Raw genomic sequence first — 72,089 nt, 5'->3', positions numbered from 1 at the left:
GAATCGGTCATGCTTGGAAAACTCTTGGTTCATGTAGTGGAGACTAGCAGTTGGGATTTGGGTGTCCTATTGTCTGTTGATTTATAAACACAATATATACAAAAAAAACCTTTAAGATTGTCGTAAATCAGATCTAATAGACACACAAGGAAACCGACAAATAATATTGAGAATTATATGTCGATTAATTGCGATAAATAAATCCAATTATTATTATAATTACCAAGTTTCATCCAGAAATCAGATTAATCCTTCTCGATTAGATCTGATTATAAGAGAAGAGTATAAGCCAACTTGTTGACGGTTGATCTTGATCGTAAAGTAACTACACATATCAGACTCCTATCCTTAAAGGTTTTTACTTCGCTTCTATCGGCTGTAAACAACAGAGTAAAACCCCAGGAGTTAATGAAGATTTATCGATTTTCCAACAGTAATGGAAAACAATAAACGCAAAGTGAATACTGAGAAACTGGGAACAAATCATAGAGAGAATGAGAGAGCTTTCAGTTTTTCGTGAGCATCAAATATGGATCCTATGGAGGTGTATTTATAGGTGTCGAAACCCTAGAAGGTAGAAAAGGGCCCACATAGGCTGGCCCGTGGAAACCCTAGCGCGAGGAATTGCTCTCCAAGCAAGCCGTTTTCTGGGCCTTCCAGAATATTCTGAATTGACCTCCACGAAATCAACAACAGTCAACCATTTGACCGGATTTGAAGTGCCAAGTGCGCCTAAGTCGCGCCAATTTGCACACTCGCGACGTCGGCTAGTGCTAGGTTAGGCTAGGTGTGCATGTGTGGGCTTGGCCCATTCCTTTGATCCACTAAAACATTTGAAGGCCTATCAAGGGAAAAGACTTATAAACTTACACAAGGTTTCTTCCCCCACCAATGTGGGATAGAGGAAACTTGCTAACTTGCAAGATTACCTCTATAATTTCCAACACCAATTATTTCGAATATTACGTGATCCCGCTGGCACAACATTTATCACTTTCCATCTTCTATTTCACCGGCAAAGCTTTAAGTTGGTACAAATATTTGGCTAACAACCAACTACTTGAAAATTGGACAGAAATCTTGCGAGCATTGGAGTTACATTTCGGCCCATCCATATATGTCAATCATCAAGCCACACTCTTCAAGCTTACGCAAATTTTCACCGTGTGACGTCCCCTATTTTTTAGAACCAAAAAAAACTTTTCTTCACGTTTTAAAATCATAGTATTTTTGTTTGCGTAAAATCCCAATATAATAAAACATTTGCGGAACTGTTTAGTTTTATCAAAATATATTTGATTAAAGATGTTGTTTCAAAATACAAAAACTCTAGGATGTCATAATCAATACATAAAATTGTTATAACATAAATACCTAATGGTCCTAACACTAATGTCGGCTCTCTTAAATCACTTGGCATTCTTATCAAGTTCCAGAAGCTTTATCCCTGTAACCTGTAATGCATATAAATTGAGTGGGTCAGGTTGGGAAACTTGGTAAGACACATAGGATTTTCAATCCTACAATATTATTATGATAATAACTTATAATTATGAAACCTGCAACACCAACTATTACCAAACAATATAGATATATCCTTAACTTAGATATCGATAAAACATTTCACCCATACATACCCATCTCAATCGATTCTCATGAATCCTAGTCCATGATTATCAGGAAGAATCACCTTGCCTGATGAATCGTTTAGAGCAATGGTTTGACTACACATCTAGGGGCTCCCTTGGTTGGTATATGTCATAAAGGCACTTAAGCCATCAGAGTATTTGATGAATATGGTATTTCATTTCATCTACGTCTGTGGGTAATGAGCTCACACTAGCAACGTAATTTACAATACTACCTAGAATGTCAGGTGTTGTCATCTTACTCTGGAACATGCTCCAGACATACCCTTCAGCTGTCTGGTCTGGACCTGCCAATTTTGACTATCCAACAGAATATTATTTATACTCCAGTACGTAAACCGTACATCGACACATGATAGTGTCATAGAACAGAGTTCTACTCTCTGTTCCTAATATCGCACACACCCTTAATATGATGCTACCAAAAATCGAAGATTAATTTAGCTAAGCATCTCCTTTAAGTCCTAGTGTAAAATTAGACAAGATTACAAAGCATGAAATCAACACAATTTCATGTTTATGTAATATTTTTACAACACAAGGTGTAACTAAACACTCTTTTAATTCAACTCGAACTAAGAATTCTTATAATTCTTATTTTATTATCAGGTAAGATTATAATGCTTATAATGGATTTCCAAACCTTTTATCCAACATACGACTATTCTTTTATCCAACTTATCTGGATCTAAATATTTCTTATATGTCTTAGTTTAGAACTTAGATGAAATTACAATCCTTCTAATCGTCTTTTAGTATTAACTCTAGTTTAAACGACACTTGTCGTAGCAGAGTGTTAAATATTGTAACATGCAGTAATCTTTTTAAGTAAAAATACTTATTTTTAAGATTATCACCTAATAATATCATATAAACATTTTAACAATTAATTAACCATACTTGGTTTACATAATGCATATTATCAAGTACACATTTAACAAATATTCTAAATAATAAACATCAAGTTTCACATATGAACTTTCAACAATTATTTGATACATTTTAATAAATTCTGGTATTAAATTATATTCATGAAAGTAACTATGCACTCACTTGATGTATGTGGAAGACTCATGGGAAAGTCATATCAATGACTGACGCATTAGATTTCCCTTTAAAAAGACCTAAATACGAATATTATTAAGCCTTAGTATTTGTTTGTATTTATAAGGTTTTATCGTTATAATTTTTTATCAGATTAATCAATAATCCCAAACGAACACTGACTTGTAGCTGATAAGAAACAACCAGGTAAGATCGTATCTGAGGTAGGATCCGTTTGGCATATAAAGATATACTGTTTGGAAAATTCACTTCAAACACCTTACTAATCTTACTTTGTCATCACTCTCGTAATTAGATCGGTCACTATAACAGTATAACGACTGGTATTACTAAAAGATCTTATTTATAAGTTTATAATAACGTTTATAAACATAAATATAAGTTATACTTAAAGCATAGGAAGCATAACTCAACTTACAGGTTGATTAACGAAAAATCGGACATTATGCAGACAGAACTTCAAAATCGAAAGCTCCATTTCTCGGTCTCTTAGGCGCTCCAGAGCTTTGCTACTAACACCTAAGAAGTACTAGAACCGGGCCTCGGGACTTCGGGAGAGTTTGAGAGAGTTTGGATAAGAAATTATGAAGAAAATGAGTGAAAATTGCCCTTTATTTATAAACTCGCAAGGGAGGCTACGCTGAGCGTAGGGATAATGCTACGCTAAGCGTAGGACGTGCCACATGTCAGCATCTGGTTGCAATCCATGGGGATGAAGGGTGCTCCAGATCTCGCCATGTGTCGGGCATTGGGTAGTGCCACGTGTCGCTCGTCGGTGGTCCAAATTTAAATTATTTTCTAAAATTCATAAATTTCGCATACGGACTCCGTTTTTTATGGTTTTTATATCTACACATAGTTATCGACGAATACTACAACCTTCATTTGGACTCTGTCGGCTAATATTCAATTTATTTTTCGTTTTACGGTCCGAGAATGCTTGGACTGTAAATAACACTGTGAAAACCATAACTTCTTCATACTAGCTCCGTTTTTAACGTTCTTTATATCGTTGACTTCATATTGAAGAGTAATACAACTTTTATTTAGATTGTTTTGGCCAACAATCAACCTATTTTGATTTCTATTTCTGTGTCACACACAGATGTATTGTGTCGCACTCGGAAATTTGAAAAACCATAACTTCCTCATTCGAAATCAGATTTTGACGTTTTTTATATCGATGAGTTCCTATTTACAAGCATTACGACTTTTGTTTATATCACTTGGGATAAAAAGTAACCTATCTCCGGTTCACTTTATGACTCATCTTGTCGTATCGGTTTGAACGCGAAACATAGATAATTCATAACTTCCCATACGAAGTCAGATTTAGTGTTCTTTATATCCACGAAATCACCATCACGACTATTACAACTTTCGTTAAGATTATTATCATAAATAATCTTTTATTTATAAATGTTATTTTGTCGCTTAACGATAATATTTATATTAAGGTTTTCTACAGATATTATATAATCCTAATATATGTCCACTTAATGTGTATACGATAATTATTTATTATCTCGAAACACATATGAAGAAAAATTATTTTAATTAATAGTTTGAATTGTTTGATCAATGTATAATTACTATGATTATACTCTAAACGCCTAGCCCAAAACTATGGGTGTTACACACCATTTCTGCCTACCAAGCCAATTTTGTGAAGACTAGCAATTGCGTTGTAGACTTCACCCCAGAATCGTTGCTTATTTGTTTCTTATCTGGTCTTCGATATGACATTCAAAATGAAATCGCACTCCACAAACCCACAACTCTTCCTCAAGTCTACGGCCTTGCGAAGCTCATCAAAGACAAACTCCATACTCAACTCTCGTCATTTGATGGTTCTCACAAACCGCCACCAACAAAACCGCCCTTATTACCTACCCCTATAGCATCTTCTTCACCACTTCTGATCAAGTGGTTAAGCCCCACCGAAATGCAAAAACAACAGGTTGAAGGTCTTTGTTACAATTGCCCCGCAAAATACCAACCGGGTCACCAATGTAACCCACCCAAATTACTAATCTTTCAATCGGAAATCGACCCACCATAGACCGTAAATGCACAACACAAGCTCGGCCTTGAGGACAAGTGTAACATCCCAAATTTCGGGTTCAAAAATTTCATTTTTAACTAATTGATTTATAGAACTTTCATAAGAAATCATAGTGAAGACATATCATTTCATAAAACTAATATCTCATGTTTGAAAACCCAACCGTAAATGTAACAATGTCAGAGTACAATCCCAAGAATCTCATAATGCGGAAATCCAACGTGTGTGTGTATGATGTGCAGCTACCGTGGCAGCTCCTTCCCCTTCGCTGAAGAGGTACCTGAAACAAAACTAAAAACTGTAAGCACGAAGCTTAGTGAGTTCCCCCATCGTACCGCATACCATACAATCACATAACATACATATTCTGTCAGGCATATCTGGGTGCCCGACCTACCCCTTCGGTCCTCTCGACCGGATACTGCCTAGCATATCTGGGTGCTGGGCTCCCCTTCGATCCTCTCGACCGGATACTGCCTAGCATAGCTGGGTGCTGGGCTCCCCTTCGGTCCTCTCAACCAGATACTGGGGACTATTTCACCCATACCACTACCACATAAAACCCTAGCATATAAACATAAATCACATACTGCCTAGCATATCTGGGTGCTGGCCTACCCCTTCGGTCCTGTCGACCGGTAACCGGGCACTATTCCACCCCCTACTACTACCACATAATATCATGTCACATATATCATAATCTGGCTAGCATGACTGGGTACTAAACTACCCCTTCGGTCATATCAACCGGTAATCGGGGACTATTTCACCCCCTACTTTCACTATCACATATAACATATCATGCCAACATATAACATATCAAGTAGTAGCAAACCTAGATGAATATCACAAAGACAATCATCTAACATACAACTCCTACTGGTGGGCCGACATTGTGGCCGTAGACCCACTGTTACTGGAAGGTAACTCACCTCGCAAGGCTGACTGCTGAAAAGCTGATCAGCAGATGTCTGACTGCTGCTCCGGTGATCCTCCGGCTATAAATCCACAAAACACTTAATCAGACACTGATAACTACTCTTAGGGTAAAATGACTATTTACCCCTGACCAAGTCATAGTCAAAGCCAACTTCCAGCAGACCTGACTCGCCGAGTTGGGCCGCCAACTCGTCGAGTCCCTATCCTTTCATCTGACCTTCTTCACGCTGTTACTCGTCGAGTTTAGCAACGACTCGACGAGTTCTCCTTCTAAAACAACCTCGAATGAACCTTCATCCGACTCGCCGAGTTGTATGTACAACTCGTCGAGTTCATCCCCATCCTATGAACAAGTATGCCCTTGACTCGCCGAGTTGTATGAACAACTCGTCGAGTTCATCTTCGAACGTTGGGAGATTGCCTTGGACTCGCCGAGTCTGTTCATACACTCGCCGAGTCCTATGATTCCCAGGTCTATGTCTAAGTCCAATGCGTTGGGTCATTCCCCCAGACCCCTCTAAGACCATTCTCACACTCACTGGGTTCCTTCGAACCATAACAGAAAAGGGAAGTCAAGCCATGGACTCGTCGAGTCCCAAGAACGACTCGCCGAGTCGAGAACGACCAAGTCTTATTTCTTGATTTCTGATTTACAACACTTGACCAAAAGATAGATCTAGGCTTCTAAGATCGATCTAGCACGTAAAGTTACAAACTTTACGTGCATGCATGGGACTATAAGCTCAAATGGCCCTAAATGAGTCTCTTAAGATGCATGGGGCTCTCTAAGTCTCCAAAATCAGTCCCTTTCTGTCTTGTAACCTCTCAAAGACCTTGGATCTGAAGTCTTATCCCCCAACCATGCTTGCACTCATGATTGGTTACCAAGAATGGCTCCTAAAGCCCTAAATCACCCCAAAAAAGGGATCTAAAACATGAAAGAGCAAGGTATCAGCTTTATACCTCTAAAGAACTGCAGAGGGTGCACAAACTCGAACTTCTCTGGCCTCCTCTTGATTCCTCAAGCCTTTCACTTCCTTCTTATGATCCAAAATCACCAAAAACCACCTCAAAGGCCTTAGATCTTTACACAAACGATTAGGGTTTGATATGGAGAGTTCTGAGAGCAATAGGGACGAAGGGAGGCTGAATGAGATGCTTAAATAGGGTGCAATCCCTTAGATTAGGGTTTTGTCCAGTCAGGGCCTACTCGTCGAGTCTGGCTGCCGACTCGTCGAGTAGGTCATTAACCTCCCGGTCCAAGTCGCTCCTACTCGCCGAGTTGGCCATCAACTCGCCGAGTTCGAGGCCAAAAAGTGAATAATACTTAAATGAAATTCATACCGGGAACCGGGTGCTACAAATCTCCCCCTCTTATCTTAGACTTCGTCCTCGAAGTCTGCTGCTCGATCCTGAAAAAGCTCGGGGTAATGCTCCCTCATCTCGTCCTCCAGCTCCCAGGTCCACTCCGAGCTCTTGCGGTGCTGCCACTGCACCTTTACCAACTCCACTCTCTTGTTCCTCAGATCCTTTGACTTCCTGCCAAGGATCGCCACTGGCCGCTCAATATAGTTCAGGTTGTCATCAACCTAGATATCCTCCAAAGGCACCACTGCCGAATCGTCCACCAGACATTTCCACAGATGGGAGACGTGAAAAGTGCTATGAATCTAACTGAGTTCGGCCGGCAGATCCAACCTATACGCCACCTTGCCCACCCAGGCTATAACCCTGAAGGGTCCAATATACCTGGGGCCCAGCTTTCCCCACTTCCTGAATCGAATGACGCCCTTCCAAGGCGACACTTTCAGGAGCACCATATCTCCGACCTGGAATTCCAGGTCCGATCGACGCTTGTCGGCATAACTCTTCTGCCGACTCTGAGCAGTCTGAAGCATGCTCCGAACCTGCTGGATCCTCTCCATAATCTTGAGTACCACTTTAGTACTCCCCATGACCCTCTGACCAACCTCTCCCCAGCATATCGGGGTCCTGCACTTCCTCCCATACAACATCTCGAAAGGAGGACGATCGATGCTCGCATGATAACTGTTATTATAAGAGAACTCGGCCAATGGAAGGTAGGTATCCCAGCTACATCCGAAATCTAAAACACATGCCTGTAGTATATCCTCTAGCGTCTGGATGGTCCGCTCGCTCTGACCATCCGTCTGCGGGTGAAAAGCGGTGCTAAAATGCAGACGAGTACCCAGCTCGTCATGAAACTTCTTCCAAAACCTGGAAGTGAACCGCACGTCTCAGTCTGAAATCACCGAAACTGGTACTCCGTTCCGAGATATTACCTCTCGGATATAGATGTCGGCCAACTTCTCAGCCGAAATGCTCTCTTGGATCGGTATGAAATGGGCACTGTTGGTCAACCGATCCACGATCACCCAAATCGAATCCACTCCCCGTGCAGTCCTGGGAAGCTTGGTGATGAAGTCCATAGTGATATCTTCCCATTTCCACATGGGAATGTCTAACGGCTGCATATTGTCGTGTAGCCTCTGGTGCTCGGCCTTGACCTTCCTGCAGGTCAAGCACCGCTCTACGTACCAAGCTACGTCCCGCTTCATGCAGAGACACCAATAGTCAAGGCGAAGATCTCTATACATCTTTGTCGCTCCGGGATGGATAGAAAACCTGGATTTGTGCGCCTCCTCCATCAATGTCTGATGCACGCCTCCATGATAGGGGACCCACACCCTACGGTGTAGAGTCAATAACCCTCGTCTATCATAGTCGAAGGAGGAAACCTGGCCCACTATACGCTCGCTCTTCCGATGTTCCTCTTTCATAGCCTCCTGCTGAGCCTCCCAGATCTGCTCCAACAGTGGAGTCACTACTGTCATCCGCATGCAAATGTCTCTGATTGGCGCTGCCTTACAGCTAAGCGCCTCGGCCACCACATTGGCCTTCCCAGGGTGGTAAAGGATCTCACAATCATAACCCTTCACGACATCTAACCACCGACGCTGCCTCATGTTCAGATTCGGCTGATCCATGAGGTATCCCAGACTCTTATGGTCCGTGTAAATGGTACATCGAACCCCATAGAGATAGTGTCGCCAAATCTTGAGGGCGAAGACAACAGCCCCCAGCTCCAAATCATGCGTCAGATAATTCGCCTCGTGGGGCTTCAGCTACCTCGAAGCGTAAGCAATAACATGTCCTCTCTGCATCAAAACTGCGCCCAAACCTGAGATGGACGCGTCGCAGTAAACGACAAAATCCTCCATGCCCTCTGGCAGAGCTAAGATTGGCGCCTCACACAATCTCTGTCTCAATGTCTCAAATGCAGCCTGCTACTCAGGCCCGCAACGAAAGACTACGGCCTTCTTCGTTAGCCGAGTCAAGGGTATGGCTATCTTGGAGAAATCCTGGATGAATCTCCGATAATAGCCGGCTAACCCCAGGAAACTCCGAATCTCAGATGGAGACTTCGGAACCTCCCATGTCATCACGACCTCCACCTTGGCCGGATCGACCAGAATACCGTTCTGGTTGACAAGGTGCTAAGAAACTACACCTCGCGCAACCAAAACTTGCACTTGGAGAACTTGGCGTATAAGCTCTCCCTCCTCAGAGTATCCAAAACCTCTCGCAGATGCTCCTCATGCTGCTCCTGTGTCTTGGAGTAGACCAAGATATCGTCAATAAAAACTATCACAGACCGATCCAGCATCGGTCAGCACACGCGGTTCATGAGATCCATGAACGCGACAGGAGCATTGGTAAGCCTGAAAGGCATCACCACGAACTCATAGTGGCCATAACGCGTCCGAAACACAGTCTTCTGTATATCCTCCTCTCTGACCCTCATCTGGTGATACCCTGAACGCAAATCAATCTTGGAGAACCAAGATGCTCCCTGTAGCTGGTCAAAGAGGTCATCAATCCTCGGGAGTGGGTAACGATTCTTCACTGTTACCTTATTCAGCTCCCTATAATCTATACACATCTGATGCGACCGGTCCTTCTTCTTCACGAACAGGATCGGGGCTCCCCAAGGTAAACTGCTCGGTCTAATGAATCCCTTGTCTAACAGCTCCTGCAGCTGTGTAGACAACTCCTGCATCTCAGGAGGAGCCAACCGATACGGTGCCTTGGCTATCGGAGCCGCACCAGGGACTAGGTCGATCCTGAACTCCACCTGCCTCTCCGGAGGTATCCCGGGCAGCTCCTCGGGGAATACATCCGCAAACTCCCGCACTACTGGCACACCACCCACCGTCACCCTTCCCCGTCTCCCGGGTGTCCATAACATAGGCGATGTATCCTGCGCAACCCTGCTGAAGGTAGCGCCTAGCCCTCGCTGCCGAACATAAAGTCGATCCTCGCTATGGCTGTCACACCCCCAAACCGAGGATGGCGGAAACGTCCGGGGGTGGAGGACTTCTTGTATAATATCATAACAACAATTGCAATAGTAATTCAAGTAAACACAACCAACATATATATATAATTGAAAAGTTACATCATTATGATTTACATGTTTATAAATCAATTACAATACATGGACAAAATAGGAAATGTTTGACGTCTTAGCATCCCATTCTCAACAACACTTGGTTACTTGTTTAATGATTTCCTAAGAATACAAGTGGTTTGAAAAAGTGTCAACACAAGGGTTGGTGAGTTCATAAGTTTTTGTTTTGTATTATTAAATGCTTTTCCCTTACAAACATAGTATTTGTTTTCTTTTGAAATTGGCAAACAATTGTATTTGAGATAATGGTTTATAGAATTGAAAGTTGATTAACAAAGGATAACAACAACAAATAGTCCTCACCCTATACATATACATATGTATATATATAGGATGGAGCATCTAATCATCATACACACTCAACCACGTGCGATCAATCACCTTAGCGTCCCAAGGTGGGGTGGTAAACCCAATAGCGCTATTATTGTCCATAACGTACCTCAAGAATACGGGCATAGTTATGGAGATTAGACTAAAAATGATAATGCACTACAAATACATGTAGCGTAAACAAAACAAAATGACAATGCACTACATATACATGTAGCGTAAACCAAACAATAATAATAGTGCACTACAAATACAAGCAGCGCAAACAAAACAATATTTATACAAATACTGAGTTAAGTATAAATTATAGAAAACTCGTATGGTGATGTGCAAGTAGCCATTTGAAAATCAAGAACTTGAACTACTTGCACTTTGTGTTGTTTTGAAAACTAAAATGTTTAAGTTTACCAAAACCGGTCGTGATTGAAGTTCAACTTTTCTGATGTAATCTATTGAAAACGTTTAATTATGATATTGATGATTTAACTTGTATTCCCCCCCTTAAAACTTAATAAAAATATAAAATATAGGGGTATGAACTCACCCTTGAAGCGTGAGTTCGATTGGTACGGCATTTGCATTCCTTTGAGAAACGATAAACATGCCGAGTGAACTGCAAATTCATAATCCTTGAACCTTGAAGTATTACCGGGACCGTTTTGTAACAGGTTTACAGTATATGGATTGTTTGTAAATTATTTTAACCAAAGTGGGACTGATTGGGTAAAAATAATTTCAAAGGAGGGGTTATTATCAACAATTGGAATCAAAGATTGGGGTTTGGACTGAAATTGCAAAGTATTTGTCAAAGGAGGTTAAGTTTTGATAATTTAAAAGGAGGTTTGATTTATGTTTGACCTTTGACTGGGTCAAACCCGGAACCCGTTTTCTTTTCTGGTTGAAGCTCCATACCCGACTACTGGATCCATCTAAAGTATATTAGGGTCTTTAAACCCGTTCCATTTATTTGATCGGGTAAGAAGATGAAGGGGATACCATCGTTCACTTCAAAAAAAAATCTCGAGGAACACAGATGAACGTGAGGAAGACGAAGGCGATCGAACACCGAAACCGAAAACGTCGGTATCACCACCATCGCCGCCCGGCTCCGACGTCCCAGCGAAGGATCTACCTCCATCGTCGGAAATCTCGGCCCGAGGAAACGAGGCAGCAGCCGCAGACGAGGTTCAAGGAGACGGGGAAAGATCGATTGGAGCTTGAAGACGAAGGCAGACATGGCCGATGGTAATCATGAGAGGGGGAGACGACTTCTCAGGTGAGTTCTTCTTGATCCCTTTTTTTTTTCTTCGCCGGGATCAATCCGATTGGAGAGCAATAACAATATCAGCCGATGTTTAGGGTGTGTGGGGTGGTTCCGATCGGGGAAACAGGTGGGGTCGTGAAGGGGATAAGGGAAGGACGAACAAATCGTCGGTGCTGATGGGGAAAGATCGAGCAAATCTCGTGTAGGGGCGCTGACCGATGACGATCGTCGGCGTCTTCTTTCTTTTGTGCGTGTGGTTGGAACGGAGGAATAGAATCCAACTGTACGACTTGTTTGGTAGCGCAAGTGGTTGCTGTTGGCGACGACGTTGTTGCTATTGCTGGCGATTGGGACGACTAATGCTCTGTCGGTTGGAGGAATTATTCCCGGTATGCAAAATTGTTGGCGACGATGAGGTGTTGGTCGCCATTCCGGTGTGAACCAGAAGAGGAGAAGATAAGGATTGTTCTTCTATCCAATATTTAATCAGGCTTCACTGAATGTCGGAAGCAGAGAGCGGCATCGAAGGATATTTGCAACCGATTCAAATTTGGATGATAATTTGTTGATCGTGTAAATGACGAGATGCTTTCAGGGGATGGCATAATCTGAATCGAGGTTAGTAAGAAGGTCCGCCGAAGCTTTGATTTTGTTGCAATAGGTGGTGACGGAAAGGTCACTGATCACGATGTTCTGAAGCATAAGGGTGTTTGGGTGGTGCTATATGACAGGAAAAGGAAAGGAAATACAAACGGGTTATTGTTCTTCTTGTTTGCAGGTGTACTCGAGAATCAAGAACAGGAGTGTTCTTGCTTTGATACAGGTTTTCTTTTTTTTTTTTTTCTTTTGGTTGTTCTTGATAGAAACCGATGGGAAGGGGTATTTGAGATGTTTGTTCTTGGTTATTTGTATTGAAAATTGATGAATGGGATGATTGTTTTGATAGGAATCGATGTAGGGAAAATTGTTTGGGTTTCTTTGATAGATTGATGAATGGGGACAAATAGATTGAAATGAGTGGGTTTTGTTTGATGGTTTGCAGGAAACCAGGAGAAAGGAATTGAGTAAGCAGGAATCACGGAAGAAGATTTACAATTGCCTCAATTTGACAGCTCACATAATTGCTATATATTTGAATACGTGTAAATTTGTTAAATATTTGTTAGTGTATAGTGATAATGGTTATATATTTGAATAATTGTAATTGGTTATATATTTGAATAATTGTAACTTGTTATATATTTGTTAGTGTATAATGATAATTTGTTATAACTTTGTATTTAACTTTAACTTATAATTTATTTATTTGAATTTGGTTGATTAAATCGATGTATTGGTGTATGTATTTATAACATGAATTTGGTCCTTTGGAAACATACACAATACATAATCTTAAGTGTATAATTTATTTCGAATATATATACATTATATGTCATACTTGTATTTAGATATTTTGCAAAAGTAATTAACACACACACATATATATATATATATATATATATATATATATATATATATATATATATATATATAATGAGGACGTAACATTTATTAATTCGTTAAATTTCGGTTGGTTAAATTAGAAATACAGACACATATACTTTAGTAGACCCCAATTTACGTGTCATTGGTCTTTATTGCATAACGGCTCACGGGGGTTTGATCGTCGAACTCTGACCGAATTTTACCGGTTTTTACATTATCCCCCTGTTGAAGGGAATTTCGTCCCGAAATTTAAGAAAGGAGTACCTTAAGAGAAAAGTTGTGGGTTTTCGGTACCAGTTTTAATTTATTACGATATTAGATACATATGTTTGGACTAGTTTTGTGAAAATTTGCCCCATTGGGTTTGCTAATTATTTTCAAACTATATGACGAGTAATATAAAATTTACAAATATGTATAGGTTCAAAAGGATTTTATCAGATTTGAGGAATTATTTCAACCAAATGAGTTGTGTAAATTAAACTTAGCTTTGCTAATTTTATTGGTGAAATTAAAATTCTTAGTTTACTATACGAAAGATTTTGATTGATCATCATCCGTCATAACCACTTAGGATGTTAATGATGTATACCTTCGTGGTGAACATACGATGCTTTGATTAGGGATAATCGACTACAAGATAAGTTTTGTATGGATGAAAAATATATATGGACTTGTTTATGGTTTACAATATTGTTAGGTTTTCACATTTAGCGGAATGAAGTTGTTTGATAGCGATGAGAATGATTGATTTATTCTACTTTGCTGATATGGGGATTAAGGGTTCAATCATTTCTTCGTAAATTTAAAATGCTCAAGCATGACAATGTTAGAATTATAACAAAGAAGGGAACTGAATACAAAACATGTTTCTCTCCCAGATGTTATATATGTATGATAAAACTAGATTGTCTTCCTTAATGAATCTGCAACTCACTAAACCTAATTCTTACTCAAACATAAATTTAAAATTCTGAAACACAAAAGAAATTTACATAAATATTGGTAGTAATGTCAAAGTATGATGTTTACAAAGAAGTTATATGAGACGTAACTACTAATGATGTCAAGTTTATTTTATTACAATGACTTGTTGTTATCATGAGAGATGAAGTATGTTGCCCAAATGAGATGCAACTGTCATATTCTCAGGGGAAACAAAGTTTGTTGCTAAAACGTGATACAAGATTTGTTGCTAAAATGAGATACACGATTTGTTGCTAAAATGAGATACCAGATTTGTTGCTAAAATGAGTATACAAGATTTGTTGATAAAACGTGATGTAAGACTCGTAGATGTACCAAGTCCCCATTCATGAGTTCATAACCCCAGCCTAATGACCGAATTGTGCCCTAGTGACTACTATGTGTATCAAGAACATAGTGTATAAAATGGTAAAATGCACTCAAGCGAATCGTGCAAGTGAGGAGTTGTCTACTTCGGGCTAGCGTTATCCATGATGACCATATACTCAAACGAGTTAATGATTAGTGTGAACTGATTCCAGGGACTTAAATGTGATAAGACCTCATGAATTGACACTAGCATACACATACAAAGCAGCTTATAGCAACCAAGTTTATACGAGTCAAATAATTATAACGAACGTAAGTAGTTTAGCTACAACAAGTCGTGTTTTCTTTTGCATGATTGAAGACTGGTAGTATGCAGTGAAAAGAATTTAATCTGAGGTATATGGGAACTGATACGTCGCTTCAAAGTCAAGGATTTGCAGGGTAGACATGTGAAGCATTAAATGCATGCGGCACACAAGTCAAGATTTTAGCAGTATATACTTATACGTGTGTGAATGGAAGAAGAAAGTTACGGCTCAACGAGTATTTATATTCACTTCCTCTTTATTTGTTATTAATTACTTCTCCTACTTCACTTATATAAATCATCACATTCTTACCGCAACTTTTAACTTTTCCCTCACAAATGGATCCACCTACAGATCATCAAAACCCCATATATGACCTCGATTGGTTTCCGTACTTTGATCATCAAGATCTTTTCAGGTATATATAAACGTCACTCATTACCCTATCTTTCGCACAGAAAAGTGATTTTGTCTATATTGATCAAAACATGATTTGGATTTGTAGTGATCAAAAGAGTATTTCATCGGGTTGGATTTGATTATCTTGAGTTTTGCTTTTTTTTTTTTTTTTTTTTTTTTTCCTGACAGTGGTGACATGCTCGACCATCATAATTACGAGTTGTCAGAAAAATTGCCAGAAGGGCTTGATCAGCACGTTTCCACAGTACTTAACCAAGATCAAAACATCATTTCTAGAAATGAGTTTCACGATTTGGATCCCCTTGAAGACATAAGCTTATGGGATTGTTGGGAGGATGGTAATTTACCATCGGTTAGTTTCAGGGAAGACTGCAAACCCGGTGGTGATGCTACTGGTAGTTCTAGTGCTGCCACCACTGCTCACGGTGGCCGTAAGGTGGCAAATAGGTTGAGACCATTGGAGTTTGAAGAGATAGCGAAGTACTTTGAGATGCCGATAATCATGGCAGCAAAGGAACTAGGGATAGGGGCAACATTATTGAAGAAAAGATGCAGGGAGCTAAACATAAACAGATGGCCTCATAGGAAACTTAAGAGCCTTGAATCCCTCATTCAAAATGCCAAGGTAAACTACTCTAATAACCTTCTATTCATTACTCATGCATGTATGCATGCACTTGGTAACCAAAGTAGTTTTGGTATTTTCTAAAATTTTAATTATTAGTTTCTTTATAACATAAACATAGGCCTTAGGCATATGCCACATCGAATCAATTGTTTTACTACGATTTTTGATTTATATTTACATAAACTTAACTCATTGTAAATTTCATGAACTCACACGAAAATTGTATTGCATCTACCTAAAATAAACTAGGAGTTGGGATTAAAGGAGGAGGTAGAGACGTTAGCAGGGCACAAGAAGATGATGGAGAAATTGCCCGGTATGGAATTGACAGAAAGAACAAAGAGGCTTAGGCAAGCTTGCTTCAAAGCTATTTATAAGAAGAGAGGACTTAAAAATCCTTAGTCCTTACCTTTTCTTTTAGCCATTTTGTTATAATTAGTGGATTTTAAATCTACATTGTATGTGTTTTTCTCTTGATAGATTGATACCCTTTTTAGTTTCATTGTGTTTGTCTATTGATTTTTTTTTTTTTTTTTTTTTTTTTTTTTTGTTGAAACTTCACAAACGTACTTAGGCACACGCTAGTCAAACCCCAGATAATGTAGTTGATCAGGCTACATCTTCCCCGACTTGACTATATGTCTCTAAGCCCACCTGTGTTGTCCAACAATCGTAATATTTTTGTTCTGTACTTGTGACCCTGTTCTTTGTATGAATGTTGGTAGGTATACTTTAATTAAGAAAAACATTTATTTTCTAAAGGTATATTTATTTGGAAAATGCACAAATCAGAGACTATTAGTCCCAATTGTGTTTATAGTTTGTATATCTTATGTGGTTTGATACACTTAATTCACTATAAACTGTGCTCTGATACCAATCTGTCACACCCCCAAACCGAGGATGGCGGAAACGTCCGGGGGTGGAGGACTTCTTGTATAATATCATAACAACAATTGCAATAGTAATTCAAGTAAACACAACCAACATATATATATAATTGAAAAGTTACATCATTATGATTTACATGTTTATAAATCAATTACAATACATGGACAAAATAGGAAATGTTTGACGTCTTAGCATCCCATTCTCAACAACACTTGGTTACTTGTTTAATGATTTCCTGAGAATACAAGTGGTTTGAAAAAGTGTCAACACAAGGGTTGGTGAGTTCATAAGTTTTTGTTTTGTATTATTAAATGCTTTTCCCTTACAAACATAGTATTTGTTTTCTTTTGAAATTGGCAAACAATTGTATTTGAGATAATGGTTTATAGAATTGAAAGTTGATTAACAAAGGATAACAACAACAAATAGTCCTCACCCTATACATATACATATGTATATATATAGGATGGAGCATCTAATCATCATACACACTCAACCACGTGCGATCAATCACCTTAGCGTCCCAAGGTGGGGTGGTAAACCCAATAGCGCTATTATTGTCCATAACGTACCTCAAGAATACGGGCATAGTTATGGAGATTAGACTAAAAATGATAATGCACTACAAATACATGTAGCGTAAACAAAACAAAATGACAATGCACTACATATACATGTAGCGTAAACCAAACAATAATAATAGTGCACTACAAATACAAGCAGCGCAAACAAAACAATATTTATACAAATACTGAGTTAAGTATAAATTATAGAAAACTCGTATGGTGATGTGCAAGTAGCCATTTGAAAATCAAGAACTTGAACTACTTGCACTTTGTGTTGTTTTGAAAACTAAAATGTTTAAGTTTACCAAAACCGGTCGTGATTGAAGTTCAACTTTTCTGATGTAATCTATTGAAAACGTTTAATTATGATATTGATGATTTAACTTGTATTCCCCCCCTTAAAACTTAATAAAAATATAAAATATAGGGGTATGAACTCACCCTTGAAGCGTGAGTTCGATTGGTACGGCATTTGCATTCCTTTGAGAAACGATAAACATGCCGAGTGAACTGCAAATTCATAATCCTTGAACCTTGAAGTATTACCGGGACCGTTTTGTAACAGGTTTACAGTATATGGATTGTTTGTAAATTATTTTAACCAAAGTGGGACTGATTGGGTAAAAATAATTTCAAAGGAGGGGTTATTATCAACAATTGGAATCAAAGATTGGGGTTTGGACTGAAATTGCAAAGTATTTGTCAAAGGAGGTTAAGTTTTGATAATTTAAAAGGAGGTTTGATTTATGTTTGACCTTTGACTGGGTCAAACCCGGAACCCGTTTTCTTTTCTGGTTGAAGCTCCATACCCGACTACTGGATCCATCTAAAGTATATTAGGGTCTTTAAACCCGTTCCATTTATTTGATCGGGTAAGAAGATGAAGGGGATACCATCGTTCACTTCAAAAAAAAATCTCGAGGAACACAGATGAACGTGAGGAAGACGAAGGCGATCGAACACCGAAACCGAAAACGTCGGTATCACCACCATCGCCGCCCGGCTCCGACGTCCCAGCGAAGGATCTACCTCCATCGTCGGAAATCTCGGCCCGAGGAAACGAGGCAGCAGCCGCAGACGAGGTTCAAGGAGACGGGGAAAGATCGATTGGAGCTTGAAGACGAAGGCAGACATGGCCGATGGTAATCATGAGAGGGGGAGACGACTTCTCAGGTGAGTTCTTCTTGATCCCTTTTTTTTTTCTTCGCCGGGATCAATCCGATTGGAGAGCAATAACAATATCAGCCGATGTTTAGGGTGTGTGGGGTGGTTCCGATCGGGGAAACAGGTGGGGTCGTGAAGGGGATAAGGGAAGGACGAACAAATCGTCGGTGCTGATGGGGAAAGATCGAGCAAATCTCGTGTAGGGGCGCTGACCGATGACGATCGTCGGCGTCTTCTTTCTTTTGTGCGTGTGGTTGGAACGGAGGAATAGAATCCAACTGTACGACTTGTTTGGTAGCGCAAGTGGTTGCTGTTGGCGACGACGTTGTTGCTATTGCTGGCGATTGGGACGACTAATGCTCTGTCGGTTGGAGGAATTATTCCCGGTATGCAAAATTGTTGGCGACGATGAGGTGTTGGTCGCCATTCCGGTGTGAACCAGAAGAGGAGAAGATAAGGATTGTTCTTCTATCCAATATTTAATCAGGCTTCACTGAATGTCGGAAGCAGAGAGCGGCATCGAAGGATATTTGCAACCGATTCAAATTTGGATGATAATTTGTTGATCGTGTAAATGACGAGATGCTTTCAGGGGATGGCATAATCTGAATCGAGGTTAGTAAGAAGGTCCGCCGAAGCTTTGATTTTGTTGCAATAGGTGGTGACGGAAAGGTCACTGATCACGATGTTCTGAAGCATAAGGGTGTTTGGGTGGTGCTATATGACAGGAAAAGGAAAGGAAATACCAACGGGTTATTGTTCTTCTTGTTTGCAGGTGTACTCGAGAATCAAGAACAGGAGTGTTCTTGCTTTGATACAGGTTTTCTTTTTTTTTTTTTTTCTTTTGGTTGTTCTTGATAGAAACCGATGGGAAGGGGTATTTGAGATGTTTGTTCTTGGTTATTTGTATTGAAAATTGATGAATGGGATGATTGTTTTGATAGGAATCGATGTAGGGAAAATTGTTTGGGTTTCTTTGATAGATTGATGAATGGGGACAAATAGATTGAAATGAGTGGGTTTTGTTTGATGGTTTGCAGGAAACCAGGAGAAAGGAATTGAGTAAGCAGGAATCACGGAAGAAGATTTACAATTGCCTCAATTTGACAGCTCACATAATTGCTATATATTTGAATACGTGTAAATTTGTTAAATATTTGTTAGTGTATAGTGATAATGGTTATATATTTGAATAATTGTAATTGGTTATATATTTGAATAATTGTAACTTGTTATATATTTGTTAGTGTATAATGATAATTTGTTATAACTTTGTATTTAACTTTAACTTATAATTTATTTATTTGAATTTGGTTGATTAAATCGATGTATTGGTGTATGTATTTATAACATGAATTTGGTCCTTTGGAAACATACACAATACATAATCTTAAGTGTATAATTTATTTCGAATATATATACATTATATGTCATACTTGTATTTAGATATTTTGCAAAAGTAATTAACACACACACATATATATATATATATATATATATATATATATATATATAATGAGGACGTAACATTTATTAATTCGTTAAATTTCGGTTGGTTAAATTAGAAATACAGACACATATACTTTAGTAGACCCCAATTTACGTGTCATTGGTCTTTATTGCATAACGGCTCACGGGGGTTTGATCGTCGAACTCTGACCGAATTTTACCGGTTTTTACAATGGCCTCTCGCCCTGAATCACCAGCTCTCCCCCACTTGGGGTCCTAATCCGAACTAACTGTTGCGCGCAATCAATCACTGCCCCATTGGGGCTTAGCCAGTCCATACCAATAATAACCTTGTTCCCCCTCAATGGTATAGGAACCAAATCCACTAGATAACGCTCTTCGAACAACCTCAAAACACAATCCCGGAAGACCTCTGATGCTCGCACAGACCGGTCGTCCGCAATCTCGACCTCTAGAGGTCAATCCAACATGCCCGAGGACTCAGGAAACTTCTTGCTAAGCGCAAGAGAAACAAACGATCGTGTAGTGCCCGAATCTAACAACACCTGAACTGGGATACCGTTCACATGGAACGATCCTAAACATATATATATATATATATATATATATATATATATATATATATATATATATATATATATATATATATATATATATATATACAGAGCATATCAACATCATAAGCATCATATGAATAAATCAGGGAGAATGAATCATACCCGTCACCAGATCAGGTGCGGCGCGTGCCTCCTCGGTAGTCAACTGGAAGGCCCGGCTCCTCACCACTGGAGCCTCCGTCTTGCCCTTCCGTCCATCCATAATCCGTAGGGTCGCTGGAGCTGGAGCCTTCACTGGCGCTGCTGCTGTCAACTGGGGGCAATTGGCCTTCTTATGGCCCCTCTGGTTGCAGTGGAAACACAGCAACTCGGATGTCTGAATAGTGGGTGCAGGGGCGGTACAATCCCTGCTGAAGTGCCCCAACTTGCCGCACTTATAGCAGCCCGACGATCCCAACATGTACGCTCCCTCATGCGACTTGCCGCATTTCCTGCAGCGGCCTCGGTCCTGCTGGCCTTTTGGCCCAACGTCTGATCCCTTGGGCTTCTTCCCCGAAGCCCCAGTAACCTGTCCCTCCACTGCCTTCCTCTTGCGGATATGCTCCAAATCAATCTCTCTCTCCCTAGCCCTGGCAATCATGGAATCCAGGGTAGGACAAGCTGAAAAACCGACATGCTCCCGAATATCGGCTTGCAGCATATCGTGATAGTGGGTCCTCCTCATATCCTCATCTCCCGCATACTGGGGCACCAATAAAGCCCTCTCTCGGAACTTGGCAGTGATCTTCGCCACTGTCTCAGTCGTCTGCCTCATATCTAGGAACTCCCGGGACAATTGCTGGAGCTCCACAGCGGGTGCAAACTCAGCCCTGAATCGAGTCATGAAATCTGGCCATGTCATAGCCTCAATAGCTGAGGCTCCCAGAGAGTCACCAACCGACTCCCACCAATCCCTGGCCCTGTCCCTCAAGCATCCCGCCGCATATCAAACCTTCGACCCCTCGGGTCAGAAGCTAGTCAACTGTGCAGACTCAATGTCTGCAATCCATCGTCTGGCAACAATGGGGTCCTTCACCCCATGGAAATCTGGCGCACCACTGCCCCTGAACTCCTTAAAGGACAGTGTGCGTGACCCTGACTGGCTGGGTGCCATGTCACTCCTGAACGCCCTGAGGTGATCCTCCATCAACTCAATGATCCCTTCCTTGATCGACCCGAAAATCATCGGGGTCGACTCAAGGATACCTCTCGTGATCTCAGAAGCAATGAACTCATGTAGTCCCCCATCAACTGGCTCGGTACCTGCCCCCGTGCCTGATCCTGAACCGGATCCTGATCCTGAACCTCCTCCTCCATGACGTGTGGTCATCACCATTCTGAAACATAACACATAACTGTCAGAATCATACATAAACTTCGAGAGGTTCCGTGCACTTAACAAGTTTTCTGGTTCCATATCGGCCCTCCTCGATTCGAGTACGGATCCTCTGCTTTCAGTAGTACGGGCCCAAACTACCTTCCACATCTATCCGTACTTTCCTCGAGGCTTTCTTCGACTTCACCAAGTCCCTTTCACTGCTACTATCACTGCTCCAGCGCTACTCTCATCCCAGGCTTGCCCTAGGGTAACCTCCAACTCACTATTTGCCATCAGCTGCTTAAGAGGCCCCCGTTACCCCCCTTAACTAACTCGCTAATACCATTACATATTTCTTAGACTAGATAATTCTTCGAATGAGAGGTCCTACCCTACAACGGTTAGACTCAGACAAGAGTTGCGAAATAGGGCTAGACCTAATCTTCTGAAATTATTTAGTCCTTGCAATCTGTAACTTAACATATTCGCTTACTAGTGGTTAAGCCCCACCGAAATACAAAAACAACAGGTTGAAGGTCTTTGTTACAATTGCCCCGCAAAATACCAACCGGGTCACATATTCTTCTCTTGCTCGGCCTTGAGGACAAGTGTAACATCCCAAATTTCGGGTTCAAAAATTTCATTTTTAACTAATTGATTTATAGAACTTTCATAAGAAATCATAGTGAAGACATATCATTTCATAAAACTAATATCTCATGTTTGAAAACCCAACCGTAAATGTAGGGGTCTCAATTTATGACACGGCACGACAAAAATACACGAAACGAAACGAAATCGGTACGAAATCAAAATTCGAATTCGTGTTCGTGTCGTGTTCGTGTCAAGATTAAAAAACACGATGTCATGTCGTTTCGTGTTCGTGTTCATAAATCGACACGAAATTAACACGATTAAGCATGTGCTTGTCGTGTTTTTCGTGTTTGTCGTTTTTGTCGTGCTATATATCTTTAAGTATGAACGAAATACACTAATAGTTATGTAATATTATCTTTGTCGTGTCGTGTCGTGTTGTCGTGTTTTAATTGGTTCGTTTTTGTGTTAATGAAAAAAAACACGACATCGTGTCGTGTCGTGTTCGTGTTATAGAAAACCTTGTCGTGTCGTGTCGTGTCAGACAAAAACACGACACGACTGCCCGATTTGACAATCCTACGTAAATGTAACAATGTCAGAGTACAATCCCAAGAATCTCATAATGCGGAAATCCAACGTGTGTGTGTATGATGTGCAGCTACCGTGCCAGCTCCTTCCCCTTCGCTGAAGAGGTACCTGAAACAAAACTGAAAACTGTAAGCACGAAGCTTAGTGAGTTCCCCCATCGTACCGCATACCATACAATCACATAACATATATATTCTGTCAGGCATATCTGGGTGCCCGACCTACCCCTTCGGTCCTCTCGACCGGATACTGCCTAGCATATATGGGTGTTGGGCTCCCCTTCGGTCCTCTCGACCGGATACTGCCTAGCATATCTGGGTGTCGGGCTCCCCTTCGATCCTCTCGATCGGATACTACTTAGCATATCTAGGTGCTGGGCTCCCCTTCGTTCCTCTCGACAGGATACTGGGGACTATTTCACCCCTACCACTACCACATAAAACCCTAGCATATAAACATAAATCACATACTGCCTAGCATATCTGGGTGCTGGCCTACCCCTTCGGTCCTGTCGACCGGTAACCGGGGACTATTCCACCCCTACTACTACCACATAATATCATGTCACATATATCATAATCTGGCTAGCATGACTGGGTACTAAACTACCCCTTCGGTCCTATCGACCGGTAACCGGGGACTATTTCACCCCTACTTTCACTATCACATATAACATATCATGCCAGCATATAACATATCAAGTAGTAGCAAACCTAGATGAATATCACAAAGACAATCATCTAACATACAACTCCTACTGGTGGGCCGGCATTGTGGCCGTAGACCCACTGCTACTGGATAGTAACTCACCTCGCAAGGCTGACTGCTGAAAAGCTGATCAGCAGATGTCTGACTGCTGCTCCGGTGATCCTCCGGCTATAAATCCACAAAACACTTAATCAGACACTGATAACTACTCTTAGGGTAAAATGACTATTTACCCCTGACCAAGTCATAGTCAAAGTCAACTTCCAGCTGACCTGACTCGCCGAGTTGGGCCGCCAACTCGTCGAGTCCCTATCCTTTCATCTGACCTTCTTCACGCTGTTACTCGTCGAGTTTAGCAACGACTGACGAGTTCTCCTTCTAAAACAACCTCGAATGAACCTTCATCCGACTCGACGAGTTGTATGAACAACTCATCGAGTTCATCCCCATCCTATGAACAAGTCTGCCCTTGACTCGCCGAGTTGTATGAACAACTCGTCGAGTTCATCTTCGAACGTTGGGAGATTGCCTTGGACTCGCCGAGTCTGTTCATACACTCGTCGAGTCCTATGATTCCCAGGTCTATGGCTAAGTCCAATGCGTTGGGTCATTCCCCCGGACCCCTCTAAGACCATTCTCACACTCACTGGGTTCCTTCGAACCATAACAGAAAAGGGAAGTCAAGCCATGGACTCGCCGAGTCCCAAGAACGACTCGCCGAGTCGAGAACGACCAAGTCTTATTTCTCGATTTCTGACGTACAACACTTGACCAAAAGATAGATCTAGGCTTCTAAGATCGATCTAGCACGTAAAGTTACAAACTTTACGTGCATGCATGGGACTATAAGCTCAAATGGCCCTAAATGAGTCTCTTAAGATGCATGGGGCTCTCTAAGTCTCCAAAATCAGTCCCTTTCTGTCTTGTAACCTCTCAAAGACCTTGGATCTGAAGTCTTAGCCCCCAACCATGCTTGCACTCATGATTGGTTACCAAGAATGGCTCCTAAAGCCCTAAATCACACCAAAAAAGGGATCTAAAACATGAAAGAGCAAGGTATCAGCTTTATACCTCTAAAGAACTGTAGAGGGTGCACAAACTCGAACTTCTCTGGCCTCCTCTTGATTCCTCAAGCCTTTCTCTTCCTTCTTATGATCCAAAATCACCAAAAACCACCTCAAAGGCCTTAGATCTTTACACAAACGATTAGGGTTTGATATGGAGAGTTCTGAGAGCAATAGGGACGAAGGGAGGCTGAATGAGATGCTTAAATAGGGTGCAATCCCTTAGATTAGGGTTTTGTCCAGTCAGGGCCTACTCGTCGAGTCTGGCTGCCGACTCGTCGAGTAGGTCATTAACCTCCCGGTCCAAGTCGCTCCTACTCGCCGAGTTGGCCATCAACTCGCCGAGTTCGAGGCCAAAAAGTGAATAATACTTAAATGAAATTCATACCGGGAACCGGGTGCTACAACAAGGTCATTTTTTGAGGGACGAAGTATTGATACGAACCCATAAGTATTAATATAAAATCTTTTGTATTCGATTAAAGTTCACCACATGCTTATCACGTGGCCAACAGAAATATTATGGAAGACTTGGTCTCATGAGTAGTTAATCCCCATGATAGTTAATTGCATCTAAATAGGACCCTTTTTCATTGTTACATGCATGTTTCTTTATTTCTAGTTAGTAGCTTCCTGCATATTTAATTCCTTATATGTATTCATTTGAAGATTAATAAATAATCTAGAAAATTGTTCCAAAGAGTATGCTTCTTCATATCACGTTCTTAGGAGATTGGTCATCTCTAATTGACATCTATCAAGAATCCCCTATCGATTGATTATTATAATCAAAGGGTTTTTTGTGGACATTAAACAAACTAACAAGTCACTTGGATAGTTAGATATGTTTTGTCAATATTTATCAGTTTTAGTATTAGAAAAGTTAGATGTCATGGTTGAATTGCACGTAATTAGTAAGCTCAAAAATCATTGGGTCTGGGGTTGTTTGATTCTTTAGGAATTGAACCGTTTTCCAAGTGTGGAAGCCAAAATTAAGGGAAATTTTGGATTATGTGGTGATGCAGTTTTTTTATTCAATTCTTAATAGAAATTGGAGATTCAATCTTTCTTGGGTGTGTTTGACATGGAGCATTTGAAAGTTTCTAACTTCTAGCATTTGATCTGTTTGAACAAAAAACTTTTGGCACTATAAGATTTTAGTGTTTAGTTTAAACAAAACATTCCAAATCTAAATATTGTCTCATGTAAACGCTATCCGCTACCAGCTAGTTTTTCTAAACACACCCTTAGAGTGAGCGGCTTAAAAATCCTCCAAGCTATTAAACGCTTGTAGTCCTTCGGGCCAAGGGTGAAACACGAGAAGTTGCAATGTGGGACGCGGGAACGAAACCGAAATTTTAAAACAACCCATATAGACAAGTTGTATGAAATATTCAAACATCGTTTATTAAAGTGGATCCGATCGACTTTAAAGTATTGCACAATTGTCTTCAAAATAATCTTTTCAGCAAGATCTCTCTTGAAATACAAAATTAACGAATCGTTCAAAACTTGCATGTTTTCTATAAAGAAATATGACAATTGTTGATTTTTTTCATTTTGATTCACACTATATAACATAATTAGCTAATAGTAAACAAATACAATAACAATTATAAAGTGGAACCCGTCGAATTTAAAGTATTGCATAATTATCTTTAAAGTAATCTTTCTGCAGGCTCTCTTTTGAAATACAAAATTAATGAGTCGTTCAAAAACTTGCATGTTTTCTATCAAGAAATCCGACAATTGTTGATTGTTTTTTTCATTTTGATTCACACTATATAACATAATTAGCAAAAAGTAAACAAATACAATAAAAATTATAATTTCAGATTGAAACTAATTACTTCAATAAAATTTGTTTTATAAAATTTCGGTTTTTACAATTAACAAATAATAATATTAACTAAACTCAATAAATATATATAAAAAAACAACAATTAACCCATGTAAAATATTATTGTTTTTACTTATATATTAGATTTATATGTAGACATAAAACATGTTCAAATAAATAATATTATATAAGTTAAAGTTGTAGCCTTTAATTTGACAAGTATATATTTGTATTTTTCTTTCAAGTTTCATACCAAAATCAAGTAGACTGACAAGTCCTATATTTTTCTTTTAAGTTTCATACCAAAATCAAGTAGATAGAGAAAGACAAATAGAGAAAGAAGAAAGAAAAAAAAGCTTATAGATCCAATGGATAGGAGAGGTTGGAGAGTCTGACAAATTTACTCACAAATTTACTGGTTTGAAGTGCATTCTACAAACAACAAACTGAAAAATAACATATGTCGCTCCTTGGCTGGTCAGAGACTCAACTATGGTTTCTGTTGTGAAGTCCGACAGAAGTGAGCACTTCGGCAGTCTTTATGTTTACCGTTAGCAATTTTTTTAAAGCAAGAGAAGGCGGAGACGTAAGGTGAAGATAATAATATGTAGATTAGTTGTTTGGGTTTATTTTTATAGACTTAGAATTGTTATTGATTTTTTAGTAAATTTATGGTTTCTGTTAGATAGTGATTTACATATATAAACTGTTATATACTAATCGTGAGGACCAAGATCAATAATAAATACATAAATCTATTTATATATAATATAATATAGTTATTAGAATGTTGAAAACCAGGGGCATGACCCCTGGCCCTCTCATAGCCCCGCTTTTGCTTCGCGCTGGTCCATTGAATTTGAATGTCACACGAGATGGTAAAAAATGTACCTATGATTGTACCGTATGATAGACCAAACACATATAAATGGATTATAAAACAAAAGTGCAATAAATCTTATTATCAAACAAAATCCATATTATACAAAAACCAAAATAATAATCTAAAACTACGTCTTAATGCATATTTGAAGCAAAAACCTCTATTATTTTGTGATAGTGGAATTGGTTTTTGATACTCAAAATTGCTAGCCCATTCAATCTATCTTGGAGATACTATTTCAACATCTTTAATTTTAAAATACTTCTTTCACCAGATGTGACAGTATCGAGACATTATCATTCTCGATCATTTACCAATTTATCATGTTTATGCTTGATGAAGTTTGTGTTGTAACAAGAGTTTCTAGTTTGTAAGCATCATTTTGAGTCTTTGACCAAATAGGTGTGTCATGACATTCCATATTCAGAATTGTAGCATATTACATGTTTGACAAAATGCCCTAAAGAATCATCACTTTCACACTGGAGTACACAAACAAAGGTATTCTTGTGAAAGTATAATGCTTCACGTTGAGATAAAATTCACAGACACATAATTCCTCATATAAAGTATTACATACTAGTGGGTGACACATAATTCCCCATATAAAGTATTACATACTAGTGTGTGACTGTGTTAACTAGAAGGGTTGAATCCCTGGACATATTTATATTGTTCTAAAACTATGTTTAAAGGTACAAAAGTCTTTCCATTTTGTAATTTTATAGGATGTGTTAAATATTAGACTTATAATCAAATCGATTACAAGTCATTGTTAGATTTTGGAACAAAGTTTTAATTGTGCCCAAAAATGTTTGTTTGGCCAACATAATATAAAAGCATGTTTTAGATATTAGGTGGTATTGGCGGTGGCGATAGATCCATTTCCAAAACAGACGATAGTGGTAGTAGTGAGGCAACTAGAGGTTGTGGTGGTGGTGAGGGCACGATAGAGAGGTGGAAGTGCAGATCGGAATGTTAATGAAGCCAACCTTTTCAACTTCAATGGTCTCATTTTTCATTGAGACACTAAAAGTTTGAAACTCTTTAAAACAAAGGTAAATAAATTAGGGGAAAACTAACAGTCTTCTTAAAGTTAAAGAAAATAATTTCCTTATTGTCATTGATGTCTCTCAGTATAACATGTTCTTAATTTTTTTTGCGGCCATTTCCGTTATCTTGATCAGTAAGAAGCCAAAAAGGGCTTCTAAAAGCACACAATACATAACCAAATGGCTTCTAGCCCAGCGGTATCCGGTGTTGCCCTCCCTCCTTGAGGTTGAAGGTTCAAGTCCTATTATGAACATAGGTAGAATAATTTAGGAGTAGTTTAATATATATTTGTATTTGCCGTTAAAAAAAAGCACACAATACACATCAAATTCAATAAACCTATACCCATCTTGCCTTATATCTTAAATCAACATATAGTTATGTAACTTTCAAACCATAATAACACCTGGTTAATAAACCCAAACATATAACACACTAATATTAATAAACATTAACATCCCCCACATATTGAACGGGAGGATAGGTCTCGACATTCAATTTGGAGAGAAAATCCAAAAATAAGGAGGAAGGTAATCCCTTGGTGAAGATGTTAGGTTTTCTATGCATCTATACACACATCCAAGGTAGCGGAACAAAACAGAATACATATGTGTACACACACACCCTATGATCTAGGTTTTACTAGTTATAACAAACTACTTTTAAAATCAAATTAAAGAAATGAGAAATCGCTAACCTCGCTTTAATTGAGACCTTGTAACTGCCAGATCTTGCAATGGATGAATGACCTAAACTAGAATCCCTATCATAAGGACATCAAAACCGTCTATGGCTTCTTTCTATGAGCTTTTCGAATATTCCAATTAACCTCAAAGAATTAATTAATATCCAAGATCTTTTATTAATAACTTAATTTCCCTATAGCAAATTATGTTATGAGGACAACCTAAAAGGACTCCATTATTATTAGAAATATTACCAAATATTTAATGACCTTGGACATTATTTCCAACAGCAGATTCAACATATTGAGATTCCAAAGGATCATGTAGTACCCGTATTTAGACCATCGTAAATAACATAAATGTCGATCTCAATGTGTTTAGTGCGATGTTATTGAGCTGAATTTAAGGCAAGAGACATTGTCACAACAAACATACATTGTATTGGTAATGGGTTGATGAAGCTCGCTAAGTAGGTTGTGAATCACACAAGTCTTAGCAACGACATTGGCAATGTGTTATCATGTAGTACCCGTATTTAGACCATCGTAAATAACATAAATGTCGATCTCAATGTGTTTAGTGCGATGTTATTGAGCTGAATTTAAGGCAAGAGACATTATCACAACAAACATACATTGTATTGGTAAAGGGTTGATGAAGCTCACTAAGTAGGTTGTGAATCACACAAGTCTTAGCAATGACATTGGCAATGTGTTGATACTCAACTTCAACACTACATTTGGACATGACTCTGGAATTGGAGGAACAAGAAGGAAGGTTATGGCAAAAAAAAAGACACAATGGCCCGATGTAGATCCCTTCGAGTATGACATCTAACATGTCGACATCCTAGTGACCAATAAAACCAAGAAAGGGAGAAGTATAAACCAACATAAGTATGTTTTGTGTAGTGAAGCGAGGCTCATGAAAATTATCCATATATAAAAATATTTGTTGAACAACGTAAGTATTATCAAGCCGAGTCACCAGTGAGGTACTAAAGAGTGTCGAACAAACACTAGTATAAAGTGGGGTCGGAAACCAGAGGACTGATGTTGTCAGGATTTGAATATGTGAGTGGTCATGTGGAGTATCTTAACCCAATATGTAGGGAGACACGAGTATGAAAATGAGTGTATATATTGTGCTATTAATAGAGCGAATCATTCGTTCATATATATTGTTTTGTTTGGGCGTATATTAGCAAGAGAAGAATATGTGGATTTCGTTTGAATCACATAATTAATGAAACTGAACATTATCATACTCACGACCAGTATCACGTTAAAAAATTTGAATTTCAATTTGGAATTGGGTTTTGAAATAGATGCGAAATGAAGAAATTTTGAAAACACCTCATACTTCATTGTGGATAATCCTAAAGGAAGTATGAATAGTAAACAACAAATAAGACATAATTGTTGATACCATTAACACTTGGTAGTAGTAAGGTCAACCATCAAAGTGTACAATTTGAAAGGGAATAAATACAACAAAATTTGATAATTTAACGATAGTCTAATATGTTTGTCATGTTGACAAACATTACATAAATTTGAGATTTTTTTTTCGTATAAAAAATCAAATTATACGAAAGTAAATACTAAAAAACTTGATGACGGAAATGACAAGATATTGATGTTAGGATAAATGAGTGGGCTGGTGAAACCTATCCAATTTTATAAAACTATAAATAATAAATAAAATAAAATATTAATTTAACTATTTTATGTCTACGAGAAGGATTACCAATGTTAAACTGGAAAAATATACACTAAAAAACTACATTGCCACATTGACAAATATATAATCGTGTCTAAAATTGTTGCAGTAGGTATAAAATTAAATAAAAAAGTAATAATTGTACCATTTGAGTGGTCGGTATAAACTCACTAGCAAGAAGTAAATCACAAAAAGAAAGTGATTTGTACACAATAATTTTTTTACATACACAATAATTTATGCATTAATGTAATGTATTGTACAACTCCATAAGACTGGAATGAGTGGGAGGGAAGCTGTCCTCACTTTTGGCGGGCCATACCCCTCTTTCCTTCACTCTTCTTTCCCTCACCTAAAAGCCAAAGAATGGGTGGGAAGCCCTTTCCTCACTCTTTTTTTTTTATTAAATAAAATTAATTTTTTTGTTATGAATTATAATTTTTAAATTAATACTAAACATAAAATTTATTTAAAAATAAAAAGCATTTCATTAATTAAAATAAAACTTACATTAAACCTAAAATATAAAAAAGTAGAAAATTAAAAAAAAAACACACACACAAACTAAAAATCAAACAAACCAACAACGACCTACGGAAAATATTTTTTCAGAATTTTTTCCCTCTTCTTCATCACAAGCTCGAGAGCCGGTCCTGAGAGATGATCGACGTTTTCCATCAAAAACTTCATGTCTTCCATTTCTTGTCTCTCCGCCCGCTCCTTTTTCCTTGTTTCTTCTTTTTCTTTGTCGAAAGCCAAACGTTCGGAGAAATTTAGATTATATCGATCAAACGACGATGTTATCTTCCGCATTTCGTCAATGTCCACGCTGAAATCAGATGCACTCGAAGAAGTCCCTTTTCCCTTTCTCTTCGCTTTGTCCCTACCCATTGGGCGTTCAATTTCTTCTAGCTCGAGTTCGTTGTCCTGATTTAAATCTAGACCGACCCGAGCATCGGAGGAGGTTATGTAACCACTAGAGCCCGTTTTCGTTCGCTTTGATTGTTGGACTCCAAAAATAAAACCCCGCTCGTATTTTTTCCACCTAGGACTTCGGACCAATAATTTCCAACAATCGTGCCACTTGAATGGTTTTCCGACTTCCTCAAGGTAAAACTGCAACGCTTCTTGAAGTATTTCTTCGTCGCCTTGGCCGCTTTTTCGTTGGGTTTTTAGGTTGTTGTACAACCCGTTAATTTTTGAAACCCCCTTTGCTATTTCTCGAAACTTCGAATTAAGTTGATGTTTCGTACGGTAGTCGTCACATTTTCCTAGCTCCTCTCGAAATCGTTCTAAAATGCGAAACCAAAAATGTTCTCCCGATTGTGCGTTTCCCTGAATCGAATCTTCAGAAATATCAACCCAAGCTTTGACCAAAACTAGCTCTTCGTGTGGAACCCATGCTGTCGGCTTTTGTCTTCCCGGTTGTGCGACACCCTCGCGCACTTGTTTTTTCCCTTTACGTCTTTGTGGTGGTGGTGTTGGTTGAGTTTCGGGAACCATGTCTTCTTCTTCCGCGTCATCCGATTCATCGACAAGTTGGTGGTGGTGTGGGGTTTGGGTTTGAGTTTCAGTTTGAGTTTGGGGTTGAGGTTGATTTGGCGATTGTTGATCCGGAAACACAACAAAGTTTGAAAACATTTGCGACGGAACATTTGGAACTTGCATCGGGTAATATTGGCCAACATTTTGGTATTGGAATTGTAGTGGGGATTGAATGGGAGCATCGAGTTGGGGACGGTAAACTCCTTGCGGGGATGAATCGATAGCAAAATGTTGCGAGGAGGGATGTTTATACTCGAACCATGGCTTTTTTTCCTTCGATCGGAAGTTGGGATTTGCTTGTCGGGATTCATTTTTTTTTGTTGATATAAAGTAGAGAGAATAGAGGATAGTGTGATGTTTTTAAGTTATATGTATGTATTTATAGTAGTGGTAAAAGGATAAAAAAGACACAAACAAACAAATAAAAACAAAACTAGCCGTTACAGCAAAAAAAAAAATTACATTTTTTACCATTATTCAACGGTTGTTTTTCAACAAAAAAAAATAATAAAAAAAAGGGTCGGCCAATCGCAGCAAGAGAGAGAGAGAGAGAGAGAGAGAGAGCGGGAGAGGCTCCCCTCTCCGTTTCGTGCACATCTCTTTCCCGCGCCGACGGTGCGGTGTTCCGCCGGGCGGGAAGCTCCCCGCTTCCGTTCCCCGCGCCCGCTCCGTCCGGCCTAATACATAAATTTTTATATATGGAGAAAAATTGTTGTGTACGAATCATTTTCCATCACAAAACTAACAGTGTTTTAGACTTTAAAATATTGACCAAATATGTGAAATTCTATAATTCAAAACCACTAGCTCCCATAAAAAAATAAAGCAAATATCATAACAAATAAATTTTATAAAAAAAAAATGACACGGTATGGTGAGCCCAAATTTAGCCCACCAGACCCAAATGGAAAATGTTGCATCCAAACAAAACCCCAAAAATGGATATTTGTCGTCCAATGTGAGCCCAAATTTAGCCCACTAGACCCAAAATTACAGGCATATAATTTATAAAGTCTCGTGCTCAATCCCGAAACCCTAATCTTTCTTCCTTGCGTCAATCTGAGCAAACTCTCCTCTGCCTACCGGCCGCCGTCGCATTCTCGTCTCCGCCTTCCTCTCTCCGCCGTGAAAAATGGGTCGTGTTCGTACCAAAACCGTCAAGAAATCATCCCGCTTAGTAATCGAGCGTTACTACTCCAAAATGACACTCGATTTCCACACCAACAAGAAAATCCTGGAAGAAGTTGCCATCATCCCATCTAAGCGCCTCCGCAACAAGATCGCCGGATTCTCCACTCACCTGATGAAGCGCATCCAGAAGGGGCCTGTCAGAGGCATCTCGCTCAAGCTACAAGAGGAAGAGAGAGAACGCCGTATGGACTTTGTCCCCGATGAATCCGCCATTAAAACAGATCGCATCGAGGTCGACAAAGAGACCATTGACTTGCTTGCATCTCTTGGAATGAGCGAGCTTCCTGGAATTGTCCTCAAGGAGGACACTCCGTTGGTTTCCGCATCGATACCAGGTGCGTATGGTGGTGGTCGTGGTGGATATGGAGGTGGAGCTGGGAGAAGGTACTGAATTTTAAATTTGTAGGTTAATTTTGAGTACTAGATATGAATTACGTTTTGTGATGGTTTTAAGACAAAATCTATGCACTTTTGTTATTCAGATATTGCCTTTGAATGCTTTTCTTTAATCAAATACTATCTTAGTTTTGAATTGTGCTCTAAGTTAATGCATTTTGCTTGTTGTTGGGTTGTCAAGATTTGGTTTTGCTTGATCTTGAACATGGGCTTTCTTGTTATATGTGGATTGTGGATTGCATTCGAGCAATTGACAAATGACAATGTTGCCATGTTTTTGTTAATTCTAGGTTAGGAGACAGTATCTTGTTATCAATAGCATCATTCATCAGCCAACATGATGCATTTCATAAACATTCAATACAACATCTGTTACAAAGTTTGATAACAGACCACATAGAATGAATGTATTACAACATTAACAATCAATAAAGTTCGATTGTAATACTAGTAGATATAATCGGGAGAGTGGTGGTCAAACGTATTTTTATTGGAATTGATAAGCGATTTGGGTTTTTGGCTAAAGCAATTTACTAAATATAAACTAAACTAGGTTGTTAAAAGTGTGGTTAATTATAACTTACACTAAAGTAATAACATACGTTTTTGGTTTCCTTAAAAATAATTTAGTTTAGTTTTTATATTATTAGGCTTCATGTCAAAAGAAAAATGTTGACGTATTGCCTATTCATGCACAAGTAGGTAATGTTAATGTAGTGCAAATATGGTGTTACAATAATGACATAACATGGCAATTATCTATGCAATTAGTTATATAAAAAAATCGTCCTTCGAATTTTTTTTTGTTTAAGTTTATCAATAAAGCTTTACAGTTGGGTTTTGTCAAGTAAGTCATATGACCTAAAGATATGAAGCAGTTGAAATTTTTCAATAAATTCATTCGAACTTAAAGGAGTTCTTTGGTACATTTGATTGATTCAAAAACATAGTTTTTGAAAAAATGAATTCTTTCTTTCAAAACCTTTCCTCATAAGCATAGGATGAATAAACATATGGTAATTTAATTAGAGTAATGAGCACTTTAGTATAAAGAAAAATTCTTTTGTATAACACTAGACAATGATATTAATAATACCAACACAGTTAAACAAATGACGCTGCTTTGAATCCAATATGTATGGAAAATATTATAATTTATGTTATATTTTCAACTTGGTTGTTCAAAATGTTATTTTCAATCAAAGTGTAGAATATTAAATGACTTGATATCTAGAAACAAACTTATCGAACAACAAAAAGAGAAAAGTTTTTTATAAAAGAAAAGGAAAAAGAAGTTTAAAAATCAATACATATAATATATGTCACTATGTGAAATTCTCTTTACCTAATGGTTGGACGTTTGTGTGAGCAACAAGAATTAACGGAATATGATGGAAAATACATTCACTATAGACGTTGCTCAATTGGACTCGTCCTCAAGAGTTACATACGACTTTACAAGTACTATATCAAGCTCCCTTTATTTTATCACAAATTTATTTTCCAACATTTATCGTTGTTTTGTATTGCTCAAATAATAAAAATAATAATCAAATTTTAAAGGTATGGAAGAGCATTATGAGACTATTGTATGTCAACGATGGTAATACTTATAAGAGTAAATTACACGAATCTTTCCTTGTGTAGGTGTTAAAATGCACGTTCGTCTTTATTTTCAAAAATTAACCCGGATCGTCCCTAAGTTGCCATTTCCTTACACGGTTAGTCCCTAACGTCGTTAGCCGTTAGTGGTTGCCGTTACATTGTCACACGTGTCTTGCACGCTTGTTAGGATCGTCCCCCGTTTGTTTAAAATTTGCACGTTTCATCCTTAATTTGTTTAAATTTGCATATTGTATCCTTAATGGACATAAAATAACTATATTACCCTCACTATTTTGTTTTCAATCTAATTATAATTTATATTGTATTTACCACAAATTAGATTCCACCCCCATCCCACCTACCCTAAAATTCTAACTCAATATATCTTTGTCCCTTTTTTTTTTTTTTTTTTTTTTTTTTTTTTTTTTTTTTTTTTCTTCTAAGATCAACTCCTAAAAAGCTCTAACATTATAACTACCGTCGGATCATTAAGTGTCGGAGACGGTAACCTCACCAAAACAAAGAAACACAAAACACACATACATTGTATGTGTGTGCTTGTGCGATGCCAAGACAGAGGGAAAGAGAGTCGAAGATCTATATTCCGATAATAAATTTATTCGGATATGTGATTTAGGGTACGCCACCAACAACTCTTTTTGCCGCTATCATCTCTTATCTTCTCTGTTTAAATATGTGATTTAGGGTACACCATTAACAACCCATTTATATTTAGATTTCACATCTACACTCCATTCACGGATCTATATTCAGACAAATCTTCTCTCTTCTTCGGTGGTGACAAGTGGTGGTTGCATGAGTTGAGAAAGAAGATAGGACACAAATGTAGGGTTTCGATTCTACATATCACTCCCTCTAGATTTTGCATCGATGTTGGGATTTCATGATTGATTTTTGGGGTTGGGGACTTCATCTTGAAAATCAGTGACGTTTAAAGATTTTAGATTAGGATTTAGTATTGATTATATGTTTCATATTATGGTTCTAGTATCGAATTTAGGTTTGAGTTTAGATTTTGGTTCTAATATCAAATTGGTGGTGCATGATGGTGGTTAGAGGAGGTGCCGGCGATGAAAGGAGATGGTTGTTGGCGATGATAGGAGGTGGTTGCCCGAATTGACTAAGATGATATATATATATATATATATATATATATATATAGAGAGAGAGAGAGAGAGAGAGAGAAATGAAAATGATATAAGTTTTTAAAATTTATAATTAATCTAGTTTAATTGATGAATTATAAATAAATGAAAAATAAATAGAAAATGGCAATATAGTCTTTTATAAAGAAAAGATGGACTGAAATGATAAATTTAAAAGAAACGGGGGACTAAACGTGTATTTGGGGCACTTAAACGGAAACCACTAACGATGACAGGGATTTACTGTGCAAGGAAATTGAAACCTAGGACGGTCCGAGTTAATTTTTGAAAATAGGGACTGAACGTGCATTTTAGTACTTATAAAATGTTTGAAAATTTTCCACCGAATTTTATGACTGCTATAGTATTGGTCATTGATATAAATACAAATATAACAATTTTTTTGAAACATTACGATATAATATATGATAAAAGAAATACTAAGTCGAGAAGTAAGTCATGAATCACGAATTTCTATCATGATGTCACTAACTCATCAAAACTAACAAAGTATTGACATCATAGTTGGTCCGTTAATTTTAAAAGTCTTGTGCAAAAGACAAAAATGGGCTCTAAAAATATATTTTTTTAATAAAGAAAACATCTTTAATACAACGATAAGTCGATAATTGTTATAAAATTAAAAAAAAAAATTGTCATTGATCTGTCTCTCACTAATCTGTCGTTAATTTTAATTTATGTAAAAAAAAAAAGTTCAGGCCTCCAATACGACACGGGTTCTGTGCGGTCGCACACCCCACACATGACTAGGGCCAGCCATAATTGGCATGACATGGTTTAATGACACTCAGCCAAAACGTTTGAGAGTTCAAACATATTTATACGAACTTTTATTTTATATAGGAACCAACTTGGAGAATTTACAGACTTATATATTTTAAAATGGTAGTAAGAAAGAGAACATGAGTGGCATGATGCTCAATTCTATCTCGTAGAGCTAAATATATGTTTAGATGAGACATACCCATGTATATTGATTGCTTTGATACGAGGCCATTTTTTTTTGTCTTTGCCTACTAAATGGAACCTAGATATGGGAGGCTGAACATTATATTCACGGGAAATGATAGATGTGATACACCAAGAGAAAAAACTATTAGAAGAAGAATGAATCTTCATGCTCATGTGTATATTCTATAATAAGGTTTAGATTTGAAGATGTGACTAGCAATTCAATCTTCATTTCACCATAATTTGACGGACTCCAAGACGACACAAACCAGACTGAATTATTATTAAAAATAACCAAAAGAAAGAAAAATAAGAGATAGTGCCTACAATACCCTCTACTGAGTTTCTTTATTCGATTTGTGACCGCCTTATGAATAGTATTATCTAACTTGCCAACTAAGAAACTTGATCAATGGGATGTTACAAAAAAATAGATATTGGTCGATAGAAATAAGCTAATTGATAATGATAATAATAAAATCTAGCCCCCTAACAATGTATTCATGTGCAAATTACCAATAATAACAAAGAGAAAACAACATTAAAACAGAACACAACATCATCAATAAGATCCAAGAATATCAAATGCAATACCCACTAAAAATCTTTTTCACTTGTATTTACTCTATTTTTTAAATTTCAAAGTCTTTTTTTCTTTGGCTCTATTAGTTGATTTTCCAAAAATACCTTTTATTGATTCCACCCTTACCCATATTTTATTTAAACAACACTTGATAAAATGCTAAAAAGGGGTCGACCTTCATCCCCTATATTTCCGCTATTCACAAATTAACTTCTAATTTTTTTCAATCATGCCTTCACATAGTTAGGAAAAACAACATAAAATACCAACTAATCAAGGTAAGAGCAATATATACTAAATTATTTAAAAACACTACAACTCTACAAGAATAACCGATTGTTCTTTAACATTCCAAGCTGTCAAATTTAAGAAGAAAAAAAAAACTAAAACAGATACTTTAATAATTGAATTATATTTTACAAATAAACTAATAAACTTTTTTCATTGTATTTAGTCTATTTTTAAAAATCTCAAAGGTCTTTTGTCTTTGGCTATATTAGTTGATTTTTCAGCTATACGCCGATATCTATTATTGGTTCCCCTTCACTCTTACCCACAACCATGTCGACAACTTATCTAGTTATGCTTGAATGTTAAACTGACTCATGGTCTATATAATGTAATTATGAACTTCGTATGTCCAGAGATCATTAACAAATAAACCTTTTTCTCATGACTCCATACATGAATCACTTCAAGTTCTTGCAAACCATCTCCATTCTATACGTGTTGGTGACAGTAACATGCACTGGATCATCACTAAGCCATGATGAAGAATGCTCAGCCTTGTTCCAGTTTAAGCAAACCATAATTCATCAAGATGATGTTGCTTGTGTTGCTTATGGCTCTCAAGTGCTCCATTCATGGAACACTAGTTTTGATTGTTGTTCATGGGAGGGGGTGGCATGCAACAATGTCCATGATCAGTATGGTCATGTGATCGGCCTTGATTTAAGCGATAGCTCTCTTTGTGGGCGTATCAACTCCAGCAGCACCCTCTTCAGCCTTGTTCATCTTCAGAGACTCAACCTTTCCATGAACGACTTTGGTGAATCTCAAATCCCATCTGAGATTGGTCGTCTAAAGCAATTAAAAAGCCTTGATCTCTCTGATTCTGGGTTTAGTGGCCAAATCCCGAATGGAATCTCGCAGCTGATTCAGTTGACTTCTTTAGACCTGTCAAGGAATTCACTAAAGCTTCACAATCCTAGCCTCAAGAACCTAGTGCAAAACTTAACAGGGCTTGAAGAGCTCCATCTCTCGGGGGTTGACATTAGTTCTTCTGTACCTCATTTCTTAGCCAACTTTTCTTCTTTGAGGTCAATCAAGCTAAGAGAGTGTTCCCTTCAGAATAAATTCCCTGCATCCATATTTGAGCTACCAAAGTTGCAAGTTCTTAATTTGGCAAACAATACCCACCTCACAGGATCCTTTCATGAATTCCCTAACAACAGCTCACTTGAAAAGGTGATACTACCTTTCACAGGTTTCTTTGGGATTATACCAGAATCCCTAAGCCACCTGAAGCATTTAACAGTCTTGTCCCTTAGTGAATGCTCTTTCTCGGGGCGTATTCCAGGTTCACTCTCTAACTTGACGCAACTCACTTACTTGACTCTTGGTGACAATAAGTTCACAGGCTCAGTTCCTTCGTTGGTAAGTCTTTTGAAACTTGATGTTTTGGAACATACTGGTAACAAATTTGAGAAAGGACGCTTTCCCAATTGGCTTGGAAGGCTGACTACACTTCGTGAACTCTATCTAAATGATATGAACGTAAAAGGTGAAATCCCTCTCTTTCTTGCCAACCTAACTAAACTAAGTGTAATAGGAATGAAAAATAATTCTCTTATTGGTCGTATACCATCCTGGTTGTTCAACCTTACCCAACTAAAAAGTTTGAATCTTGATACGAATCAATTGGAAGGACCAATTCCAAACACATTTTCAATCTTCAAAAATCTTGAGTATCTTAACCTAGGTACAAACAATTTCAGTGGTAGGGTAGAACTCGACATGTTCCTAGGACTCAACAAACTCCAAACACTCTGGTTAGGTCATAATAAAATATCATTAGTAGCCACCAACAACTACACCCATACCACTTTACCAGAACTGGATACGTTAGGACTTTCAGCATGCAATCTGAAGGAATTTCCTTCCTTCTTGCGCTTCCAAAATAAACTGCATGGCTTACTTCTTAACGACAACAAAATTGATGGTCGGGTACCCGTGTGGATCTGGAACAACAGCCGGGAAACATTACAGTTTTTTGACCTTTCACACAACTCCATCACTGGACAACTACCAATTCCACCACAAACCACAGTTCTTTATGATATATCACATAATAACCTGACAGGAGAAATACCATCATCATTATGTGGCTTGAAATCTCTTCGAATGTTAGATTTGTCTTCTAACTACATGAGCGGAACACTTCCTTCGTGTTTGGGTAGCTTAAGCAATTCGTTAATGTTTTTGAATCTTAGACGAAATAACTTCCATAGAAATATGATGAATGCTTGTACGCCTGGAAGCCTGTTGACAGATCTTGATTTGAGCGAAAATAGATTTACAGGTCAGCTGCCAAGATCATTGACAAATTGTACCAATTTAGAGGTTCTCTCTCTTGGAGATAACTCTTTTCATGACGTCTTTCCTTCTTGGCTGGGAACTCTTGCCAAGATTCAAGTTCTCGTTTTGCGATCAAACAAACTTTATGGTCCAATTCAAGGTTCCATACACTTCCCTAAGTTGAGGATCATAGACCTCTCTAACAACAATTTCAGTGGTCAGTTGCACGAAAACTACTTCCAAACTTGGAGTGCCATGAGCTCCAACAATCTTGGTGTATCATCTGTTATGAAATCAGAGATATCCACTAAAACGACTTATTCAAATTTTCCATACACCGCGACATTGATACACAAAGGTGTCAGAACAGAGTACGAACATATTTTAACAATAGATATGTCCATTAATCTCTCGTGTAACAATTTTGAAGGAGAAATCCCAGCATCACTCCAAGCTCTTCAAGGGCTTCAAGCACTAAATCTTTCCAACAATCATTTTACTGGACGCATCTTGCCATCTCTGGGGAACCTAAAGAATCTTGAAGCTTTGGATCTCTCTCAAAACAAGCTATCTGAGGAAATTCCTCAACGGTTGGTGCAACTTGGCTTCCTTGAAATTTTCAACGTGTCATTCAACCGACTTGAGGGGCGCATATCCAAAGGAAAACAATTTGGTACATTTGATAACAACTCCTACATAGGGAATCCCCGATTATGTGGACAACCATTATCCAAGGAATGTAAAGATTATTTAAAGGTGTCAAGACTTCCACCAACAAGCAATGTGTCTGAGTCTCTCCTCCCAAGTGAAGCAATTGATTGGATCATCGTATTCTGTGGAGTTGGAAGTGGGTTGATTGTTGGGATTGTTGTCGGGAACTTTCTACATGCAAGATATAGTGATCGGTTCACAAAGAAGAATGACAAATGGGTAAGTCCACTTCGTAACGCGAGGAGAAACTAAGGTACAATGATTCCATATTTTTTAAACTGATATTTGTAAATCAAAGCAATCGTAACAAGATCTTTGTGGGATTAACTGTCATACATCTCAACTTTGTATATATTATCAACTATTACTTGTTGTTTTTTTGTCATTTATCAAAAACTTTAATTAAATTATATGTCAAGTCAAATATGCATTTTAGCAAAGAAAGTCTTATTAACATATTTAACTTAAAAAAATTAAAGAATTAATCATTAACTTAACTTAACACGTATCTCAGGAGGTGGCATGGCTTAAAGTTCAAAGGGTATGGAGAAGCTGTAGAAGACCTTCAGGGGATTTCAGTTTGTTTTACCATGTAGTATGCTTACAATAAGATTTCTTTGAGTAGATTGTAAGATTTTTAATGTATCATTTAGTAACAGTTCCATTGTTTAAGCTTACAGTTTATAGTCACAACCTTAGAGTTGGGGTTGTGATAGTATGAAAGTCATGTATATTATATATTTTCAAATAAAATAAATGTCATTGTTAATATAAAATGTAATAATTCTTTTAACAATAAATCAATGTTATTACTCGAACTATTTCAATTGATTTTAGTCGAATTAACACACTTTTTAAACTTCTTGATAGAAATTCAGCTAAAATGTTTCATCCATTTTCTTTCATGATTTCAAACACCTAAGCGTTATGTTCTCGAGTTCTAAAATTAAGGAAAAAAAGTTACGTACTCATGTTGTAAGAAAAGAAAAGGAAAAATGATTTATCTATTTTTTTATAGACTGTATATTTTTACTCATCATTGGTGTTAACGACATATAAAAGAAATCGTATGTTTTTGACGTTTTGGTTGTTGAGGAATAAGAAATGATTCGCCTTTACAACTTATAAAAACTATTAAATATTAAATGCCATAACATCTAATAGATTGTGATTATATTTGATTTATCAAGTAACAAAACAAGAATTTGCCAAACTGTGTATCACATAATTGACGAAAGCCCATTTCAACTTTGGGCCATAGTCTTTCACTTTTATGAATTTTGCCGTTTGACTGATTTCGCTATTTTATGTTTTACCAACTACCAAGAACTCTCGAAGATCGAGAAGAGAATGGGATCTTCTAAAGTCAAGTGCGTTCATAATTAACAAACCGTTGTAGTTTTTGGGTTCAATGAATTTTAGGAGATGTGAGGAAACTAATCAGCACAAACCCTTCATACAACAAGATTAGATTGTACAATAAACAAATCAATGTAGAAAGCGGTAATACCAAGAAATGAAAGTAGAAGGCTATAATAATTAACATATCAATGAGATTAGGTTGCTATTTATTAAGTTTCAAAGCTAAACCTCTACTGCCAACAACGTAACAGAGAAACAAATATACATATTAGTTCTTTTGTACTTAACATACTTGATGTGGACATGACTTATCAAGTAAGCTATATATGTGTTTCATGTAACTTAATGCAGAAAGAACAACTTAATAGAGAAACAAGTCCTAACCCGTCTGGTTAGATGTATCCATTTTACCTTGTATTATATGCACACTTATCTGCAAGAATTTGCAGCCATTGTAGAACCTGATTATTTGAGAGGAAAACAATTCATTTTAATAATAATTTGATAAACTACATTTTTTGGTCTTCAAGCATGACGTCACTTAAGTAAATTAACATGCAAAAGAAAGGGTTAATGTTATAAAAACTCTCAAGTTTGTAAGGTTTTGTCGGTTTTGTCCAAAGTTGAATTTTATATCCGTTTTTACCCTAATATTTTCCAAAAAATGTTCGTTTTTACCCTTTTACCGGTGATAACAGGTTACGATTATATTAACTTCACAAAAAACTCTTAAGTTTACAGTTTCTTTACGTTTTTACCCTTAAGTTTATAATTTTTTTTACACTTTTACCCTATGTATTTTTTTTCATATTATACGTATTCATGCAGAAAAATCATATTTATATACGAAAAAGTTTTAATTAAATATTGTATTTACATTTTTTTAATGTTATTTCTTTATATATATATATATATATATATATATATATATATATATGTGTGTGTGTGTGTGTGTGTGTGTGTGTGTGTGTGTGTTTTCTTGGATAAACAATTTAAGATGTAAAAAAACACAAATTAATATGTTTTTAGAACTACAAATACGTATTTTTATGTATTTAAAAATATACATATCAATAAAAAACTTGTTCAATCATAAATATGTTTATATAAGTATATACATATATTTTTAGAAGTGTAAATATGTATTTTGATATATGTTTTTTTTAAAAGTATAAATATATTTTTAGAAGTATAGATACATATTAATATATAAAAATGTAAAAATATGTATTTATACTTCTAAAAACTATATCTATAAAACATGCATTCATAATTTTAAAAATATTATTTATATTTTTAAAGGGTATAACCTTGCAAAAACACACACACACACACACACAAACAAATATATATATATATATATATATATATATATATATATATATATATATATAACATTAAAAAAAATATAAATACAAAATTTAATTAAACATTTTTTCGTATATAAATACGATTTTTCTGCATAAATACGTATATTATGAAAAAAATTACTTAGGGTAAAAGTGTAAAAAAATTATAAACTTAAGGGTAAAAATGCAAAAAAACGGTAAACTTAAGGGTTTTTTGCGAATTTAATATAATGGTAACCTGGAAAACCTGTTATCACCGGTAAAAGGGTAAAATCGAACATTTTTCGAAAATGTTAGGGTAAAAACGGACATAAAATTCAACTTTGGGCAAAACCGACAAAACCCTGAAAACTTGAGGGTTTTTATGACATTAACCCCAAAAGAAATACATTTGTTTCCAAACTTTAGAAATATATTTTTGTTGATCTTCAAAAAAGAAGTGTCACCTTTTGTGAATATTTCTTGGGATATATACAGTAAAGTCCTAATATTTTCATCGATTTGACAAAAAAATCCTAAACTTTATTTTTTTGACAGTAAAGTCCAAATTACCGGCAATTTTTGACACTTTTACCCTTTTTTCCGGTTAGCCGGTAATTAGGACTTTTTTGTCAAAAAATAAAGTTTAGGACTTTTTTGTTAAATCGTCAATTAGGATTTTACTGTCAAAAAAATAAAGTTTAGGATATTCTTATCAAATCGTTAAAAATATTGGAACTTTAGTGTATATATCCGTTTTTTTGGTTAGAAATTTAATAATATGATATTTCTTTAAGAGCACCCATATCGGCTCACAAATTGGTCTTGCAAATGAAAATCAAAGGCCACGTAGACCATGCAAATTGGTCTTGCAAATGAAAATCAAAGGCCACGTAGACCATTATCTTGTAACAGTTGCAAGGCTTGCAAATGAAACATTAATATTCTATTCTTATTATTTATATATTATATATAATACATATTCCACACACACTCATATATATATATATATATATATATATATATATATATATATATATATATATATATATATCGTTTATTATATTATATATTTTATTTCTTAAATTATAAAGTAATATATAATATATTAAGAATTTTTTGATTAATTAAATAGTTGTAGATGTGGCAGTGGGGACCACTTTTGAAAGATGAGTGTTATTGCACTGATGTGGGTAGTCATTGCAAAGCTGATGTGGCGCAATTGAAAGATTAGTGGCATTGCACTGATGTGGATGGCCTAAGCATAAGAGTTATTGAAACATTCTCTAGTCAGCTAGATCCTATTGAAATCTTTAACATTTGTTTCTTGTTAAATCGTTCTTTTAATCTCAACAAACCGACATTGAAAAAATGAAGATAATAACCAGGGTTGTGTTTCTCCTGATCGTGGCGAAGCAAGAAGAAAGTTTTACAAGTCTTTTCACCATTTCTCGCTCTCTCTTTTGCATATGTTTCTCATGATCGTGATTGTGTTAGGGTAAAGATGATGATGGTAAGAAAAACAGTGGTGTTGCAACAAAAGTCACAATTAAAAGTTCTTGGGTTACGAAAATACACTAAAGTCCCAATATTTTCAACGATTTGACAAGAATATCCTAAACTTTATTTTTTTGACAGTAAAGTCCTAATTGACGATTTGACAAAAAAGTCCTAAACTTTACTTTTTTGACAAAAAAATCCTAATTACTGGCTAACCGGAAAAAAGGGTAAAAGTGTCAAAAACTGCCGGTAATTTGGACTTTACTGTCAAAAAAATAAAGTTTAGGACTTTCTTATAAAATCGATGAAAATATTGAAACTTTAATGTATATATCCCATATTTCTTAGCACCAAGTCATTCATCAATTACAAAGGCAACCCGTCAATTACAAGAAAAACCAAGAATCAGACTCTAGTCATGAAATCATAATCCAACGAGTCAATTACAAGAATGGTCCCTGTGTTTTACCCGAAATTGCAAGTTTGGTCCACTTTTTGAAATTTTCTATGTTGCCACTAAATTTGATTTTGTTGTGGTAATGGTCCCCCGAAAAAAATACAGTTCCACATAAATAGTATATTCGAAGAATTACAATACCTTCATTATGAAGACAGTGTCTCACTCTAGTCAATTTGCTGCAAATTAATGAGAAAAAGACTTATTCACATATAGTAATTTTCTATAATTTATGTTTGTAGTGAAAAAGACTTACCGATCTAAGATCATGCTCTTCATTTACCAAATTCCATCCATCAATATCAGGAACAACTTGTTGCTCAATAAGTAATAACATATTTCTGTAAAAATATTATATAGAAATAATATTGCTATATGCAATTAATTAACAATATTTAAAAAAGATGATAGATATGATATTGTATCATGTTTGCCACTGATGTGATGACAGATGAACTAGATAGTTCCTATCTAAGATCATGCTCTTCATTTATCAAGTTACGTAATGTATGAAAAAATTTCCAAGGTTTTTTTTTTATATATATATTTTTTTTATATTAATGAAATATTGAAGTTTAAGAATTAAGAGTAGTTTATGTTTTATAGGTTGTATAATGTTATTAAGTATGAACCAATACCTAAGTTTTTTATTTTCATGAAATACTGAAGTTTAAGTGTAGTTTATGTTTTACAAGTTATGTATCCAAAGCTCCAAACAATCTAACAATAAGTGATCTCGAACTCTAGTGGGTAAAAATGGAGCCAAAACAAGTGTAAGACAATGCAACCAAGACAAAAACAATCTGATTCCAACAAAGGTTGAAGTGAAACCAAGTCTTCATATTAACATCAATACAATCCCATCATACAATAAGCTTATTTCACAAAACAAAACACCATAAAAAAGCCGAAAATATATGCTTCCACATTTTTTTTCATTTATCAGTTGCTTGAATTTGCTAACCCAACCAAATTAAGCATATTGCGATCTTCTTTAAATCTTTCAAGCACACTACCTTTGAGGCCCTCTTGTTTATCTTGTTGAAATCCTTTTGGTACAACTCCCCAATATTCAATGACTTCAGGGTATATCAAGTTGCTTTTTGAGAGACAAGGATTGTTGAATGTTGCTCCAGTGAAAGTATGACCACTATCAAAGTTTGCTGAAATAAATAAGTTGAAATGATTTGCACGTCCCCCAAAACCAATGCCATTTGGGATGCTATCTGAACTGAAGTTTACACCACACTGTATAAAAATGAACAAAAATATGTGTAAAAAATTGTGATAAATGGAGTAATAAGAACATTAAGAAGAAGATTAAGGGATTGTTTGTTTTGACTTAATGGGCTTAATGGGCTAAGCAGCTATACCTGTTTGCCCTTTTCTTTTTTCCTCCCAACTCCTCTCACTTTAAAATTGATGAATATTGTGATATATGGTTTTTGGAATGTAAGGGTAAAATGGTCATTTAGTTTCAGTCAGACTATTTATTTAATTTAGAAAAGAAACAGGCTTAATGTACACAACACTATATCCAGCATATATTATTATCCATTGAGCCACTTTACCTATACACAACTTTATCAGGAAAAAAAATCCTGTGTTTTTCTTACTCTTTCTCTCATTATGTGTTGTATGAATTTGAATAAATGACCATTTTACCCTTTTGGTTAGAGCTAATTAGGAGTAACAAAGGACTGTTTATTTGATAGCTGTAATAAATTGAAACTGAAAATAATTTTATTTATTTCTGTCAGTTTTTTTGTTGATATGGTGTTTAGTTTCTACATAATGAAGACAATTATATAAAGGTGTTTCTTTTTTACTAATACACACAGCAGGTCTTAAAGGGTTAAATGAAAGGGATCACTTTATGCCATTTTTACCTTCCTACCCTTTCTTTCCGCTTTTTTGTTCCTAATATCAATGGTATGTTTTTATTTTTGTTCCAAATATGCTAGATTGACAAAGAACTTATTATATACAATTTCCAATTTTAACAGTTATCAAATAAACAGTCATTTGTTATTCCACATTACCTCTAAACAGAAGGGTAAAATGGTCATTCATTCACATTCAAACAGTTCATTCAGAAAAAAAAAAAAAAAAACAGAACATAACTTACCCATTGTATACTGTTGTTGGCACCAGTAGGTCGATAAATAGATGCTTTAGGGTATAATTGGAATAAAAAAGATTTCATGTCCCCATAAAAGTCAGCATGCTTCTCCCAAGGTTGTGAAGCATAACCTCCATATATATACCCTTCCTTGTCCTTGATAATTAACACAGTTGGCCCTTCAGCATTTCTGCATAGATATATGTAATGAATATAAAAACTCAAAAAACCTAAATGACTTTGCTTAAAAGACAAAAAAAAAAAAAATGGAGGAAGTAGGCTACCCACGAAATATTGCCCATGAATGTATTGAAACTTAGTCCATTAAGTGAACTATGATACAAAATTCTCCATTCGCCTAATTCTTGATGTGAAAGAGCTCCTCCTATGTGCCAAGCATATTCCTCTTTTAATAACAGCATATTAGAATCAATGTCCTGGTGGATCAATTGAGGAACTTGAGAACCTGTGGGAAATATTGTGTATCTTATGAGTTGAAACATGTAGAGCAAATAACAATGCATCATAATGGAAAGATGAATGAATACCAGAAGAAGATGGCTTTAACAATTTTGTAAGAAATTTTCTGGCAGATGGAACAAGGTGACTCCAGTTTCTGAAATCTTCAAAAGACATGCTTTTTTCAGGACTTCCTTCATTGTCCTTTGTAAAGTTGGCAGCTTCAAGGAATACGCTAATTGATGAGGGTTCAGAATTTTTATGAGAAGATATGGTTTCAAGTATTTCACTTATTACAGCTTCGAGGTCAGACCTGCAAGAAGCAGAAATGTGAAGGAATTCTTGAAGAAGATAGCAAATAGGCAACCAACTATACACATCCAAAGATAATTATTAAGTACATTGAAAGTGATAAGACTTGAATCCTTTTACCTCACTAAATTGCCATCACCATTAACATCACAAAGTTGATAAAGAAATTCGTCAATCTCATCTCTAGTTCCTTTTTCATAAGTTCCCTGAATTACAGATCAATGTATAAGTACAAGTTGATTTGAGGAAGTACTGATTAAGAGCTGAAGTTCTTTTTAACTTATAGGCTTATCACCAAATGTTTTAAAACTAATTACTGTTTAGTAGTTTGTGATACATAACATTAACCATTAACAGGAAACAAAAGAATTGACAATATTCCAATCACATAGACAATGGTGCAGAAAGATAACTTACTTTAGCAATTACAAGGTCTTCAAATGTTAGTTTTTGATCTTTTCGATTCTGAGTAACTAAATCATACAGTCTATCACCGAGAGGACCTTTAAATCCAGAATACGCCTAAAATACAAAAATCAATTCATAAATTCTGATCGGAGAGAGATATTCCAGAAAACGAACAACCAAACAACACAGATAATAAACGATACCTTCAATACAGAGAGCGAGATGTATTTTCCGTCTGTTTGAGACTGAGAAGCGAGAGATGCGAACAACGATTTTAGGTCACCAAGCTCCTTCTCAGAGAAAGCTCTGTAAATTTGAAGAAGATTTACTAACGATTTGTGGCAACTCAAACAAACAAAAATGCATGTATTACGTGATAGCAAACCTGATAGCGGAGGTGAAACGAGGATCGGCGGCAGGTGACTGTGCGTTCCCCATCTCTCCGGCAGTGGCCGGTGATCGATTTTTTATCGGTTATTGATTGTTAACGGAAAACTGGAAAAGGCGTTTATAAAAAGCACGTTGGCTCATCGGCCTACGAACCGGTGTTTTTAGGGAAATTCCTCTTTCAGAGCTAAAAATACTAAATATAGAAATGTATGCTATATAGAACTGTACCTAATGCAGTGACAGTTATACGTTACTCTGGATTTTGTTAATATTCACTGGTGAGAAAATTCTTACAGAAAAGCCGTGTGTGCTGCATTGCTGGCACGGCTAGTCGACTTACAATAATAAGTTACAAGATTCGTCCCTGAAAAATGAGGCCAGTTGCATTATGGATCATGAACCTCTAGTTCTTTTTTCAACTTTGGTTTAGATAGTATAATTTTTGACAATATTGATCGATTTTAGTTTTTTAAGAGTGTGAAGTTTCAAATAGTTTTCTCTAATAAATAGCCAAGTGGTTTATGCAATGCAAAGTGATTCATAAATACAATGTATGTTATTTATGTAATTTTAGTGAAATAATTTAATTATTATTTAGCCTTGTAATTTTTTTTATTTTTTAATGAAATGTTATCATTATTAGATGATAACTAGTTGTATATTTTTATCATTTTTTATTTTTTAATTAAAATTATGTGGGATGATGTGGAATAGAAAGATGATCAGTTGCGGGATGGTTTGAGATGGTTGTGAGATGTAGATAGAAAGATGATAACTGATACGGGTTATTATGTTTTGTGTTGGTCACCCAAACTGCTCATAAACCAAAACCATATTATCTTCGATACGCCGTATGTAGCATAATAATATGCTGAGTTTGTTCATAAACATGATGAATAGTGTTGGTGATTTTAATTTCAACAAATGTTGAGTAAGTGAGGTTTACATGAGACGAAAGGAGATTTAAGCTAAGTTGGATATATTCAAGGAGCTTTAAAAAGAATATTTGTACATGCTTTGTTAGGTTATGACCATGACGAATGGTTTGGTCAAGGGGCATCACCCCTTGAAGGGTATACATGCAACACTTGTTGATGTGGTCATACTTTTTAGTGTTAAATGTGTATTTGGTATGCATGCGACATGTTAATACACGTTTGATAGTGTATTAGTATGCGAGGAACTGCATATCGATACAACCTAAGTAGTGTACCAATACACTTTCCAATATTGTTGGTGCAGAAAAACGTTTATAACTACATGCTAACCACCACTTGTCATTATAATCCCGATATAACATCAATAGTTATACTCTTATACATCTAAGAACATATATATACACACATTTGTATTTTTTCTTCTAAGTTTATGCTTAAACTATACATGGTCTTTTTTATCGTCTCATGGTTGAATTTGTGATACCCCACACATTAACAAGGTCTGATAAATTTATGAAAAATGTCTAACATGATCTGATATACGGTACATTAACAAGGTTTGATAAATTTATGAAAAATGTCATGATCCAACAAGATATGCATGTTATTGATTATCAATATAACCTTATACTTCAGACCATTCACTAAATGATAATGAAAAAAAATACTTGTCCTACATACTTATTTATATATGGACAATGACAACCCATTGTACCAGCTAGTCTAGCTCATCCGACACTTTGACACTAATCTTACGGTTGATTAGCCCTTTCCAAAGCATACCATAGATGTATAATTTTCATATATCTTTAAAGATTATTTTTTTTGTGTGACAAATTGTCGTTTCAAATGTAATTAGGATTATTTACATGAAGTAGCAACCAATTTGTGCAATTTTCTATTTTGCTCATGAAGCAATATTGGATAGTGATTATGACTTGAATATCAAAAATATAGTCCGATCCGAAAGTTCCCTAAACAGTAAACATCCCTTTGTGTATGACCACGATGTCTCTTTGAAACAAATGCTCTTACCACGTTAGTTGGCAGTTGGCAATATCAGTCCCAAAATTTTACAAGGATTTCAATCGTACACCTGGTTTGGTATCTTCGATCCACGCGGTTTCCGCCGTCTTCAACGAACACTAATCTTCATCAAAGGTAATCTTCTTTTACTGTTCAATTCAATTGTATTTCAAGCGCATTTTATGCATACATCCATGAATTAATGTCGAACACACTACCGTAAAGTATTTTGCATTTCCAGTAAAGTATTTTGTTGGTTTGATGCTGCACCACGAACTCATCAATTTGTGTGAAGATGATGCTATGTGTTTCCTAGGGCTTCGAATTAGTTGATTTAACTTTGCAAGTAATCATCGCACACTGGCCCTGTTCGCTTCTGGTAAATTAGAGAGTTGTGAGGTGGAATTCCGATAGGGAGAAATGAATTCATCTCCATCCTCCTTCTGGTTTCATATAGAACATTAAGTTGGGGGAAAGAATCAACTCTGTCCTTTGGATTGTGTAGGAAGAGACATCACGTGCAATCCACCTAGCAGAAAGCAGAAATAATTAGGGTTTACCTGAGAAGGGAGATAGGGATGAATTACTTCCATGAATTTGATTTCTATGAGTTCTCAATAGCTAGAAATCTGTAGACTTTTCATGAATTAGTAAGTTTGAGGTTTTGGGTTTTCTAATTTAGCTAAAATGAAAATTTCTTTTATCAGGGTGATAGGTGATTACAAGAGTTGGTAATTTGGCGATGTCGAGGCCACTTCTATTAGTTTCCTTGCTGTTGTTGATGATCTTCACTTCTCAATTTGAATGGAATCAGCATATTGTAAATGAGGTTGAAGCAAGGCCATTGGCTCTTTCACAAAAGCAGCAATATGTGTTAGAGAGGGAAGAATCCATCAAAGAATAGGCAAGTCTTCAACTACTTGTTCTCTCCCTTTTGTGAACTCTGACTAAGATAACTGATAATGTGTAATGTTATTACAAATGCTCTGTTAACAATACATAGAGATGAACACATCAGAGGGTTTAAGGTTTGGTATAAGGGAGATCTAAATGTGGGAAGTTCTCTATTCATTACTTAGAGTCTTAGATAACTTATGAAAAATTAGAACCTTCCACGTCTTGTATTTAAATCTGGGAAGTATGTTCATTCTTTCATGGCTTACAGTATATATTTAAACTGTCATTCCAAATAAGTGAAGAATTAGGTTTCATGATTTAGCAGTTGGTTGTATTTTATGATTAACTTGCAGAGTTGCAGTAGATGCAACTATTATTATGTTTGAATGTACCATGGATGACTAGGATTAGCTGGAGCAATACATGAGTCATTACACATTCTCAGAGGTGGATGAGGGATGTTTTCAGCAATCTTGTGTTTTGAGTGTTCAAAACTCATGCTATTGAGAAAACACATTGAGCTGCTTGAACTTTTAAATAGCAAGTGCTACTGTTTGTCTTTGTTCATCACAATCTATGGTCTGCCACCTGTATTGTTTAAACTTTATATAGGCAACTCCAAAACAGTAGCAGCTGCCAAATCTATGATAGAGGTTGCTTATGAGCTGGACAAATTTGTTACCAATTTCTAAAATAACCCCTGTATGGATTGTAAAACATTCTTAGAGGAGAAATATGTGAAGGAAATATCTAGTACTTTCTTGGCAAAAACAAACAGACCTGCCCATGTCCATTCCTTAAGAATGCTAACAACTAAATCATGACGATGTGTTGCAAATAATAACAAGGCAAGGGTGAGGAGTACCTTTGAAAAATTGGATAATCTTTTGTCTCGTGTGTAGATACTTATCTGAAGACATAATTTGACCCTATAAGCGGGGGGGTTACATGAACTTTACTTTGGGTAATCTAAAGACGAAACAAACTGGAAAGTTTACAAAAGAAAATACTTTAAGAACACCAAAGGAAAGTCAGGTGCAAGTGAATAACTGGTTGGAGCAGTTGCATAGTGGGGAGATTTGAATCAGAGTCCATGTTTTGTAATTTGGCATGTTGGTTACATTTGTCTAGTTTCAACTTAGAGTTTGGGCAAGGAGAAGATTCTGTATGTTGAAACCTTTTATTGTGTTTGTCTTTCTGGTTAATCATTAGTTTGGTGTTCAAATTCAATCTATCCCCTGTTATTGGTTTTCAATAATAAACATAGGATAGATTGAACTGGAACACAAAACTAATGATTAAATAGATAGATAAACACAATAGAAGGTTTCAGCATACAAAACCCTCTCTTTGCAAAAGCTGTAAGCCGAAGCTAGACAAAAGTAACCAACATGCCAAATTACAAAATGTGGACTCTATTTCTAATCTCCTCAGTATGCAACTCCTTCAACCAGTTATTCACTTGCATGTGACTTCCTTTTGGTGTTCTTGAAGTATATTCTTTTGTAAACTTTCCAATTCGTTGGGCCTGTGGGCTCGTCTACAACTGGGCCTGGATCCGAGTCTCTATTAGGTGGCCTATCCCAGTCAAGCTAGTAATCTATTAAAGGTTGATAAATTGAATCCACCTAAAAGGTTGATACGTAGTAAGGAATAAATTGATTTTTTTTTATTTGTTAGTAATCTGGTTAGTTAATTAATACCTTTATAAAACAAAATTTATAATTGTTTAAAGAGTAACTTTACTGATAGTGGTTGGATGATGATACAATTTCATATGATTGTAGTCTTTGAAGACCACCTTTTGACCATGAAGGTTTGAATGTGAAGGCTTTGCATGGATTATAACAATTAAAGTTTAATAGGTCTTAACTAAAGGCTTTTGTGACTATTCCACTATGTTAATCCTTTTAATCTCGTATACATCTTCTCTTTTGTCACAACCCTTTAATTTTTTTTGTCACTTTAGATAAAAGGAAATGCCATATATTTGATTGATAATGGAATAATATTTAGATTCTATGGAAAAATATGTAGATTCTATGATTCATAGTTTTCTTGAGGTTATTAAGCACCTGATTGTTGGCCAACAATGAGTACTAGGGTTACTATACTTGCCTTTCTTATCTCATTAGCAATATCTGACCTCGTGCTTTCTGGACATTGCATTAAGCAACAAATAATCTTTTAGCTCAAGTTGTGATATAGCTTCACCCATATTGGGCATATGCTTCACATTTGGATATATAGGAGTACTCTTTACGTATAAGTGAGAACCAATTCTCATGAAAAAATTGCATCTTTTGATTCTATAATGGTATTAACTGAAATAAAATCATTAGGCTTTATAACATAGAACCTATAAGCCTTTATTATGATAACATGGAATTAACCATTCCCTGAAAACTCCATTATTCCTCTTCGACACACTAGTTTGTTGTGATGTGTAACAGTATAACTTACAAGGAGTTGTAGTCTCATTTATTATGATGGATTGAAAATGGTATAGACTAGGTATTAAATTGCAAGAATTGAGATACTGATATAGCTGTATGATTGAATCAAAAAGGCACAATTACAGGATTCCTTGACTTTTGAGAGGTCAAGACTCTCCCAACTCCAAAGAACCTTCAATTCACTTCAAACCAACGCTAACCGACTAACGCTTCTAACAACCTCTTTAATTTCCCCTGGACCAACCTAAGAGGACAATTACTGAATTACCCCTAGCATGTCTCCTTATTACAACTTCTCACAAACATGTCAACGACTAAAAGAAAGTCAATGATCACTAAAAAGTTTCAAGCTTTCTTAAAAATTACCACAAAAAAGTATTTTTAATCGTGCAAACATCAAGTACATTTTATACATCTCAAGTTCTCAACTGTTTATTTATTTTATCTCCCTATTGCAGATAATCCTATCTCAAGAGAAACAAATTCAAAAGCTTAAAGCACTGGTGCAATCTCTTCAAGAACAGCTGCTAGTATGCAGGGGCAAAGATGACATTGTGAACGACACTACAGGATCTTTAACTGAACTACTAAACGAACTAAATCATCACCAAATCATGGAGTAATTAACATCACTTTCTTTCTGTAAGTAATTTGAACCTTTTGATATAATTAATCTATATTTTTTACCAATCATATCTTTTTTATGGTTAAACAGGTATCCATGAAGCTTGGTTTTTTTGTAATTTGGTAAACATGTAAAGTACATTACCATCTCCTGATTACCTTATCCAGGAGCTCTTCTCCAGAATGTACCTACCTCTATGCAGGTTAGTCATCAAAACCTTAAATAGACCAATCTACCCCTTCATAAATTGTAATCTTAAGTAACACTCATATCTATTAATAGTTGCCAGTCTGTGTGTAATCTAAATTCTAAACTCTGCATTTATATTAATAGTTGGCACTTGTCACTCTATTTAATATATATTTCAAAAAAAATTCCCAGAAAAAAAAAGTTGCAAAATTTTCGCGATATTTTTGAGTCGATTTAATCAAGGCCGGTAACAGGTTACTATCGTTATTTATTTATTTATCTATATCGCACACAAATTAAGGTTCATTTAATGTGTACCTTTAACTTGTTATTCTTGTGTACACTTTCACTTTAAGCAAAATCAACTTACAATTCTTTAACTCTACATGTATTTTTTGTGCGTAAAATTTGAAATGTTGAAATCAAATGTAACATCATTATTATGAAAAGGTTCTTTCAAATGTCGAAATCAAATGTAACATCTTGATTTGTCACATTTGGCAAATGTTATTATTATATGAGCGGTAGAGTAGTTTTACTATCACTATCCATTGAGACTTCTGGTTGTTTATTTTTCACTTAATCTTAGCAGTTAACAGAATGACTTAATGAGAAAAAAAAAAAAAAAAAAAACGATCGGTAATCTTTTACCTATGTCATTCTTCTTTTTTCCTCCCAATATTAATATAGTTAAAAATGATGAATGTTGTGAAATTATACAGTAGTAATTGGTATTAGATGTAGGATGGATAGGGTAAATTAAGGAAGGGGTTGAGGTCGATGAAAATTGATGGCATTTTGGTACTTTCCTACTAGAGTAGTAGGGAAAAGAAAACACTGTAGTTTGGTTGGGTGAAAGTGTCTGTAATGTCAGTGAGAAAGATAGGAAGCATCCTATAATCTTCTTCTGTTTCTGCTATCGACTTTAAACACAGGTTGAAAAAGTGCCAGTTTTTCTGGTGGGTTTTTACTTCCACATTAAGTTGTACCTTGAGAGAAAAAAAAAACATTGGTTTAAATAAATTTTTACTATAATTCAATTAGATTTACGACAAATTACACACAATTAATTACGTTTTTAGTCATTTACCTGAAAAATAATTTGAGTTAAAAAAAAAAAAAACTGAATGGTGACATGCTATAACGGTATAACCCGTTAACAGGCGATCACATTTGGAAAAAGTTAAAACTTGATTTTTATTTTCGAAAAAGTAATCATATGTATTATTATTATTATTATTATTTGTATATTCTTTGCGATTATTTTAAATTTTTGAGTAAATTACATGAATGGCCCCTGTGGTTTGAAGTAATTTGCATGTTTGGTCCCTAAGTTATTTTTTTAAACTCGGACGGTCCCTAAAATTTATTTTTATCGCGCGTTTAGTCCATACCAGACCTAAAAAGACTAAACTGTCCTTATTTATTTTTTTTTTAAATTTTTATTCTTTATTTGTTATTTAATCTATTACAAAATATTTATTAAGTGAAATGGATCCCACTCCCACCCGTCTCTTTCATCTACCTATCATCTTCTTCACACTCGTTCAATCGAAAACTTCATGGGAATATAACTTATTAAGGTAATTAACTTTTCGATTTGTTCATATTTAGGTAACTATCTTTTTATTTTGTACATATCTAGGTAACAAACTTGTTAGAAGTGTTCACATATGACCATTATGATCTGTTGTAGCAGGTTAAATTCTAGATGTGAACACTTTCAACAAGTTCGTTACCTAGACGTGTATAAAAAAAAAATAGTTACTCATATATGAACAAAACAAAAAGTAAGAGTAAATTACACGAATGGTCCCCGTGCTTTGGGGGAATTTGTGTGTTTGGTCCCTAATTTATTTTTTTAACTCGGATGATCCCTACTGTTTATTTTTGTTGCGCACTTGGTCCCTGTCTTACCTAAAAAGACTATTGTGCTCTTATTAATTTATTTTTTAAAATTAATTTTCTTATTTATGTATTTATTCTTTATATATTTAAAAAAAATAATAGACCCCACATATCTATATCTCATCACCATCTCATCTCTCATCCTCTTCAACTTCTATTTATTTTCCATCTTTAGTGATATCGACGTCGTTACCATCCTTTCTTTTTTCAGCCTTTCAACTCCGTCGAATCAACACCACAACCCACTAAAGATGAAGAGACAGTGGGTTATGGTGTTGGTTTGCCAGAGTTGAAGAAGGTGTTGGTTTGCCAGAGTTGAAGGACCAAAAAAAAAGGGATGGTGAAGATGTCGATGTCACTAAAGATAGAAAGGAAATAGAAGTTGAGGAGGATGAGAGATGGGATGGTGACTGGTGAGACCCAAATTAAATTTCTCAAATGTGGTTTCAGGTTTACGGTGAGCAGATACATATATGTGAGGTTTATTAATTTTTTGAAATATATAAAGAATAAATACATAAATAAGAAAATTAATTTAAAAAAATAAATTAATAAGAGTACAATAGTCTTTTTAGGTAAGCAGGGACCAAACGCGCAACAAAAATAAACAGTAGGGATCATCCGAGTTAAAAAAATAAATTAGGGACCAAACACACAAATTCCCACAAACCACATGGACCATTCGTGTAATTTACTCTTACTTTTCGTTTTGTTCATATTTGGGTAACTATTTTTTTGTACACATCTAGGTAACGAACTTGTTGAAAGTGTTCATATCTAGGATGTAACCTGCTACATCAGGTCATAATGATCATATGTGAACATTTCCAACAAGTTTGTTATCTAGATACGTACAAAAAAAAGATAGTTACCCAGATGTGAACAAACCGAAAAGTTAATTACCTTAATAAGTTGTATTCCCAAAAATTCATCTATCACCACCGCCACACACTCCTTCCTCCACCTTCCCTTCACCAGAAACTTGTGTCCTCCATAATCCTTCCCTTTCTTGCCCTTCTTGCCCTAAAACCCACACATCGCAGCCACAGTTTCCGAAAAACGTGTTTGATTCGGTTCCCTTTGTTGGAAAGCTTTCCCTCATCTCCTTCTGGTCCGGTTATCTTCTCCCTCACTAGAAAAGGTTGCAGGCGGCCTGCCCTTTACATCTCCTCTTTTCCCTTATTTCCCTCTCAACAGAAGCATACAAGTAGAGGGGTTTGGAGAGACCAAACCAATCGCCTCCTTTCACCTTCCATCGTCGGGGTTTCAAATTCTCGACGAGTCCACTATGCTTTCCGGAACTCAAAACCCTCTTGTCGGACCCTTGCTCGTCGGAGTCACCCAAAAGATCTACATGCCTCCTTCGTCTCCTCCTCTCCCTGATAAACCTAAATCCTAGTCGAGGATATTATTGTTGTTTTTTTTCCACCGTTGCTGAGTTCAGATCAGCTTCACCGGAAGCACATCTTTCTCTCATCTTTTCCTGAAGATTGCCCTTGGAAGTAGGTTCTAATTGGAGTAAAAGTTGATTCAATGAATTTGATGAGAATAGAGATTTGGGGCTCGAGTTTTGCTACTTATTTCATCTTTACAATTTATATGCAATTTTGTAATGTTGATTGTTTTTTTTTAGAATTCATATGCCTCTTGTTTTGCATATTTGTAGCTTTTTTCCATATATCTTTTTGTTAATTCTAAATTGTAGGTTTATTGTTTTGGATTTTGATGTTTATCTTTGTATTGGTTAAAGATTTTAGATGATTATTACTGCCATTAGGATGGTTCCCTGGAGAAGATTATTATTGTCGGAGAAGAGGGCAATCGGAGAAGACGACCGTCCATGACTAAACGTTTTTGACTTTTTATATTCCAAATATATTCTTCGATGAGCATGGGTGTTTGGGGGTGGGACTCATTTTATTAACCAGTTTTTAATTAATAAATAAGAAATAAACAATAAATAAATAAATAAGGGCAATATAGTCTTTTTAGGTTCAGTAGGGACCAAACGTGCAACAAAAATACATTTTAGGGACCGTCCGAGTTAAAAAAATAACTTATGGACCAAACACGTAAATTACCCTAAACCACAGGGACCATTCGTGTAATTTACTCTAAATTATTGTGGGTTTTTCTTTTTCATTTTTTCTAAAAACTTAATGTTGATTGTTATTCAGTTACAAAAACGAACCATAAGTTGGGGCTAACCCACTTGGCTAACAAGGTGTCTAATAAGGTAATGAGTTCAATCCCACACATATACTACTTTGTCGTTCTAAAAGAACAAAAACAAATCTCTCTCTCTCTCTCTCTCGCTCTCTCTCTATATATATATATATATATATATATATATATATATATATATATATATATATATATATATATATATATATATATATATATACTATCATCCAATAATATAAACAAACCATATCTTAACAAAAAAAACCAAATTTTTTCACATGTCAATACACATTTTATCTAACATATAGTCACCGATTCACAATCATACTAAGAGTTTACAAAAATGTCAGTTTTCAAAACATCGATGAACATTACAAAAGCATGTTACATCCTTAGATTAGATGTAACCGTCTTCATTTTTTTTGAACGGGGGGGTTAGTATATGTCTGGGATTGAACCCATGACCTCTGGGTTAGAAACTCCTAGTTAGACACATTGTTAGCTAAATGGGCTAGCCCCAACTTATCCTTCTTTATTTCTATCCACAAAACCTTCTTCATCACAATTAAATTCAAAATCCTCTTCACATTCCACTTGTTCTTCATCCGACACAAAATCTGTTGGATTAGGTGTCTAAGTCCGTAACTATTTTTGGTATGTACTTGATTTGATTATGAGCATGGTCCTTTTGGGTTGCCTTCACTTATGCAACTTGATAGGATGACAAGAGGAGAGCGAGTAGGATTTATTATATGAATAATAAGTTGGTACTCAAAATGGCTTTATTAATATATTATGAGATTAATATATTATTTGGAAATCATATTATTAATTAGTAATTAATCAGAAATTAATTTGATATTAATTTTGGGATTAAAGGGACTGATTAATAATTGAGGGACTAGTTGTGCAAATCATTGATAGTTGCATAATTGGGCTGACGGACTCCATAGACTAGAGTGGACGAAATTTATGGGGAAGCCCATAAGATTTCGTCCAAGGGCTCTAAGGAAGCAGTCTATGGGCTGCTTGTTGCCTAAGCAATGTATTAGGGTTTCCACCTGAAAACCCTAGCAGCCACAACTATATAAAGACCCTCTGACAAAGGATTTTCGGCCTAAGCTATTCTAAGAGAAACCCTAGCCGAAAATCTTCCTTCTCCTAAAGTCATCATGTTGCTTGAGTGTTTGTGACTCCATTAGAGGTGCAACACTTGAGGCACTATGCTTTCAGAAGTCCAGATCAAGAAGGATAGTGATTGTTATTGCTCAATAACAATCAAGGTAAGATTCCAAACCCTAATTTCATATGATTTTCGAAATTAGTATGCTAGTTCTTAGGGTTTATTGCTTTGCTATTCAATGTTGTATGTTTACTTAGAAAAACTTAGATCAAAGCAATTAGGGTTGCATGTACACCATATGATTGATGTAATGCTTGTAACCCAACAGTGGTATCAGAGCCTAGGTCGTTTTCTAGTGAATAGATGCAAAAGTGAACCACCAAAGATCAAGAAAATCGAAATTTTTTGGCTTCTGGCTGCTGACTCGCCGAGTCCATGTATGGACTCGACGAGTAGGTCCTACTCGACGAGTTCCATAGTGGACTCGACGAGTCCAGGGGTCTGGTACCGGGATTTTCGATTTTCTGGCCAGATTTTGTTGAGGATTACTTCCAAAACTCGTTTTTTCTTGCCTAAAATCGATTTTTTATGTTTGGAATGTTTATCCTTATCAAAATTAATGGATTTGGTTAAATATGGATAATATAGGATTATTATGAGTCATATATTTGACCTAGTAATTTAGAAAAGTTTCAAATTACACCCTCTAGGTTTTATAGTTTAAATTTGAACTTAAAAGTTTTAGTTTTGAAATTTAAATAGTTAAACCCTAATATTTTGAAAGATTTCAAAATTTGTTCTCAAGTTTTGGAATTTAAAATTTAATTAAAAGGTATTAATTTTGAAATACTAAATTCTAGAACCCTAGTATTTTGAAAAGTTCAAATTGCACCCTTATGGTTTGATTAATTTAATTAAAAGTTTATTTAAAAGAGATAATTAATAAATCCATAATTATATGGTTTAAGATTAATCAAATTAAAAAGTTTAATTTATTAAATTAAACCACCTAGTATTTTAAAAGTATAAAATACACTCTTATACTATATAAAATTAAAAGTTTAATATTATATATTGTATGGGTAAATGTCAGTCTTACCGTTAGTAGGCCTCATTCACGAAGTTGGTCTATAAGGGGTGTTTAAGAAAGCGGCGTGTAAAATGACCACCATTGGGTATCCACTCTTACCCACCGCACCCTTGACTAGTGGATAGTCGTTAGCCGAACGGGTAGGATATGACACAACCTTCCATTATAAGTATAATACGAAGTAACTAAACACTTTTATAAATTCCCAAATCTTAGTTACCTTAGGAAAAATTTGGAGTTTGTGCTAATCCATGAAATTACACATTGCACCTTGTTGGTCGTTAGTGGAGCGTGTGTGGTTAACCGGCACACTAATATGGGACCAATGAAGGATGGCAATGAGTAGCTCGTAGATTATCATAGATCAATGGAGCGTGTGTGATTAACCAGCACATTGAGTAGGTGATAGACATCTTCGAGAGTACCAAGCTAATTTGCATGGTTATCCACACCTTGTTTGTGATCCTCGACATCCCAGTCACAAACATGAAGGGCATAATCAAGATTAAACATGCCATTGAAAAGTTCAATGAATCTCAAAAGATCTAGGAGTTTCAATTCATTTAAAACCTAATTTTCAATTTTCGTTTTTCATGGTGGAAATTGGTAAATTGTCATTTACCTACCTTCAAATATTCTGCAACTGGATTACGGCATCCCTCTTCCGAGTTGTAGAATATTGTGTTGGATCATAGCCTTAATATTTCATTTGAGTGTTATATTAAGGATTGAATCAACTGACTTGAATTTCTCCCGTTTTGTAGATGTCAAAATCTAACAACTATGGTCTTCCTGAATCCCTTGGAAAAAGCTTTCCACGTGAAGATGATGTTCCACGATTGGATTGTGGAAAGGAAATAATGCTTCACTTCCTCCACCTCCTCCAATAGTTCTCCCTGACCCACGTGCTCGAAGACTTGAAAAGTTCAAGGTCACTCAAGCCCTATTGGCAAGCAAACACGAAAATGGAAAGTCTTTATGTGCTCATGTCTTGGATATGAAGTTGCATATTGATAGGTTGGGAATGTTGGGTGTCGAAATCTCAGGAAAGCTGGCTGTTGACTTGGTTCTTCAATCGCTTCCTGACTCATAGATTGAGTTCATTAGAGTACATGATGGACCACGACGTGACCCTCATTGATCTTACCTATTTTCTTATTGTTGCTGAATCAGAAATGACTTGGCGCATTGGTAAAGCAAATTTGACAGGTAGATCAACCTCCTAGACTTCCATGGACATAGGAAATGGCAACGATAGTCCAGAAAGGATTTCTTCTCCTAAGGGAAAGAAAATTGCCATGGTCAAAAAGTTCGACCATAAGAGAAAGGCAAATTCTGAGAGTGTCCCTTGTGCCATTCCCAAAGAGTTTGTGTGTTTCTACTGCCAAGAGAAGGGGCATTGGTTACGAAGCTGTCCTAACTACCTGAGAGATCTAAGAGATGGGAGAGTCAAGATGTATGACTCTGCTTTAGGTAAAATCCACTATCTAATTCTATTAAGTTCCTATTTGTAGATTCTTAATACATGATGTGATATGATTACATTTTGATGTTTTGTAGGATCGAAGAAAAGAAAGGAAGCTTAAAGGAAGAGCGAGCTGAGTCTGATCACGAAGAAATGGATTTCGATCGCATGATTCGAAGATCGGATTTTTGAGCTGCTATTTAAGAGTTAGGATAGATTGCTTAGAAATGTTTAGTAACATAGTTTTCATTTGTAATTGCTTTGTAAGGACATGTTTTTCCGCGTTTTATAAATAAAATAAATTTTTGTTTTGTCTTATTTATATCCTTACAATGGCATTTGTGAAAATTGATGTTTGAATGTTTCTATTGATAGCAATGTTAAAATGGATGTGATTCTTTATTATGTTATTTGTGGTAGTGTCGAAAATTTACCAAATAAGGAATGATTCTCATCACCCAAGTTTCAATTGGACAGAAGCTTGGAATCATGCAACTGGTATTGTATGATGAATGAGAACCTTCGCATTTGGGAAATTGAGACTAATTCATTGTTCACATATAGATGTGAGTCAAGTGAAGGAGTAGGGGATCTAGTACACATAGTTGTGCACTAGTCAAGCCCACCACAAAGAACAATAAAACTATTCGTCATGATTTGCTAAAAGTTTAGTACATATGGTTATGCTTAAAAGTTTAAGTGTGATTTTGAATCATTGGAAAAGTTTCAATAATAGCAGAACGAATAAGAAGAATCAATTAGGCAGAAAGATAATAGTTTCTCCAATCTGAAAAGATGGGAGAGTACTTAAATATCGTGTTTTGTGATTAACTTAGTGATTATGAAACCGTGTCACAATTGATCTTCTAAGGACACCTTAGTACACTAGTATGGCTAAGAAGAGGAATCGGCAATTGTTGAAATGGTTAAATCAAAAGGTGAATCATACTTCGTTCTAAAATCGAGTCTTAGAGTCATACTCTAAGATTGTGACTTAAGTGACACATCTTAAGAAGTTTTAACACACTCATCAAATGTGGAGTAGAAAAATGTTTTTCTTACTCTTGCACGTTTGAAATTGGTAAGTTGTGATGTCCTGGACAAGACAAAGACCAACTAAGACCAATTGTGTGTAGTGTTTGTCTTGATAAGGACCCACAATAACTCTTGAATATTTGCTTGTCAAGGAATGTTTCTTGACAAGGGAATCTTTTATGTCAAGAGGTGAGTGGGAGTCTTAATGATCTTGAAAAGCTTCAAGAATTGATCAAACACTAGCACACGACTTGATGCATGTGAGTTCTATGAGTTCTCAGTTGTTTGCATAACAACTTGGAAGCAATGGTAGGCCCTTGTGCTGCGAGGTGGCAAGAAATTAAGATTGAACAAGTTCAGTCCATATGAGTTTGGATTTGTCACTAACCTTGTCTTGTGATTATGGTTATGACAGATTCACATGGATAGGAACACATACACCATAAAATCTAAGTGATAAGGTTTCTCTCCACTTCATGAAAATGATTGTGAGGAAACGCTTTCACTAGGAAGATTTTAGGGAGATAGCGATTGTGTATATTGCATTCTCAAATTCGATTATGATTACGGCATCCCTCTTCATAGTTCGAATTGTGAGATTTGGCAATTAGTTTGAACAATTAAGACTTATTGTTGTAAGTTCTGAAATTGTTTAGACATACATATGAGCTATCTAAGGAAAAGTGTATGAGTTTGAGAAGCTTAGATAAAAGCTTATCGAAGCATATCGTATTAGAAATATGAACTTTGGAAGTCAATAAGTATTGATTTCTAGAAGTCCAACTGTTTTCTGAGTACATGTGAAAGCTAGTGGGAGCATAAATGTTATGCTATTAAAGTAATAGTTATCATGTTAGTGGGAGCATGATTATTATGTTGCAAGTTAGCAATATTTATTATAGAAAACAAAGGTTTCACTTTGCAAAGTTGCAGGGGTTGAAAGGTTGCTTTGCTATAATTAAGGGAGAGAATAGTATACTTCATTTCAAATCTAAAAGCTTAGATCGAGAAATTTTAATCAAATTTAGTCAAAAGGTATATATGGATGTTATGTTGAAAAGATTCAACATAAGGGAATCCTATATATGACAATATTATGGCAAGAGACTGGTAAAGTATCACGTTTTCATTGCGTATCGTATCCCACACGCTTCGGGTATAGGATCGATTGCATATGTTGTAATATTCGACCGTTCTGATTTTCCAAATGCCTAGGGCATTAAGAGGGAAAAAAGGACCAGAACAAATATGACTGAAATTAATTAAACAACTGTCAAGAACAATCTAAGGTTCGCCAAGGATTGGTCACTTGTGGGCAGTTGGAAGTAGAGTATTGGATGGAACATATTGACATTATTATGAATATATATGATTCTATTTAGAATGAGTTGTCATATGGCAAATATGGAAATGTTTCCATAAATGGGAGTTGGATATCAAGAATCTATGTTTAGATTAGAAACTTTTATACAAGAAGGATGTTCAAAGGAATGTACTTTAAATGTGAGACTTCATATCTATGGAATTGCCTTGTAACAATCTCCAATAGAGCACTTTGTAATATCATTGGCAAAGTCTTGGTGGCTTTGGTGTTGTGACATTACGAAAGGATCGTTGCATAAAATGTTAGAATCTAACATATTCTAATAGTGGCAAGAATTTGGTATTCTTACACTTGTGATAAGGATTGGAAATTGTGAGATGAGCATCAATGGAAATGTGTTCAGTTGATCTATTTCACAAACTAAGGACCATAGGTAAACATAGTGTGCATGCTTGGAGCATGGGACAACTGTTGTTATAATTCAAGTAATAAGTTGATTATCCGAAACATTATACAATGGTTAATGTGTAATCGATATGGTGATTAAATAAAAGGTGTTTTATTTATACTCAAAAGTTTGAGACCATATTGGATTCGATTATTCTTGTGTTTCACTTCGCATGTTTTGACTTCCCGAATAATATGGTTATTCAAATCATCCACAGTCGATAAATACTTTGGAAGTAGGTATTGAAGCTAGACTGTCATGAATCCGACTATAGATTGTCTAAAGCGTTTAGACATAGCAAAAGTCTGTTGCAGTGTTCATGAGTACTCCTGAAATAAGATTTGAGTATTGGATTAAACCCACGCTCACTTAAATCACTTCATGGATTTTATCACGGGTGATTAGTGAGACGATAATATCTTATATTCTTGAAACCGAGACATGTGAGTTGTAATTTACAAGTCGGTTGCACATTGATAATATGTAAACGCACCAGTAACTTGGTGTTATAAAACATATTGTTGTGTGTGATTTGATGAGTAGGTACAAGCGAGCATTTGAGTCGAAGTTTATCCGTTCCTTTTACCCTAAGAGGGATAAAAGCGATATTTGTGGGGGCCCTCGATGATTTAGTGATGACACCCTAAGCACTTGACCAAGCCTGGACTAAGTTGATGTGTTCAATTGTAGTCTGTTGTCAGTCGTCATAAATCGGAAATCGGGAAACAACACATGAACATAGAGTATGATTAAAATCCATGTCTCATTTCATACGATATCTAGAATGGAGGAATATATGATCCCTTATCTAAAGGACGCGTTGCTGATAAGATCAGAGTTCGACAGCGGCTTTTGAAAGCTACGATTGCTAATCAGATTCTGAAGTTGTATGCAATAATAGTTATTAGACTTATACATGTGAGAGACTGTTGGATTAGGTGTCTAAGCCCATAACTATTTTTGGTATGTACTTGATTTGATTATGAGCATGGTCCTTTTGGGTTGCCTTCACTCATGCAACTTGATAGGATGACAAGAGGAGAGAGAGTAGGATTTATTATATGAATAATAAATTGGTACTCAAAATGGTTTTATTAATATATTATGAGATTAATATATTATTTGGAAATCATATTATTAATTAGTAATTAATCATAAATTAATTTGATATTAATTTTGGGATTAAAGGGAATGATTAATAATTGAGGAACTAGTTGTGCAAATCATTGATTGTTGCATAATTGGGCTGATGGACTCCATAGAGTGAAGTGGACGAAATTTATGGGGAAGACCATAAGATTTCGTCCAAGGGCTCTAAGGAAGGAGTCCACGGGCTGCTTGTTGCCTAAGCAATGTATTAGGGTTTCCACCTGAAAACCTAGCCACAACTATATAAAGACCCTCTGACTAAGGATTTTCGGCCTAAGCTATTCTAAGAGAAACCCTAGCCGAAAATCTTCCCTCTCCTAAAGTCATCCTGTTGCTTGAGTGTTTGTGACTCCATTAGAGGTGCAACACTTGAGGCACTAAGCTTTCAGAAGTCCAGATCAAGAAGGATAGTGATTGTTATTGCTATATAACAATCAAGGTAAGATTCCAAACCCTAATTTCATATGATTTTCGAAATTAGTATGCTAGTTCTTAGGGTTTATTGCTTTGCTATTCAATGTTGTATGTTTACTTAGAAAAACATAGATAAAAGCAATTAGGGTTGCACGTACACCATAACATTGATGTAATGCTCGTAACCTAACAAAATCATCATCATGGAGTTCTCTAGCCTCTTGGTTTGCGTCATCAATTGCTTCTCCACCAACCTCCATGTATCATCCCAAAAATTACGAGTTACAAATTTCATTTTTAATTCGATCAAAACACTAGATATCTTTTAGCCAAGCATCCATTATCCTTTTTTCTAATTATTCAAAAGTATTTCATAAGAAAACAATTATCTATTGTACAATTCTAAAATCATCATAAGGCGGAAACATGAGTGGATGTGTTGCGATCAAACCGGGCCCTTCACTTTTGAACCGGAAGTACCTAAAAACATAACCATAAATCTATAAGCACAAAGCTTAGTGAGTTCCCCAAAATACCACATACCATACATACATTTGTCATGGGCTACCCCCGTGGTTTTTCCCTGAAATGTCATGGGCTACCCCCATAGTCTGACATCCTAGTGTCATGGGCTACCCCATGGTCTTTCCTTGAAATGTCATACGCTTCCCCCATGGTCTGACATCCAAGTGCCATGGGCTACCCCCATGATCTTTTATACAAATGCCACGGGCTACCCGTGGGGTCTTCCAGGCAAGTATTACAAAGACAACTAGCATATTACATAACAAGTAATGGGTCGACATTGTTGCCTTCGACCCATGGATATAGTGATAAAACTCACCTCAATCCACTAATAATCGAATGACTGCTCGGGTCGCTTAACCGGATAAGCTCGCGCCAACTAACAACATACAATCTTAATAAATAATAATCCCGATAACCCAAAATCTGAGGCTCATTCCATAAACCAACTTCCTAAAGGGTAAAAAACCATTTTACCCTTTATTTACATGGCCCAAAACCAAGGCCCATCCCAATTGCCCAAAAAGCGCAAAATGGCAACCCAAAGCCCAATATGGTCCAACTTCCTAATCAGGCCCAAAACTATCATGGGACCAATACCAAGAAAGCACATAGTCTAACCATAGCCCAAAGCCAGAAGTCTAATGGCCCAACAAGGCCCAAACCTCAAAAAGCCCAAAATGACATACTGGGGAGTATGCCATGCGTACCCGAATGGTATGCCCCGCGTACTCACCCTCGAAGCAAAGAGTACAAGTCTAAAATACACAAATCATCATTACGCTGAGCGTACACTTACATACGCCCAACGTACTCCTCAGGCCACCTTTTCAATCCAGTAAGCTCTTAATCGATTACGATAGCATGCTAAACTCTAAGATTTGATTCTATACGACTACTTATCACGTAAAGTTGACAACTTTACACTCATGCTAAACTCTAAGATCTGATTCTATAAGGCAACTGCCCATTCATTATTGCAGAAAATCTCCACAGGCTCCTTTATGGATGGTACAACTCCAAGGTCTCCGATGAAGTTCTTCAACCATATCACCTCTTTCGATGCTTCGATCGCTGCTATGTACTCTGATTCACACATTGAATCAACTACAGTCTCCTGCTTGGAACTTTTCCATGTTACTGCTCCTCCATTTAGGAAAACACCCAGCCCGACTGAGAGCGCAAATTATCTCTATCGGTCTGAAAACCGGCGTCACAATACCTTGTCACTCTCAAGTCATGACTCCCACCGAGGGTAAGGAACCAGTCCTTACTCCTCCGCATGTACTTAAGAATGTTCTTTACTGCAGTCTAGTGAACTTTACCAGGATTCCATTGATATCTACTGACCATGCTCAAAGCAAAGGCCACATCAGGGCGAGTACAAGTCATAACATACATGATCGAGCCAACCGCATAAGCATACGGTACTCGACTCATGTCTGCTATCTCAGCCTCTGTACTCGGACTCTGGGTCTTACTCAGTTTGATATTGCTTTGGATAGGTAAGTCACCTTTCATGGAGTTCTCCATTGCTGAAACGCTTCAACACCTTGTCCAAGTAGGTACTTTGACTAAGGGCCTGTTTGATAACCCTTCTAACTGGGTCTAAAGTTAAGAATCGGTCCTCAATCCCCAATCAGCTTGTTTGTTTTTCCTTTTGCATCCTTGGACTCGGTCCAAATCAGGGACTCGGTCCCCAATTTTATGCTGATTCGGTCCTCCAAGAAAACAAAGCTGACTCAGTCCTTCTTTGTTCCCAACATTCGCTTCTTCCTCGTATCTGAAACAACGGGAATGATATTCACCATCGCTCCTTCCCTCGCTCGTGCATTCTCTGTCGCTCACCACTCAAAGGGGAAACGGCCAAGCCTCTACCCTCCACTACCCTCCCAACACCAGCAGCTTGCTCCGCAAGTCCTCCACCATCGCTGGATTTTCAACCTCTGCATCTCGAAGGTAAGCTGCATTCATTTTTTTCTTCTGTTTTCTGAAATTAGATGTACAATGAAATCATATCTGAAATTAGGAGATTGCTCCAGTTGTATGATCTGAAATCGGACATGAAATCATATATAATCAGACATGAAATCAAGCTTTTTTCTGTTTTTTTCGTTTGCTGAAATTGGACATATATTTGAAGTATTGTTGAATGGTGAATGGTGGGTATCCTGTCAACAATGCTGGTTGAGGTTTGATTTTCATTTATCATCTAATAATTGAGTTTTGTTTGAATGAATCATATCTAAAGTGAGAATTTCTCCCGCAGGTTAATATTTCAAGTGCATTAAGGACTTTATGTAAATGATCCAACTTAAAATTTGATTAATTGTTGCTTCGGAGTTGCGTATCCATATGAAGCAAAAGGTTGTTGTATGACAGTGGCTGTTTTTTTTACTTAATAACTAAAATAATGAATGAACAATTGTTTTTTACTTATTAAGTTAATGAACAATTGTTGTTTCCGATCAATGGGTAATATGGTAATTTTTCATGATTCACCATAGTCGGTCAAAGATATAAACAAACAATATGATTTCAGTCAGATGTGGACTCAGTCAGAAGTTCTAACTCGGTCAGCACTAACCCGGTCAGCACTAACTCAGTTAGCAACTGTCAAACGAACCCTAAGTCTTATTAGTCTTTTACTCATGTTTCTCATTATCCTTATCCCTAGAATATAGGCAGCTTCTCTAAGGTCCTTCATTGCAAAATACTTCCCAAGCCAGGACTTAACCTCCTGCAAGGTTGGGATGTCGTTTCCTATGATTAGTATGTCATTCACATACAACACCAGAAAGCTTACTATACTCCCACTAGCTTTGACATATACACAGGACTCATCCTCGCTTCTCGAAAATCCAAACTCTTTGACTTTCTCATCGAAACAAAGATTCCATCTGCGAGATGCTTGTTTCAATCCATAGATGGATTTCTCAAGCTTACACACTCTATTAGGGTACTTTGCATTGACAAAACCCTCTGGCTGACACATGTAAACATCTTCAGCCAACTTTCCATTAAGGAAAGCGGTTTTGACATTCAATTTCCATATTTCATAGTCATGAAATGCAGAAATGGCTAACATAACCCTTATAGATTTAATCTTCGCTACTGGTGAG

At 36.4% G+C, this 72,089-nt stretch overlaps 4 protein-coding genes across 4 annotated transcripts; 3 read left to right on the top strand and 1 right to left on the bottom strand.

Moving 5' to 3' along the window:
- Positions 1 to 33,651: 33,651 nt before the first annotated feature.
- LOC145155404 (small ribosomal subunit protein eS17-like) lies at positions 33,652 to 34,355 on the top strand. The gene has a single exon (XM_079075596.1). The coding sequence runs from the start codon at positions 33,765 to 33,767 to the stop codon at positions 34,212 to 34,214; it is 450 nt and encodes a 149-aa protein (XP_078931722.1). The 5' UTR covers positions 33,652 to 33,764; the 3' UTR covers positions 34,215 to 34,355.
- A 4,874-nt stretch (positions 34,356 to 39,229) lies between these two features.
- On the top strand, positions 39,230 to 42,085 carry LOC145118796 (receptor-like protein 7). Its single transcript, XM_079054462.1, has one exon. The coding sequence runs from the start codon at positions 39,230 to 39,232 to the stop codon at positions 42,083 to 42,085; it is 2,856 nt and encodes a 951-aa protein (XP_078910588.1).
- Positions 42,086 to 47,299: 5,214 nt separating this feature from the next.
- Positions 47,300 to 50,286, bottom strand: LOC145155388 (TLD-domain containing nucleolar protein). Its single transcript, XM_079075595.1, has 8 exons — positions 50,167 to 50,286; positions 49,985 to 50,087; positions 49,791 to 49,895; positions 49,494 to 49,579; positions 49,151 to 49,374; positions 48,891 to 49,068; positions 48,609 to 48,792; positions 47,300 to 47,728 (listed from the first exon to the last, which is right to left on the bottom strand). Exons 1-8 carry the CDS (start codon positions 50,217 to 50,219, stop codon positions 47,423 to 47,425), a joined length of 1,239 nt encoding a protein of 412 aa, XP_078931721.1. The 5' UTR covers positions 50,220 to 50,286; the 3' UTR covers positions 47,300 to 47,422.
- Positions 50,287 to 52,042: 1,756 nt separating this feature from the next.
- Positions 52,043 to 56,646, top strand: LOC145155372 (uncharacterized). The gene is made up of 4 exons (XM_079075594.1): positions 52,043 to 52,270; positions 52,843 to 53,039; positions 55,947 to 56,130; positions 56,204 to 56,646. Exon 2 carries the CDS (start codon positions 52,878 to 52,880, stop codon positions 53,037 to 53,039), a length of 162 nt encoding a protein of 53 aa, XP_078931720.1. The 5' UTR covers positions 52,043 to 52,270; positions 52,843 to 52,877; the 3' UTR covers positions 55,947 to 56,130; positions 56,204 to 56,646.
- The last annotated feature ends 15,443 nt before the right edge of the window (positions 56,647 to 72,089 follow it).

This window comes from Lactuca virosa, chromosome 1, assembly GCF_052849685.1.
Source record: "Lactuca virosa cultivar CGN04683 chromosome 1, Lactuca_virosa_CGN04683_v6, whole genome shotgun sequence".
In the NCBI taxonomy this organism is placed as follows: domain Eukaryota; kingdom Viridiplantae; phylum Streptophyta; class Magnoliopsida; order Asterales; family Asteraceae; genus Lactuca; species Lactuca virosa.
This window is presented reverse-complemented; position numbering and strand designations above follow the sequence as displayed.

Coding starts and splice junctions, on each gene's coding strand:
- LOC145155404 (XM_079075596.1), top strand. CDS start 33,765: ATGGGTCGTGTTCGTACCAAAACCGTCAAGAAATCATCCCGCTTAGTA.
- LOC145118796 (XM_079054462.1), top strand. CDS start 39,230: ATGAATCACTTCAAGTTCTTGCAAACCATCTCCATTCTATACGTGTTG.
- LOC145155388 (XM_079075595.1), bottom strand. CDS start 50,219: ATGGGGAACGCACAGTCACCTGCCGCCGATCCTCGTTTCACCTCCGCT. Junction 50,088..50,166: donor CGTTTCACCTCCGCTATCAG/GTTTGCTATCAC, acceptor TCAAATTTACAG/AGCTTTCTCTGAGAAGGAGC. Junction 49,580..49,790: donor AAGACCTTGTAATTGCTAAA/GTAAGTTATCTT, acceptor TCTGTAATTCAG/GGAACTTATGAAAAAGGAAC.
- LOC145155372 (XM_079075594.1), top strand. CDS start 52,878: ATGTCGAGGCCACTTCTATTAGTTTCCTTGCTGTTGTTGATGATCTTC.